Genomic DNA, 72089 nt, shown 5'->3' on the forward strand with positions numbered 1-72089 from the left:
TGGAGGGCTTAATTAATCCCGCCACCTCAAGAATCTTAACTGCATTAACCACATAGGAGGAATCTGATACAATATTAATCGGGCCTGGGAAGGTGATAAGGACCTCGAGCACCACTAAGCACTCTACAACTTGAGGTGATTTTTCATTATACTGTTTAGAAAAAGCCTCATTATTAACCACATAGGCACCTACGCCCGTCTTTGATCCATCTGTATACACTACAGTCCCATTCGCAAGTGGTTCTTGAGACACTATGCGTGGGAACACAATAGGTTGATTCAAGGCAAACTGTAAAATCGGATGTCGTGGATAATGATTGTCAATCAGCCCAGCAAAGGAAGTGACCAACACCGCCCAGTCGTTAGAAGTGGCAGCTAACACTTGGACCTGATTCATTGTATAAGGCACTATTAAAATTTTGGGTTCCCTTCCAAAATGGGTAAGGGCTACCTTCAACCCACGGAGTGCAAGCTGAGCAATTGCATCTGGGAACCAAGAGATAACTTTGGCTGGTGACACATTGGGATGAACCCATAGCAAGGGTCCATCTTGCCACAAAACTGCAGTGGGCAATTGAAATGTTTTAAAAATGCATAAATCAAAGGGCTTGGCATCATCTATGCGCTGTAATTGAGCATTTTGTAAGGCACTCTCAACAATTTGTAAGGCTTGAATAGCTGCTGGAGTCAAACTCCTCGGAGAGGAAATATGTGGATCCCCCTCCAGGACATCAAATAAAGGTTTTAACTCAGCAGAAGGGATCTTTAAAAATGGCCGCAGCCAATTTATATCTCCCAATAATTTTTGAAAATCATTTAAGGTATGCAAATTATCCCTACGGATTTCCAGCTTCTGAGGAACTATTTTATCAGGGTAGATGACCGTTCCTAGAAACGAGCCAATCTCCGCAAACTGAACCTTTTCTGTGGCAACTTGAAGCCCCCAGCATCCTAAAGTCTTAAAAAGAAGGGGATATGCGGCCTGTAAAACTTCTAAATCCTTATGACACATTAAAAGATCATCCATATAGTGGATTAGAATCAAAGTTGGGAATTGTTTCCTAATGGGTTCAAGTGCCAACTGAACATATAATTGACACATAGTGGGGCTGTTGGCCATGCCTTGTGGCAAAACTCTCCATTGAAATCTTCTATCAGGTTCCAAATGATTAGTGGCTGGCAGAGTAAATGCGAACCTCTGTCTATCTTTTGGACACAAGGGAATGGAAAAGAAACAATCCTTAATATCTATAATTATTGTTCTCCATGACTTTGGCAAGGCGGAGAGTAAGGGCAAACCTCGTTGTACTGAACCAAACAGGCGCATTTGCGAATTAATGGCTCGCAAGTCATGGAGGAGTCTCCACTTCCCTGATTTTTTCTTGATGACAAAAACAGGGGTATTCCAGGGGGAGACAGAAGGCTCTAGATGACCGAGCTGTAATTGTTCCTCCACCAATCTCGTGGCAGCTTCCAGTTTTTCAGAGGACAGAGGCCATTGAGGAACCCACACCGCCTCCTCTGTAAGCCACGGTATGGGCATCGAGCCCTCAATGGCCCCTAGGAAAAACCCAAGCCCTGTCTGCCGGGATTACCGGAGGGGGAAATCGGCTCGATCCTGCCTTGTTCTCTGCGTCCCAAGCCTCCTCCCTGCTTATAACCCATGTTTTGCATCATCTGTTGGGCCTGTGGGGAATATTCATTTGACAATACAAAGCCCATGTTTTGCAAAACATCTCTTCCCCAGAGATTAACTGGGAGAGGCAATACATAGGGGGTAAACCGTCCCTTTTGTCCTTCTGGCGTCTCCCAAGACAAGGCGGTAGAACTGATTATGGGGCTGGATCGATACCCGAGGCCTTGTAAAGTATGTGAAGATGCTGTGGTGGGCCAGGACCGTGGCCACCAGAAAGAGGACACGATACTCTTGTCAGCCCCCGTATCTAGGATGCCCTCAAATTCTTTCCCGTTTACTTTTAGCTTTAATTTAGGCCTATCTTTGAGGGAGAGAACCAGATAAGCAGAGTCTGTTCCAGAGGAGCCCATCTTCCCCCTATCAATCCCGGGGGGAGTATCATCAGGGAGAAGGACAAGCTGTGCAATTCTGTCTCCCTCACTTATGGAAAAAACCCCCTCTGGACATGAGCACAAGACTTGAACCTCAGAGTGGTCATTGTCGACCACACCTGGATGAACAGCTAAACCTTTTAAGGTAAGTGAGCCTCTGCCAAGTATGAGGCCCATTGTCCCAGTTGGCAAAGGATCAATAGGTTGAACGGGGACCGGCTGAATGCCCATATGGGACATTAATAAGAAGTCGGAGGAGGCGTGCAGGTCCATTCTTGTGTGTCTTCTGACTGGACTTTCTCCCCTTTCCCCTGGCCTCTGTCCACCTTGTTCCCATACTTTTGAGGGCCCTGAGAACGTGGGCCCACCCTCACGTTTTTTGAATCCATCTTGTGTTGGTCCTCAGGTGGCGGGAGGAGTCGCCCCTTGATGTCCCTGACGGAGCGGCACTGACTAGCTTTATGATACCCCTTGCTACAACGGGAGCAAAGGGACACCCTGTCCTTATCTGGGGCGGGACAATCTTTCTTTAAATGTCCCACCTGGCCGCACTTGAAGCAGGTTCTCCTGTTCATCCCCTGCCTCAATGGTCTCTGTGACTGTAGGATGGCGGCAGCCAGCCCTGCATTGGTAAGGGGACCTCCAAGTTCTCGGCATGCTCTGAGCCAATCCTGTAACCCTTTATTTTTTCTCGGGGCTATAGCTGCTCGACATTCTTGTGTAGCCTGTTCAAAAATAAGTTGTTCAACAAGAGGTGCAGCTTGGTCAGGGTCTCCAAAAATACGCCCTGCTGCCTCTGTCATGCGAGCTACAAAATCTGAAAATGGTTCTTGAGGTCCCTGGATAATTTTTGTGAGCTGCCCAGAGGCTTCCCCTTTCTTGGGGAGCGTCTTCCAAGCCTTGATGGCAGTGCTAGAAATTTGAGCATAAGCACCCCATGGGAAGGCTGTCTGATCAGCGGCAAATTGGCCCTGGCCTGTTAACATATCAAAAGTCCAAGTCCGCTGCTCAGGGGTCAACGCGACAGCGTTTGCCCTGGCTTGAGCCTGTGCCGCCTCATGCCATAGCGCCTTCCATTCCATGTATTGGCCCATTGTAGGAAGGGCAGCTTTAGCCAGCATTTGCCAATCCGCAGGTGTCATGGCGGCGCCGGCAAATCTTTCTAACATTACTACAGTGAAATTGGCATTTACCCCATACTTTCTAACTGCCTCGGCAAGATCTTTGATTTGGCTGTACTCAACAGGGGCATGGATTCGCCCTCCGCCTTCCACCTCAAAAACTGGGAAGGCGGCTTGCACCTTTCTCCTCACTTTATCAGGAAGAAAAGAAAGAGGATTGGAGCGCCCCTCATAGGGAGGAGGTGGAGGTGCTGAAGGCGCAGCTCGTGCGGGAGCCATTGGGGGCGGCCGCTTCTCCTGCTTCCTAAAGGGCCTCCTCCACCCATCGGGGTGATACCTTTCCTCCTCATATCTAGCGGCTTCCTCCTCTAGATCTGATTCCTCACTAGAGTCGAGGGAGTCAGAGTCTGATTCCCCTATGTTCAAGGCCTCTAAATCCTCCACAGGGTAAGGGCCCCCCCTTTTCTTTTGAACCTCACTCGGGTTATAAATCACTCCCTCGTCTGCGGACTTACCGGGAGGTCCTTTTTCCGTTTTCACTCCCTTGTCGGTAGACTCACCGGGAGGGTCCTTTTCCTTGTAGGAGACGTCTCTCCTCTTGCGGGTACCCATCCTCTCACTTCGCTCAGATTCTGACATGCTGTCCTGAACTTCCTCTAAAGTATTTTGTCCCTCCGTCACCACCAGCCTACAGCCCTCATCTTCTAAGCAGTTCTTAACAAACTTCCATATTGTCTTGGTGCGCTGTCTCAGGTCCCCTTCGAGATATTTGCGATCGAGGTCTCTGCCCAGTTTGTTCCAGGAGGTCAGGGTTAGGGAGCCAGAACAAGCATACCATGGAGCTACCCGGTCGACCTCTTTCACAAAATTCTTAAGGACGCAGTTCCCCACCTTAATTCCACGTTGACTCAGTACTGCATCCAAAGCAGAAATAGTGGACTGTGTGGATCCCATAATGCCCCTTTATCTACAGGGGGAACTTAATTTACTGGAGAGGCACCGCGGCTTATCGTAACACAAACCGCTTCTTTCACAGAAGTGACGGGTCCAATCCAAAGCTGGGGACAAGCATACCTTTCTGAGCTTACCTCCCTGCAGTTCTGAATCCTCCTCGTTGCCAAGGGGTCTCCGAGGGTGCTGAAGATGACACAAGTTCCCGGGTTTCGGCACCAGATGTCCCGCGCAGCTCTCTCGCCAGCAAGAAAGACGCGGTACACACAGGATCCTTCTGCAGTAAAGCTTTAATGCAACTTGAGAGGCAGTGCACAAGCTACTAGGGCGGAGACCCCGAACAACGAAAACCCATCCCCTTATATAGCATTCAGTCCCTCGCTTAGGACGTGTACTTCCCTGATTGGCGTGGCGCCATCAGCCCAGATGACGCCACGGGAGAGGAAGAGATCGGAGGTAGGGGAATTCCCAGCGCGCGCTCTAGTCTAGTGACTTGTCGGAAGTCAGCGCCATGTTGTAATGGCGGTTACAGCATAGTGTGGGCGGCTCCCCACAGCTCAGCCGAAATCCGATTCCATTTATCAACCAAACCGCTCCCGCGCTCGCCTCCTGCCTCCTGGTGGAGTTTCCCGACCCCTACTCCACAGGGAAAGATCAGCTGTCCTCTTTCCACATCACCCTGTTCGGCAGCGTGATGGATCTTTCCCAGATGTCTGAGTCGGATCTGCCAGCTCAGCCGATAGCCGATTCTCTTTCACGAACAAACCGCGTCCACGCTCGCCTCCTGCAGCCCGGTGGAGGTGCCAGAGAGTGACGTTTTCTTCTACGGTCCAAAGTCAAAAACCGTCTTCATGGCACGAGACAGCAGCTTAACTGGCCAGCCCGCTCACCTGCCCCCTCGACTCTGAGCCACTTGTAAACCTAATACCAGCGATTACTCGGTACTATTCTGTACAAGCCAACCTCTCTGCCACGACCGCACCACTCAAAAGCCTCCCGATCGAACGGTAACCAAGGAGCAGTGCTAAACACAAGTGAGCCCGCGCACACACCGCTCGCGCCCAAGGGTTCTAAGAGGTCTCCTGCGGGGCCCCGGGTTGACCAATGGTTGCGGAGTGACGTCAGCAGTCACTAGGTAGATTGAAAGTTGGTTCTTTTTTTTTTTTTTTTTTTTTTTGACTTTCTAAAGGGTGAATTTTATGGTATGTGAATTATCTCAATCAAGCTGATTTTTTTAGAAAAGTGTTCTACATGTAAGTATATATGAGTACATATATGAATATGTGTACATACATACAATAAATTGTAAGTTAATTTAGAAATAGACAGCTTCATATCCATCTAAATCAATGTTTAAATTCTTCTTAAGGATTTTAAGATGCTAACATATTTGAGAGAACACTACAATATCACATAACCTAGTTTGATAATTACAGATACATACTAAAGATTTAAACTTAAATCTCCATTGAACTTTGAAATCCTAGAATCTGCAGCAACCTGCTCACTACTGAGTTGGCTTAGCTCTAGTTCCAATTTCATATTTGCACGGAACCAAGAAACTCTACAAAGGTGAACAGCACATCACTGGGTATGGAAGAGCAGGGCCGCGTCTTTTACACCCTCGTGACCTTTGCAGCACGCGGCACTGTCCCTCGCACACATGGCAGGCCACATGACAAATGAGGGAGATACTTTTTAAATACCATACTTGTAAAACAGGACCAGAACAGTTAAACTTTTGTTCTCTGTGCTATCCCGTTAGATCAGGTCAACAAACTTCTTGTGTAAAGGACCAGATAGCAAATATTTTAGGCTTTTGGACAAGATTGTTTCTGACAGAACTACTCAACTCCCTCCGAGTAACATGAAAGCAGCTGTAGACAATATATAAACAAATGGACAACATTTAAACAAATGATCCCCTGCTTTAGACCAGTGCTGTCCAACGGATCTTTCCACAGTAATAGAAATATTTTATTATCTGACTATTAAGCCCTTAAACTATGGCTACTGTGACTAAGAAACTGAATTTTTAAATTATTTTAAATGTAAACAGATACATGTGACTAGTGGCTACTGTCCTGACCAGCACTGCATTAGACAACTAACTAGCCAATTTTATTACCTCTGTTCAAAAAACCGAAAAACAGTACCTCTATTCAAAAAACTTAAAGCTAAAGATGAATTCTGTGACTACATTTCAAGGATGAACTGAGAAGAGAAAACATGATGTCAAATTTCTAATAATTCATAGATCCTACCACTAAGTATCAAAATTCGAAAGCAAATTATCTCAGTTCAAGCAGGAGGATACGTGTAGAGTTCCATGTATCTGGACTTCGCCATACTCTGTCTGGTGTACACTTGCTGGATTCCAGCTCTGAGGTCGTCCCGGATCTGGTCAAGGCCAATCTGCTTCAGTCCATGGGGATTCTGACTCCTGTTTGATGACATTGTGAGTAATGTTCTGAAGTCGTCCAGTGCAGCAATCCTTATTCAAAATACAGCTAATTCTCCATTAGATGAAAATATACAGTATCATCCCAAATTTATTCACAGCAGCTCAGAAAAGGATGTCCTTTAACTGCAGAAAATGAAATCTCATTGCAGGCAAACCCGCATTTCCCCGGAGACTACAAGGCTCGCGCGACGTCTCCGCCTGGTCGCTGGGCCCAGGCCCTGGCGAAACCCCCGTCCCGCCAAGGTCGGGCAGCGTCCCTCAGCGCAGGGACCGCCCCGCCTGGAGCTGAGTGCCGAAAGTTGGTTCTAATGGGCTATTTCTTGACGTGGCTACAGATCAGTTCTTTTCTAAGATTGGGCCTAGCTCCGCCCCCTACCTCTCGTTCCGCTCTGTCATCCCCGTCCCCTACTCCACACGAAAGGATCTGGTGTACTCTTTCAACATGGCCCCTTTAGGCAGCGTGATTGATCTTTCCCAGATGTCTGAGTGGAAATGGGAGGTAGGCCAAAGCCGATTCTCTGTCTGAAACAAACCTCGTCCGAGCTCGCCTCCTGCAACCTGGTGGCGGTGCCTGAGAGTGACTCTTTCGTCTACCGTCAAAAGTCAAAAAGCTTCTTCATGGGAGAAGACAGCAGCTTCAGAGGCCCGTCCCCTCACCTGGCCCCTCGGCTCATACCCACTCGTGAAGCCGCTATGAGCGAATATTACTCAGTACTATTTTCTCGAAGACAACATCTCTGCCACAACAGCAGCACTCAAAAGCCTCCCGATCGAACGCTAACCAAGGAGCAGTGCTAAACACAAGTGAGCATGCGCACACACCGCTCGCGCCCAAGGGTTCTAGGAGGTGTCCTGCGGGGCCCCGGGTGGACCAATGGTTGCTGATTGCCGTCAGTGGTCCCTAGGGGGAATGAAAGTTGTTTCTCACAGGCTATTTCTTGCCATGGCTACAGATAAGTTCTTTCCTAAACTTGGGCCTGGCTCCGCCCCCTACTTCTCCATCCACTCTGTCATCCACTTACCCAACTCCACACGGAAAGATCTGCTATCCACTTTTAACATGACCCCTTTTGCAGCTTGATGGATCTTTCCCAGATGTCTGTGTCGGATCTGGTAGCTCAGCCGAAATCCGATTCCATTTCTCAACCAAACCGCTCCCACGCTCGCCTCCTGCCGCCTGGTGGAGGTTCCCGACCCCTACTCCACACGGAAAGATCAGCTGTCCTCTTTCCACATCACCCTGTTCGGCAGCGTGATGGATCTTTCCCAGATGTCTGAGTCGGATCTGCCAGCTCAGCCGATAGCCGATTCTCTTTCACGAACAAACCGCGTCCACGCTCGCCTCCTGCAGCCCGGTGGAGGTGCCAGAGAGTGACGTTTTCTTCTACGGTCCAAAGTCAAAAACCGTCTTCATGGCAGGAGACAGCAGCTTAACTGGCCAGCCCGCTCACCTGCCCCCTCGACTCTGAGCCACTTGTAAACCTAATACCAGCGATTACTCGGTACTATTCTGTACAAGACAACCTCTCTGCCACGACCGCACCACTCAAAAGCCTCCCGATCGAACGGTAACCAAGGAGCAGTGCTAAACACAAGTGAGAACGCGCACACACCGCTCGTGCCCGAGGGTTCTAAGAGGTCTCCTGCGGGGCCCCGGGTTGACCAATGGATGCTGAGTGACGTCAGCAGTCACTAAAGATATTGAAAGATGGTTCTAATGGGCTATTACTTGACGTGGCCACAGATCAGTTCTTTCCTAAGCTTGGGCCTGGCTCCGCCCCCTCCTTCTCCATCCACTCTGTCATGCACTTACCCTACTCCACACGGAAAGATCTGCTATCCACTTTTAACATGACCCCTTTTGCAGCTTGATGGATCTTTCCCAGATGTCTGTGTCGGATCTGGTAGCTCAGCCGAAATCCGATTCCATTTCTCAACCAAACCGCTCCCGCGCTCGCCTCCTGCCGCCTGGTGGAGTTTCCCGACCCCTACTCCACAGGGAAATATCAGCTGTCCTCTTTCCACATCACCCTGTTCGGCAGCGTGATGGATCTTTCCCAGATGTCTGAGTCGGATCTGCCAGCTCAGCCGATAGCCGATTCTCTTTCACGAACAAACCGCGTCCACGCTCGCCTCCTGCAGCCCGGTGGAGGTGCCAGAGAGTGACGTTTTCTTCTACGGTCCAAAGTCAAAAACCGTCTTCATGGCAGGAGACAGCAGCTTAACTGGCCAGCCCGCTCATCTGCCCCCTCGACTCTGAGCCACTTGTAAACCTAATACCAGCGATTACTCGGTACTATTCTGTACAAGCCAACCTCTCTGCCACGACCGCACCACTCAAAAGCCTCCCGATCGAACGGTAACCAAGGAGCAGTGCTAAACACAAGTGAGCCCGCGCACACACCGCTCGCGCCCAAGGGTTCTAAGAGGTCTCCTGCGGGGCCCCGGGTTGACCAATGGTTGCGGAGTGACGTCAGCAGTCACTAGGTAGATTGAAAGTTGGTTCTTTTTTTTTTTTTGACTTTCTAAAGGGTGAATTTTATGGTATGTGAATTATCTCAATCAAGCTGATTTTTTTAGAAAAGTGTTCTACATGTAAGTATATATGAGTACATATATGAATATGTGTACATACATACAATAAATTGTAAGTTAATTTAGAAATAGACAGCTTCATATCCATCTAAATCAATGTTTAAATTCTTCTTAAGGATTTTAAGATGCTAACATATTTGAGAGAACACTACAATATCACATAACCTAGTTTGATAATTACAGATACATACTAAAGATTTAAACTTAAATCTCCATTGAACTTTGAAATCCTAGAATCGGCAGCAACCTGCTCACTACTCAGTTGGCTTAGCTCTAGTTCCAATTTCATATTTGCACGGAACCAAGAAACTCTACAAAGGTGAACAGCACATCACTGGGTATGGAAGAGCAGGGCCGCGTCTTTTACACCCTCGTGACCTTTGCAGCACGCGGCACTGTCCCTCGCACACATGGCAGGCCACATGACAAATGAGGGAGATACTTTTTAAATACCATACTTGTAAAACAGGACCAGAACAGTTAAACTTTTGTTCTCTGTTCTATCCCGTTAGATCAGGTCAACAAACTTCTTATGTAAAGGACCAGATAGCAAATATTTTAGGCTTTTGGACAAGATTGTTTCTGACAGAACTACTCAACTCCCTCCGAGTAACATGAAAGCAGCTGTAGACAATATATAAACAAATGGACAACATTTAAACAAATGATCCCCTGCTTTAGACCAGTGCTGTCCAACGGATCTTTCCACAGTAATAGAAATATTTTATTATCTGACTATTAAGCCCTTAAACTATGGCTACTGTGACTAAGAAACTGAATTTTTAAATTATTTTAAATGTAAACAGATACATGTGACTAGTGGCTACTGTCCTGACCAGCACTGCATTAGACAACTAACTAGCCAATTTTATTACCTCTGTTCAAAAAACCGAAAAACAGTACCTCTATTCAAAAAACTTAAAGCTAAAGATGAATTCTGTGACTACATTTCAAGGATGAACTGAGAAGAGAAAACATGATGTCAAATTTCTAATAATTCATAGATCCTACCACTAAGTATCAAAATTCGAAAGCAAATTATTTCAGTTCAAGCAGGAGGATACGTGTAGAGTTCCATGTATCTGGACTTCGCCATACTCTGTCTGGTGTACACTTGCTGGATTCCAGCTCTGAGGTCGTCCCAGATCTGGTCAAGGCCAATCTGCTTCAGTCCATGGGGATTCTGACTCCTGTTTGATGACATTGTGAGTAATGTTCTGAAGTCGTCCAGTGCAGCAATCCTTATTCAAAATACAGCTAATTCTCCATTAGATGAAAATATACAGTATCATCCCAAATTTATTCACAGCAGCTCAGAAAAGGATGTCCTTTAACTGCAGAAAATGAAATCTCATTGCAGGCAAACCCGCATTTCCCCGGAGACTACAAGGCTCGCGCGACGTCTCCGCCTGGTCGCTGGGCCCAGGCCGTGGCGAAACCCCCGTCCCGCCAAGGTCGGGCAGCGTCCCTCAGCGCAGGGACCGCCCCGCCTGGAGCTGAGTGCCGAAAGTTGGTTCTAATGGGCTATTTCTTGACGTGGCTACAGATCAGTTCTTTTCTAAGATTGGGCCTAGCTCCGCCCCCTACCTCTCGTTCCGCTCTGTCATCCCCGTCCCCTACTCCACACGAAAGGATCTGGTGTACTCTTTCAACATGGCCCCTTTAGGCAGCGTGATTGATCTTTCCCAGATGTCTGAGTGGAAATGGGAGGTAGGCCAAAGCCGATTCTCTGTCTGAAACAAACCTCGTCCGAGCTCGCCTCCTGCAACCTGGTGGCGGTGCCTGAGAGTGACTCTTTCATCTACCGTCAAAAGTCAAAAAGCTTCTTCATGGGAGAAGACAGCAGCTTCAGAGGCCCGTCCCCTCACCTGGCCCCTCGGCTCATACCCACTCGTGAAGCCGCTATGAGCGAATATTACTCAGTACTATTTTCTCGAAGACAACATCTCTGCCACAACAGCAGCACTCAAAAGCCTCCCGATCGAACGCTAACCAAGGAGCAGTGCTAAACACAAGTGAGCATGCGCACACACCGCTCGCGCCCAAGGGTTCTAGGAGGTGTCCTGCGGGGCCCCGGGTGGACCAATGGTTGCTGATTGCCGTCAGTGGTCCCTAGGGGGAATGAAAGTTGTTTCTCACGGGCTATTTCTTGCCATGGCTACAGATAAGTTCTTTCCTAAGCTTGGGCCTGGCTCCGCCCCCTACTTCTCCATCCACTCTGTCATCCACTTACCCTACTCCACACGGAAAGATCTGCTATCCACTTTTAACATGACCCCTTTTGCAGCTTGATGGATCTTTCCCAGATGTCTGTGTCGGATCTGGTAGCTCAGCCGAAATCCGATTCCATTTCTCAACCAAACCGCTCCCGCGCTCGCCTCCTGCCGCCTGGTGGAGGTTCCCGACCCCTACTCCACACGGAAAGATCAGCTGTCCTCTTTCCACATCACCCTGTTCGGCAGCGTGATGGATCTTTCCCAGATGTCTGAGTCGGATCTGCCAGCTCAGCCGATAGCCGATTCTCTTTCACGAACAAACCGCGTCCACGCTCGCCTCCTGCAGCCCGGTGGAGGTGCCAGAGAGTGACGTTTTCTTCTACGGTCCAAAGTCAAAAACCGTCTTCATGGCAGGAGACAGCAGCTTAACTGGCCAGCCCGCTCACCTGCCCCCTCGACTCTGAGCCACTTGTAAACCTAATACCAGCGATTACTCGGTACTATTCTGTACAAGCCAACCTCTCTGCCACGACCGCACCACTCAAAAGCCTCCCGATCGAACGGTAACCAAGGAGCAGTGCTAAACACAAGTGAGCCCGCGCACACACCGCTCGCGCCCAAGGGTTCTAAGAGGTCTCCTGCGGGGCCCCGGGTTGACCAATGGTTGCGGAGTGACGTCAGCAGTCACTAGGTAGATTGAAAGTTGGTTCTTTTTTTTTTTTGACTTTCTAAAGGGTGAATTTTATGGTATGTGAATTATCTCAATCAAGCTGATTTTTTTAGAAAAGTGTTCTACATGTAAGTATATATGAGTACATATATGAATATGTGTACATACATACAATAAATTGTAAGTTAATTTAGAAATAGACAGCTTCATATCCATCTAAATCAATGTTTAAATTCTTCTTAAGGATTTTAAGATGCTAACATATTTGATAGAACACTACAATATCACATAACCTAGTTTGATAATTACAGATACATACTAAAGATTTAAACTTAAATCTCCATTGAACTTTGAAATCCTAGAATCTGCAGCAACCTGCTCACTACTGAGTTGGCTTAGCTCTAGTTCCAATTTCATATTTGCACGGAACCAAGAAACTCTACAAAGGTGAACAGCACATCACTGGGTATGGAAGAGCAGGGCCGCGTCTTTTACACCCTCGTGACCTTTGCAGCACGCGGCACTGTCCCTCGCACACATGGCAGGCCACATGACAAATGAGGGAGATACTTTTTAAATACCATACTTGTAAAACAGGACCAGAACAGTTAAACTTTTGTTCTCTGTGCTATCCCGTTAGATCAGGTCAACAAACTTCTTATGTAAAGGACCAGATAGCAAATATTTTAGGCTTTTGGACAAGATTGTTTCTGACAGAACTACTCAACTCCCTCCGAGTAACATGAAAGCAGCTGTAGACAATATATAAACAAATGGACAACATTTAAACAAATGATCCCCTGCTTTAGACCAGTGCTGTCCAACGGATCTTTCCACAGTAATAGAAATATTTTATTATCTGACTATTAAGCCCTTAAACTATAGCTACTGTGACTAAGAAACTGAATTTTTAAATTATTTTAAATATAAACAGATACATGTGACTAGTGGCTACTGTCCTGACCAGCACTGCATTAGACAACTTACTAGCCAATTTTATTACCTCTGTTCAAAAAACCGAAAAACAGTACCTCTATTCAAAAAACTTAAAGCTAAAGATGAATTCTGTGACTACATTTCAAGGATGAACTGAGAAGAGAAAACATGATGTCAAATTTCTAATAATTCATAGATCCTACCACTAAGTATCAAAATTCAAAAGCAAATTATCTCAGTTCAAGCAGGAGGATACGTGTAGAGTTCCATGTATCTGGACTTCGCCATACTCTGTCTGGTGTACACTTGCTGGATTCCAGCTCTGAGGTCGTCCCGGATCTGGTCAAGGCCAATCTGCTTCAGTCCATGGGGATTCTGACTCCTGTTTGATGACATTGTGAGTAATGTTCTGAAGTCGTCCAGTGCAGCAATCCTTATTCAAAATACAGCTAATTCTCCATTAGATGAAAATATACAGTATCATCCCAAATTTATTCACAGCAGCTCAGAAAAGGATGTCCTTTAACTGCAGAAAATGAAATCTCATTGCAGGCAAACCCGCATTTCCCCGGAGACTACAAGGCTCGCGCGACGTCTCCGCCTGGTCGCTGGGCCCAGGCCCTGGCGAAACCCCCGTCCCGCCAAGGTCGGGCAGCGTCCCTCAGCGCAGGGACCACCCCGCCTGGAGCTGAGTGCCGAAAGTTGGTTCTAATGGGCTATTTCTTGACGTGGCTACAGATCAGTTCTTTTCTAAGATTGGGCCTAGCTCCGCCCCCTACCTCTCGTTCCGCTCTGTCATCCCCGTCCCCTACTCCACACGAAAGGATCTGGTGTACTCTTTCAACATGGCCCCTTTAGGCAGCGTGATTGATCTTTCCCAGATGTCTGAGTGGAAATGGGAGGTAGGCCAAAGCCGATTCTCTGTCTGAAACAAACCTCGTCCGAGCTCGCCTCCTGCAACCTGGTGGCGGTGCCTGAGAGTGACTCTTTCATCTACCGTCAAAAGTCAAAAAGCTTCTTCATGGGAGAAGACAGCAGCTTCAGAGGCCCGTCCCCTCACCTGGCCCCTCGGCTCATACCCACTCGTGAAGCCGCTATGAGCGAATATTACTCAGTACTATTGTCTCGAAGACAACATCTCTGCCACAACAGCAGCACTCAAAAGCCTCCCGATCGAAAGCTAACCAAGGAGCAGTGCTAAACACAAGTGAGCATGCGCACACACCGCTCGCGCCCAAGGGTTCTAGGAGATGTCCTGCGGGGCCCCGGGTGGACCAATGGTTGCTGATTGCCGTCAGTGGTCCCTAGGGGGAATGAAAGTTGTTTCTCACGGGCTATTTCTTGCCATGGCTACAGATAAGTTCTTTCCTAAGCTTGGGCCTGGCTCCGCCCCCTACTTCTCCATCCACTCTGTCATCCACATGCCCTACTCCACACGGAAAGATCTGCTATCCACTTTTAACATGACCCCTTTTGCAGCTTGATGGATCTTTCCCAGATGTCTGTGTCGGATCTGGTAGCTCAGCCGAAATCCGATTCCATTTCTCAACCAAACCGCTCCCGCGCTCGCCTCCTGCCGCCTGGTGGAGGTTCCCGACCCCTACTCCACACGGAAAGATCAGCTGTCCTCTTTCCACATCACCCTGTTTGGCAGCGTGATGGATCTTTCCCAGATGTCTGAGTCGGATCTGCCAGCTCAGCCGATAGCCGATTCTCTTTCACGAACAAACCGCGTCCACGCTCGCCTCCTGCAGCCCGGTGGAGGTGCCAGAGAGTGACGTTTTCTTCTACGGTCCAAAGTCAAAAACCGTCTTCATGGCACGAGACAGCAGCTTAACTGGCCAGCCCGCTCACCTGCCCCCTCGACTCTGAGCCACTTGTAAACCTAATACCAGCGATTACTCGGTACTATTCTGTAGAAGCCAACCTCTCTGCCACGACCGCACCACTCAAAAGCCTCCCGATCGAACGGTAACCAAGGAGCAGTGCTAAACACAAGTGAGAACGCGCACACACCGCTCGTGCCCGAGGGTTCTAAGAGGTCTCCTGCGGGGCCCGGGTTGACCAATGGATGCTGAGTGACGTCAGCAGTCACTAAGGATATTGAAAGATGGTTCTAATGGGCTATTACTTGACGTGGCCACAGATCAGTTCTTTCCTAAGCTTGGGCCTGGCTCCGCCCCCTACTTCTCCATCCACTCTGTCATGCACTTACCCTACTCCACACGGAAAGATCTGCTATCCACTTTTAACATGACCCCTTTTGCAGCTTGATGGATCTTTCCCAGATGTCTGTGTCGGATCTGGTAGCTCAGCCGAAATCCGATTCCATTTCTCAACCAAACCGCTCCCGCGCTCGCCTCCTGCAGCCTGGTGGAGGTTCCCGACCCCTACTCCACAGGGAAAGATCAGCTGTCCTCTTTCCACATCACGCTGTTCGGCAGCGTGATGGATCTTTCCCAGATGTCTGAGTCGGATCTGCCAGCTCAGCCGATAGCCGATTCTCTTTCACGAACAAACCGCGTCCACGCTCGCCTCCTGCAGCCCGGTGGAGGTGCCAGAGAGTGACGTTTTCTTCTACGGTCCAAAGTCAAAAACCGTCTTCATGGCAGGAGATAGCAGCTTAACTGGTCAGCCCGCTCACCTGCCCCCTCGACTCTGAGCCACTTGTAAACCTAATACCAGCGATTACTCGGTACTATTCTGTACAAGACAACCTCTCTGCCACGACCGCACCACTCAAAAGCCTCCCGATCGAACGGTAACCAAGGAGCAGTGCTAAACACAAGTGAGCCCGCGCACACACCGCTCGCGCCCAAGGGTTCTAAGAGGTCTCCTGCGGGGCCCCGGGTTGACCAATGGTTGCGGAGTGACGTCAGCAGTCACTAGGTAGATTGAAAGTTGGTTCTTTTTTTTTTTTTTTTTTTCTGACTTTCTAAAGTGTGAATTTTATGGTATGTGAATTATCTCAATCAAGCTGATTTTTTTAGAAAAGTGTTCTACATGTAAGTATATATGAGTACATATATGAATATGTGTACATACATACAATAAATTGTAAGTTAATTTAGAAATAGACAGCTTCATATCCATCTAAATCAATGTTTAAATTCTTCTTAAGGATTTTAAGATGCTAACATATTTGAGAGAACACTACAATATCACATAACCTAGTTTGATAATTACAGATACATACTAAAGATTTAAATTTAAATCTCCATTGAACTTTGAAATCCTAGAATCTGCAGCAACCTGCTCACTACTGAGTTGGCTTAGCTCTAGTTCCAATTTCATATTTGCACGGAACCAAGAAACTCTACAAAGGTGAACAGCACATCACTGGGTATGGAAGAGCAGGGCCGCGTCTTTTACACCCTCGTGACCTTTGCAGCACGTGGCACTGTCCCTCGCACACATGGCAGGCCACATGACAAATGAGGGAGATACTTTTTAAATACCATACTTGTAAAACAGGACCAGAACAGTTAAACTTTTGTTCTCTGTGCTATCCCGTTAGATCAGGTCAACAAACTTCTTGTGTAAAGGACCAGATAGCAAATATTTTAGGCTTTTGGACAAGATTGTTTCTGACAGAACTACTCAACTCCCTCCGAGTAACATGAAAGCAGCTGTAGACAATATATAAACAAATGGACAACATTTAAACAAATGATCCCCTGCTTTAGACCAGTGCTGTCCAACGGATCTTTCCACAGTAATAGAAATATTTTATTATCTGACTATTAAGCCCTTAAACTATGGCTACTGTGACTAAGAAACTGAATTTTTAAATTATTTTAAATGTAAACAGATACATGTGACTAGTGGCTACTGTCCTGACCAGCACTGCATTAGACAACTAACTAGCCAATTTTATTACCTCTGTTCAAAAAACCGAAAAACAGTACCTCTATTCAAAAAACTTAAAGCTAAAGATGAATTCTGTGACTACATTTCAAGGATGAACTGAGAAGAGAAAACATGATGTCAAATTTCTAATAATTCATAGATCCTACCACTAAGTATCAAAATTCGAAAGCAAATTATCTCAGTTCAAGCAGGAGGATACGTGTAGAGTTCCATGTATCTGGACTTCGCCATACTCTGTCTGGTGTACACTTGCTGGATTCCAGCTCTGAGGTCGTCCCGGATCTGGTCAAGGCCAATCTGCTTCAGTCCATGGGGATTCTGACTCCTGTTTGATGACATTGTGAGTAATGTTCTGAAGTCGTCCAGTGCAGCAATCCTTATTCAAAATACAGCTAATTCTCCATTAGATGAAAATATACAGTATCATCCCAAATTTATTCACAGCAGCTCAGAAAAGGATGTCCTTTAACTGCAGAAAATGAAATCTCATTGCAGGCAAACCCGCATTTCCCCGGAGACTACAAGGCTCGCGCGACGGCTCCGCCTGGTCGCCGGGCCCAGGCCCTGGCGAAACCCCCGTCCCACCAAGGTCGGGCAGCGTCCCTCAGCGCAGGGACCGCCCCGCCTGGAGCTGAGTGCCGAAAGTTGGTTCTAATGGGCTATTTCTTGACGTGGCTACAGATCAGTTCTTTTCTAAGATTGGGCCTAGCTCCGCCCCCTACCTCTCGTTCCGCTCTGTCATCCCCGTCCCCTACTCCACACGAAAGGATCTGGTGTACTCTTTCAACATGGCCCCTTTAGGCAGCGTGATTGATCTTTCCCAGATGTCTGAGTGGAAATGGGAGGTAGGCCAAAGCTGATTCTCTGTCTGAAACAAACCTCGTCCGAGCTCGCCTCCTGCAACCTGGTGGCGGTGCCTGAGAGTGACTCTTTCATCTACCGTCAAAAGTCAAAAAGCTTCTTCATGGGAGAAGACAGCAGCTTCAGAGGCCCGTCCCCTCACCTGGCCCCTCGGCTCATACCCACTCGTGAAGCCGCTATGAGCGAATATTACTCAGTACTATTTTCTCGAAGACAACATCTCTGCCACAACAGCAGCACTCAAAAGCCTCCCGATCGAACGCTAACCAAGGAGCAGTGCTAAACACAAGTGAGCATGCGCACACACCGCTCGCGCCCAAGGGTTCTAGGAGGTGTCCTGCGGGGCCCCGGGTGGACCAATGGTTGCTGATTGCCGTCAGTGGTCCCTAGGGGGAATGAAAGTTGTTTCTCACAGGCTATTTCTTGCCATGGCTACAGATAAGTTCTTTCCTAAGCTTGGGCCTGGCTCCGCCCCCTACTTCTCCATCCACTCTGTCATCCACTTACCCTACTCCACACGGAAAGATCTGCTATCCACTTTTAACATGACCCCTTTTGCAGCTTAATGGATCTTTCCCAGATGTCTGTGTCGGATCTGGTAGCTCAGCCGAAATCCGATGCCATTTCTCAACCAAACCGCTCCCGCGCTCGCCTCCTGCCGCCTGGTGGAGGTTCCCGACCCCTACTCCACACGGAAAGATCAGCTGTCCTCTTTCCACATCACCCTGTTTGGCAGCGTGATGGATCTTTCCCAGATGTCTGAGTCGGATCTGCCAGCTCAGCCGATAGCCGATTCTCTTTCACGAACAAACCGCGTCCACGCTCGCCTCCTGCAGCCCGGTGGAGGTGCCAGAGAGTGACGTTTTCTTCTACGGTCCAAAGTCAAAAACCGTCTTCATGGCAGGAGACAGCAGCTTAACTGGCCAGCCCGCTCACCTGCCCCCTCGACTCTGAGCCACTTGTAAACCTAATACCAGCGATTACTCGGTACTATTCTGTACAAGCCAACCTCTCTGCCACGACCACACCACTCAAAAGCCTCCCGATCAAACGGTAACCAAGGAGCAGTGCTAAACACAAGTGAGAACGCGCACACACCGCTCGTGCCCGAGGGTTCTAAGAGGTCTCCTGCGGGGCCCCGGGTTGACCAATGGATGCTGAGTGACGTCAGCAGTCACTAAGGATATTGAAAGATGGTTCTAATGGGCTATTACTTGACGTGGCCACAGATCAGTTCTTTCCTAAGCTTGGGCCTGGCTCCGCCCCCTAATTCTCCATCCACTCTGTCATGCACTTACCCAACTCCACACGGAAAGATCTGCTATCCACTTTTAACATGACCCCTTTTGCAGCTTGATGGATCTTTCCCAGATGTCTGTGTCGGATCTGGTAGCTCAGCCGAAATCCGATTCCATTTCTCAACCAAACCGCTCCCGCGCTCGCCTCCTGCCGCCTGGTGGAGGTTCCCGACCCCTACTCCACAGGGAAAGATCAGCTGTCCTCTTTCCACATCACCCTGTTCGGCAGCGTGATGGATCTTTCCCAGATGTCTGAGTCGGATCTGCCAGCTCAGCCGATAGCCGATTCTCTTTCACGAACAAACCGCGTCCACGCTCGCCTCCTGCAGCCCGGTGGAGGTGCCAGAGAGTGACGTTTTCTTCTACGGTCCAAAGTCAAAAACCGTCTTCATGGCAGGAGACAGCAGCTTAACTGGCCAGCCCGCTCACCTGCCCCCTCGACTCTGAGCCACTTGTAAACCTAATACCAGCGATTACTCGGTACTATTCTGTACAAGACAACCTCTCTGCCACGACCGCACCACTCAAAAGCCTCCCGATCGAACGGTAACCAAGGAGCAGTGCTAAACACAAGTGAGCCCGCGCACACACCGCTCGCGCCCAAGGGTTCTAAGAGGTCTCCTGCGGGGCCCCGGGTTGACCAATGGTTGCGGAGTGACGTCAGCAGTCACTAGGTAGATTGAAAGTTGGTTCTTTTTTTTTTTTTTTTTTTTTGACTTTCTAAAGGGTGAATTTTATGGTATGTGAATTATCTCAATCAAGCTGATTTTTTTAGAAAAGTGTTCTACATGTAAGTATATATGAGTACATATATGAATATGTGTACATACATACAATAAATTGTAAGTTAATTTAGAAATAGACAGCTTCATATCCATCTAAATCAATGTTTAAATTCTTCTTAAGGATTTTAAGATGCTAACATATTTGAGAGAACACTACAATATCACATAACCTAGTTTGATAATTACAGATACATACTAAAGATTTAAACTTAAATCTCCATTGAACTTTGAAATCCTAGAATCTGCAGCAACCTGCTCACTACTGAGTTGGCTTAGCTCTAGTTCCAATTTCATATTTGCACGGAACCAAGAAACTCTACAAAGGTGAACAGCACATCACTGGGTATGGAAGAGCAGGGCCGCGTCTTTTACACCCTCGTGACCTTTGCAGCACGCGGTACTGTCCCTCGCACACATGGCAGGCCACATGACAAATGAGGGAGATACTTTTTAAATACCATACTTGTAAAACAGGACCAGAACAGTTAAACTTTTGTTCTCTGTGCTATCCCGTTAGATCAGGTCAACAAACTTCTTGTGTAAAGGACCAGATAGCAAATATTTTAGGCTTTTGGACAAGATTGTTTCTGACAGAACTACTCAACTCCCTCCGAGTAACATGAAAGCAGCTGTAGACAATATATAAACAAATGGACAACATTTAAACAAATGATCCCCTGCTTTAGACCAGTGCTGTCCAACGGATCTTTCCACAGTAATAGAAATATTTTATTATCTGACTATTAAGCCCTTAAACTATGGCTACTGTGACTAAGAAACTGAATTTTTAAATTATTTTAAATGTAAACAGATACATGTGACTAGTGGCTACTGTCCTGACCAGCACTGCATTAGACAACTAACTAGCCAATTTTATTACCTCTGTTCAAAAAACCGAAAAACAGTACCTCTATTCAAAAAACTTAAAGCTAAAGATGAATTCTGTGACTACATTTCAAGGATGAACTGAGAAGAGAAAACATGATGTCAAATTTCTAATAATTCATAGATCCTACCACTAAGTATCAAAATTCGAAAGCAAATTATCTCAGTTCAAGCAGGAGGATACGTGTAGAGTTCCATGTATCTGGACTTCGCCATACTCTGTCTGGTGTACACTTGCTGGATTCCAGCTCTGAGGTCGTCCCGGATCTGGTCAAGGCCAATCTGCTTCAGTCCATGGGGATTCTGACTCCTGTTTGATGACATTGTGAGTAATGTTCTGAAGTCGTCCAGTGCAGCAATCCTTATTCAAAATACAGCTAATTCTCCATTAGATGAAAATATACAGTATCATCCCAAATTTATTCACAGCAGCTCAGAAAAGGATGTCCTTTAACTGCAGAAAATGAAATCTCATTGCAGGCAAACCCGCATTTCCCCGGAGACTACAAGGCTCGCGCGACGTCTCCGCCTGGTCGCTGGGCCCAGGCCCTGGCGAAACCCCCGTCCCGCCAAGGTCGGGCAGCGTCCCTCAGCGCAGGGACCGCCCCGCCTGGAGCTGAGTGCCGAAAGTTGGTTCTAATGGGCTATTTCTTGACGTGGCTACAGATCAGTTCTTTTCTAAGATTGGGCCTAGCTCCGCCCCCTACCTCTCGTTCCGCTCTGTCATCCCCGTCCCCTACTCCACACGAAAGGATCTGGTGTACTCTTTCAACATGGCCCCTTTAGGCAGCGTGATTGATCTTTCCCAGATGTCTGAGTGGAAATGGGAGGTAGGCCAAAGCCGATTCTCTGTCTGAAACAAACCTCGTCCGAGCTCGCCTCCTGCAACCTGGTGGCGGTGCCTGAGAGTGACTCTTTCATCTACCGTCAAAAGTCAAAAAGCTTCTTCATGGGAGAAGACAGCAGCTTCAGAGGCCCGTCCCCTCACCTGGCCCCTCGGCTCATACCCACTCGTGAAGCCGCTATGAGCGAATATTACTCAGTACTATTTTCTCGAAGACAACATCTCTGCCACAACAGCAGCACTCAAAAGCCTCCCGATCGAACGCTAACCAAGGAGCAGTGCTAAACACAAGTGAGCATGCGCACACACCGCTCGCGCCCAAGGGTTCTAGGAGGTGTCCTGCGGGGCCCCGGGTGGACCAATGGTTGCTGATTGCCGTCAGTGGTCCCTAGGGGGAATGAAAGTTGTTTCTCACAGGCTATTTCTTGCCATGGCTACAGATAAGTTCTTTCCTAAGCTTGGGCCTGGCTCCGCCCCCTACTTCTCCATCCACTCTGTCATGCACTTACCCTACTCCACACGGAAAGATCTGCTATCCACTTTTAACATGACCCCTTTTGCAGCTTGATGGATCTTTCCCAGATGTCTGTGTCGGATCTGGTAGCTCAGCCGAAATCCGATTCCATTTATCAACCAAACCGCTCCCGCGCTCGCCTCCTGCCGCCTGGTGGAGGTTCCCGACCCCTACTCCACAGGGAAAGATCAGCTGTCCTCTTTCCACATCACCCTGTTCGGCAGCGTGATGGATCTTTCCCAGATGTCTGAGTCGGATCTGCCAGCTCAGCCGATAGCCGATTCTCTTTCACGAACAAACCGCGTCCACGCTCGCCTCCTGCAGCCCGGTGGAGGTGCCAGAGAGTGACGTTTTCTTCTACGGTCCAAAGTCAAAAACCGTCTTCATGGCAGGAGACAGCAGCTTAACTGGCCAGCCCGCTCACCTGCCCCCTCGACTCTGAGCCACTTGTAAACCTAATACCAGCGATTACTCGGTACTATTCTGTACAAGACAACCTCTCTGCCACGACCGCACCACTCAAAAGCCTCCCGATCGAACGGTAACCAAGGAGCAGTGCTAAACACAAGTGAGCCCGCGCACACACCGCTCGCGCCCAAGGGTTCTAAGAGGTCTCCTGCGGGGCCCCGGGTTGACCAATGGTTGCGGAGTGACGTCAGCAGTCACTAGGTAGATTGAAAGTTGGTTCTTTTTTTTTTTTTTTTTTTTGACTTTCTAAAGGGTGAATTTTATGGTATGTGAATTATCTCAATCAAGCTGATTTTTTTAGAAAAGTGTTCTACATGTAAGTATATATGAGTACATATATGAATATGTGTACATACATACAATAAATTGTAAGTTAATTTAGAAATAGACAGCTTCATATCCATCTAAATCAATGTTTAAATTCTTCTTAAGGATTTTAAGATGCTAACATATTTGAGAGAACACTACAATATCACATAACCTAGTTTGATAATTACAGATACATACTAAAGATTTAAACTTAAATCTCCATTGAACTTTGAAATCCTAGAATCTGCAGCAACCTGCTCACTACTGAGTTGGCTTAGCTCTAGTTCCAATTTCATATTTGCACGGAACCAAGAAACTCTACAAAGGTGAACAGCACATCACTGGGTATGGAAGAGCAGGGCCGCGTCTTTTACACCCTCGTGACCTTTGCAGCACGCGGCACTGTCCCTCGCACACATGGCAGGCCACATGACAAATGAGGGAGATACTTTTTAAATACCATACTTGTAAAACAGGACCAGAACAGTTAAACTTTTGTTCTCTGTGCTATCCCGTTAGATCAGGTCAACAAACTTCTTGTGTAAAGGACCAGATAGCAAATATTTTAGGCTTTTGGACAAGATTGTTTCTGACAGAACTACTCAACTCCCTCCGAGTAACATGAAAGCAGCTGTAGACAATATATAAACAAATGGACAACATTTAAACAAATGATCCCCTGCTTTAGACCAGTGCTGTCCAACGGATCTTTCCACAGTAATAGAAATATTTTATTATCTGACTATTAAGCCCTTAAACTATGGCTACTGTGACTAAGAAACTGAATTTTTAAATTATTTTAAATGTAAACAGATACATGTGACTAGTGGCTACTGTCCTGACCAGCACTGCATTAGACAACTAACTAGCCAATTTTATTACCTCTGTTCAAAAAACCGAAAAACAGTACCTCTATTCAAAAAACTTAAAGCTAAAGATGAATTCTGTGACTACATTTCAAGGATGAACTGAGAAGAGAAAACATGATGTCAAATTTCTAATAATTCATAGATCCTACCACTAAGTATCAAAATTCGAAAGCAAATTATCTCAGTTCAAGCAGGAGGATACGTGTAGAGTTCCATGTATCTGGACTTCGCCATACTCTGTCTGGTGTACACTTGCTGGATTCCAGCTCTGAGGTCGTCCCGGATCTGGTCAAGGCCAATCTGCTTCAGTCCATGGGGATTCTGACTCCTGTTTGATGACATTGTGAGTAATGTTCTGAAGTCGTCCAGTGCAGCAATCCTTATTCAAAATACAGCTAATTCTCCATTAGATGAAAATATACAGTATCATCCCAAATTTATTCACAGCAGCTCAGAAAAGGATGTCCTTTAACTGCAGAAAATGAAATCTCATTGCAGGCAAACCCGCATTTCCCCGGAGACTACAAGGCTCGCGCGACGTCTCCGCCTGGTCGCTGGGCCCAGGCCCTGGCGAAACCCCCGTCCCGCCAAGGTCGGGCAGCGTCCCTCAGCGCAGGGACCGCCCCGCCTGGAGCTGAGTGCCGAAAGTTGGTTCTAATGGGCTATTTCTTGACGTGGCTACAGATCAGTTCTTTTCTAAGATTGGGCCTAGCTCCGCCCCCTACCTCTCGTTCCGCTCTGTCATCCCCGTCCCCTACTCCACACGAAAGGATCTGGTGTACTCTTTCAACATGGCCCCTTTAGGCAGCGTGATTGATCTTTCCCAGATGTCTGAGTGGAAATGGGAGGTAGGCCAAAGCCGATTCTCTGTCTGAAACAAACCTCGTCCGAGCTCGCCTCCTGCAACCTGGTGGCGGTGCCTGAGAGTGACTCTTTCATCTACCGTCAAAAGTCAAAAAGCTTCTTCATGGGAGAAGACAGCAGCTTCAGAGGCCCGTCCCCTCACCTGGCCCCTCGGCTCATACCCACTCGTGAAGCCGCTATGAGCGAATATTACTCAGTACTATTTTCTCGAAGACAACATCTCTGCCACAACAGCAGCACTCAAAAGCCTCCCGATCGAACGCTAACCAAGGAGCAGTGCTAAACACAAGTGAGCATGCGCACACACCGCTCGCGCCCAAGGGTTCTAGGAGGTGTCCTGCGGGGCCCCGGGTGGACCAATGGTTGCTGATTGCCGTCAGTGGTCCCTAGGGGGAATGAAAGTTGTTTCTCACAGGCTATTTCTTGCCATGGCTACAGATAAGTTCTTTCCTAAGCTTGGGCCTGGCTCCGCCCCCTACTTCTCCATCCACTCTGTCATCCACTTACCCTACTCCACACGGAACGATCTGCTATCCACTTTTAACATGACCCCTTTTGCAGCTTGATGGATCTTTCCCAGATGTCTGTGTCGGATCTGGTAGCTCAGCCGAAATCCGATTCCATTTCTCAACCAAACCGCTCCCGCGCTCGCCTCCTGCCGCCTGGTGGAGGTTCCCGACCCCTACTCCACACGGAAAGATCAGCTGTCCTCTTTCCACATCACCCTGTTTGGCAGCGTGATGGATCTTTCCCAGATGTCTGAGTCGGATCTGCCAGCTCAGCCGATAGCCTATTCTCTTTCACGAACAAACCGCGTCCACGCTCGCCTCCTGCAGCCCGGTGGAGGTGCCAGAGAGTGACGTTTTCTTCTACGGTCCAAAGTCAAAAACCGTCTTCATGGCAGGAGACAGCAGCTTAACTGGCCAGCCCGCTCACCTGCCCCCTCGACTCTGAGCCACTTGTAAACCTAATACCAGCGATTACTCGGTACTCTTCTGTACAAGCCAACCTCTCTGCCACGACCGCACCACTCAAAAGCCTCCCGATCGAACGGTAACCAAGGAGCAGTGCTAAACACAAGTGAGCCCGCGCACACACCGCTCGCGCCCAAGGGTTCTAAGAGGTCTCCTGCGGGGCCCCGGGTTGACCAATGGTTGCGGAGTGACGTCAGCAGTCACTAGGTAGATTGAAAGTTGGTTCTTTTTTTTTTTTTTTTTTTTTTTTGACTTTCTAAAGGGTGAATTTTATGGTATGTGAATTATCTCAATCAAGCTGATTTTTTTAGAAAAGTGATCTACATGTAAGTATATATGAGTACATATATGAATATGTGTACATACATACAATAAATTGTAAGTTAATTTAGAAATAGACAGCTTCATATCCATCTAAATCAATGTTTAAATTCTTCTTAAGGATTTTAAGATGCTAACATATTTGAGAGAACACTACAATATAACATAACCTAGTTTGATAATTACAGATACATACTAAAGATTTAAACTTAAATCTCCATTGAACTTTGAAATCCTAGAATCTGCAGCAACCTGCTCACTACTGAGTTGGCTTAGCTCTAGTTCCAATTTCATATTTGCACGGATCCAAGAAACTCTACAAAGGTGAACAGCACATCACTGGGTATGGAAGAGCAGGGCCGCGTCTTTTACACCCTCGTGACCTTTGCAGCACCCGGTACTGTCCCTCGCACACATGGCAGGCCACATGACAAATGAGGGAGATACTTTTTAAATACCATACTTGTAAAACAGGACCAGAACAGTTAAACTTTTGTTCTCTGTGCTATCCCGTTAGATCAGGTCAACAAACTTCTTATGTAAAGGACCAGATAGCAAATATTTTAGGCTTTTGGACAAGATTGTTTCTGACAGAACTACTCAACTCCCTCCGAGTAACATGAAAGCAGCTGTAGACAATATATAAACAAATGGACAACATTTAAACAAATGATCCCCTGCTTTAGACCAGTGCTGTCCAACGGATCTTTCCACAGTAATAGAAATATTTTATTATCTGACTATTAAGCCCTTAAACTATGGCTACTGTGACTAAGAAACTGAATTTTTAAATTATTTTAAATGTAAACAGATACATGTGACTAGTGGCTACTGTCCTGACCAGCACTGCATTAGACAACTAACTAGCCAATTTTATTACCTCTGTTCAAAAAACCGAAAAACAGTACCTCTATTCAAAAAACTTAAAGCTAAAGATGAATTCTGTGACTACATTTCAAGGATGAACTGAGAAGAGAAAACATGATGTCAAATTTCTAATAATTCATAGATCCTACCACTAAGTATCAAAATTCGAAAGCAAATTATCTCAGTTCAAGCAGGAGGATACGTGTAGAGTTCCATGTATCTGGACTTCGCCATACTCTGTCTGGTGTACACTTGCTGGATTCCAGCTCTGAGGTCGTCCCAGATCTGGTCAAGGCCAATCTGCTTCAGTCCATGGGGATTCTGACTCCTGTTTGATGACATTGTGAGTAATGTTCTGAAGTCGTCCAGTGCAGCAATCCTTATTCAAAATACAGCTAATTCTCCATTAGATGAAAATATACAGTATCATCCCAAATTTATTCACAGCAGCTCAGAAAAGGATGTCCTTTAACTGCAGAAAATGAAATCTCATTGCAGGCAAACCCGCATTTCCCCGGAGACTACAAGGCTCGCGCGAGGTCTCCGCCTGGTCGCTGGGCCCAGGCCCTGGCGAAACCCCCGTCCCGCCAAGGTCGGGCGGCGTCCCTCAGCGCAGGGACCGCCCCGCCTGGAGCTGAGTGCCGAAAGTTGGTTCTAATGGGCTATTTCTTGACGTGGCTACAGATCAGTTCTTTTCTAAGATTGGGCCTAGCTCCGCCCCCTACCTCTCGTTCCGCTCTGTCATCCCCGTCCCCTACTCCACACGAAAGGATCTGGTGTACTCTTTCAACATGGCCCCTTTAGGCAGCGTGATTGATCTTTCCCAGATGTCTGAGTGGAAATGGGAGGTAGGCCAAAGCCGATTGTCTGTCTGAAACAAACCTCGTCCGAGCTCGCCTCCTGCAAACTGGTGGCGGTGCCTGAGAGTGACTCTTTCATCTACCGTCAAAAGTCAAAAAGCTTCTTCACGGGAGAAGACAGCAGCTTCAGAGGCCCGTCCCCTCACCTGGCCCCTCGGCTCATACCCACTCGTGAAGCCGCTATGAGCGAATATTACTCAGTGCTATTTTTTCGAAGACAACATCTCTGCCACAACAGCAGCACTCAAAAGCCTCCCGATCGAACGCTAACCAAGGAGCAGTGCTAAACACAAGTGAGCATGCGCACACACCGCTCGCGCCCAAGGGTTCTAGGCGGTGTCCTGCGGGGCCCCGGGTGGACCAATGGTTGCTGATTGCCGTCATTGGTCCCTAGGGGGAATGAAAGTTGTTTCTCACGGGCTATTTCTTGCCATGGCTACAGATAAGTTCTTTCCTAAGCTTGGGCCTGGCTCCGCCCCCTACTTCTCCATCCACTCTGTCATCCACTTACCCTACTCCACACGGAAAGATCTGCTATCCACTTTTAACATGACCCCTTTTGCAGCTTGATGGATCTTTCCCAGATGTCTGTGTCGGATCTGGTAGCTCAGCCGAAATCCGATTCCATTTCTCAACCAAACCGCTCCCGCGCTCGCCTCCTGCCGCCTGGTGGAGGTTCCCGACCCCTACTCCACAGGGAAAGATCAGCTGTCCTCTTTCCACATCACGCTGTTCGGCAGCGTGATGGATCTTTCCCAGATGTCTGAGTCGGATCTGCCAGCTCAGCCGATAGCCGATTCTCTTTCACGAACAAACCGCGTCCACGCTCGCCTCCTGCAGCCCGGTGGAGGTGCCAGAGAGTGACGTTTTCTTCTACGGTCCAAAGTCAAAAACCGTCTTCATGGCAGGAGACAGCAGCTTAACTGGCCAGCCCGCTCACCTGCCCCCTCGACTCTGAGCCACTTGTAAACCTAATACCAGCGATTACTCGGTACTATTCTGTACAAGACAACCTCTCTGCCACGACCGCACCACTCAAAATCCTCCCGATCGAACGGTAACCAAGGAGCAGTGCTAAACACAAGTGAGCCCGCGCACACACCGCTCGCGCCCAAGGGTTCTAAGAGGTCTCCTGCGGGGCCCCGGGTTGACCAATGGTTGCGGAGTGACGTCAGCAGTCACTAGGTAGATTGAAAGTTGGTTCTTTTTTTTTTTTTTTTTTGACTTTCTAAAGGGTGAATTTTATGGTATGTGAATTATCTCAATCAAGCTGATTTTTTTAGAAAAGTGTTCTACATGTAAGTATATATGAGTACATATATGAATATGTGTACATACATACAATAAATTGTAAGTTAATTTAGAAATAGACAGCTTCATATCCATCTAAATCAATGTTTAAATTCTTCTTAAGGATTTTAAGATGCTAACATATTTGAGAGAACACTACAATATCACATAACCTAGTTTGATAATTACAGATACATACTAAAGATTTAAACTTAAATCTCCATTGAACTTTGAAATCCTAGAATCTGCAGCAACCTGCTCACTACTGAGTTGGCTTAGCTCTAGTTCCAATTTCATATTTGCACGGAACCAAGAAACTCTACAAAGGTGAACAGCACATCACTGGGTATGGAAGAGCAGGGCCGCGTCTTTTACACCCTCGTGACCTTTGCAGCACGCGGCACTGTCCCTCGCACACATGGCAGGCCACATGACAAATGAGGGAGATACTTTTTAAATACCATACTTGTAAAACAGGACCAGAACAGTTAAACTTTTGTTCTCTGTGCTATCCCGTTAGATCAGGTCAACAAACTTCTTGTGTAAAGGACCAGATAGCAAATATTTTAGGCTTTTGGACAAGATTGTTTCTGACAGAACTACTCAACTCCCTCCGAGTAACATGAAAGCAGCTGTAGACAATATATAAACAAATGGACAACATTTAAACAAATGATCCCCTGCTTTAGACCAGTGCTGTCCAACGGATCTTTCCACAGTAATAGAAATATTTTATTATCTGACTATTAAGCCCTTAAACTATGGCTACTGTGACTAAGAAACTGAATTTTTAAATTATTTTAAATGTAAACAGATACATGTGACTAGTGGCTACTGTCCTGACCAGCACTGCATTAGACAACTAACTAGCCAATTTTATTACCTCTGTTCAAAAAACCGAAAAACAGTACCTCTATTCAAAAAACTTAAAGCTAAAGATGAATTCTGTGACTACATTTCAAGGATGAACTGAGAAGAGAAAACATGATGTCAAATTTCTAATAATTCATAGATCCTACCACTAAGTATCAAAATTCGAAAGCAAATTATCTCAGTTCAAGCAGGAGGATACGTGTAGAGTTCCATGTATCTGGACTTCGCCATACTCTGTCTGGTGTACACTTGCTGGATTCCAGCTCTGAGGTCGTCCCGGATCTGGTCAAGGCCAATCTGCTTCAGTCCATGGGGATTCTGACTCCTGTTTGATGACATTGTGAGTAATGTTCTGAAGTCGTCCAGTGCAGCAATCCTTATTCAAAATACAGCTAATTCTCCATTAGATGAAAATATACAGTATCATCCCAAATTTATTCACAGCAGCTCAGAAAAGGATGTCCTTTAACTGCAGAAAATGAAATCTCATTGCAGGCAAACCCGCATTTCCCTGGAGACTACAAGGCTCGCGCGACGTCTCCGCCTGGTCGCTGGGCCCAGGCCCTGGCGAAACCCCCGTCCCGCCAAGGTCGGGCAGCGTCCCTCAGCGCAGGGACCGCCCCGCCTGGAGCTGAGTGCCGAAAGTTGGTTCTAATGGGCTATTTCTTGACGTGGCTACAGATCAGTTCTTTTCTAAGATTGGGCCTAGCTCCGCCCCCTACCTCTCGTTCCGCTCTGTCATCCCCGTCCCCTACTCCACACGAAAGGATCTGGTGTACTCTTTCAACATGGCCCCTTTAGACAGCGTGATTGATCTTTCCCAGATGTCTGAGTGGAAATGGGAGGTAGGCCAAAGCCGATTCTCTGTCTGAAACAAACCTCGTCCGAGCTCGCCTCCTGCAAACTGGTGGCGGTGCCTGAGAGTGACTCTTTCATCTACCGTCAAAAGTCAAAAAGCTTCTTCATGGGAGAAGACAGCAGCTTCAGAGGCCCGTCCCCTCACCTGGCCCCTCGGCTCATACCCACTCGTGAAGCCGCTATGAGCGAATATTACTCAGTACTATTTTCTCGAAGACAACATCTCTGCCACAACAGCAGCACTCAAAAGCCTCCCGATCGAACGCTAACCAAGGAGCAGTGCTAAACACAAGTGAGCATGCGCACACACCGCTCGCGTCCAAGGGTTCTAGGAGGTGTCCTGCGGGGCCCCGGGTGGACCAATGGTTGCTGATTGCCGTCAGTGGTCCCTAGGGGGAATGAAAGTTGTTTCTCACGGGCTATTTCTTGCCATGGCTACAGATAAGTTCTTTCCTAAGCTTGGGCCTGGCTCCGCCCCCTACTTCTCCATCCACTCTGTCATCCACTTACCCTACTCCACACGGAAAGATCTGCTATCCACTTTTAACATGACCCCTTTTGCAGCTTAATGGATCTTTCCCAGATGTCTGTGTCGGATCTGGTAGCTCAGCCGAAATCCGATGCCATTTCTCAACCAAACCGCTCCCGCGCTCGCGTCCTGCCGCCTGGTGGAGGTTCCCGACCCCTACTCCACACGGAAAGATCAGCTGTCCTCTTTCCACATCACCCTGTTTGGCAGCGTGATGGATCTTTCCCAGATGTCTGAGTCGGATCTGCCAGCTCAGCCGATAGCCGATTCTCTTTCACGAACAAACCGCGTCCACGCTCGCCTCCTGCAGCCCGGTGGAGGTGCCAGAGAGTGACGTTTTCTTCTACGGTCCAAAGTCAAAAACCGTCTTCATGGCAGGAGACAGCAGCTTAACTGGCCAGCCCGCTCACCTGCCCCCTCGACTCTGAGCCACTTGTAAACCTAATACCAGCGATTACTCGGTACTATTCTGTACAAGCCAACCTCTCTGCCACGACCGCACCACTCAAAAGCCTCCCGATCGAACGGTAACCAATTAGCAGTGCTAAACACAAGTGAGAACGCGCACACACCGCTCGTGCCCGAGGGTTCTAAGAGGTCTCCTGCGGGGCCCCGGGTTGACCAATGGATGCTGAGTGACGTCAGCAGTCACTAAGGATATTGAAAGATGGTTCTAATGGGCTATTACTTGACGTGGCCACAGATCAGTTCTTTCCTAAGCTTGGGCCTGGCTCCGCCCCCTACTTCTCCATCCACTCTGTCATGCACTTACCCTACTCCACACGGAAAGATCTGCTATCCACTTTTAACATGACCCCTTTTGCAGCTTGATGGATCTTTCCCAGATGTCTGTGTCGGATCTGGTAGCTCAGCCGAAATCCGATTCCATTTATCAACCAAACCGCTCCCGCGCTCGCCTCCTGCCGCCTGGTGGAGGTTCCCGACCCCTACTCCACACGGAAAGATCAGCTGTCCTCTTTCCACATCACCCTGTTCGGCAGCGTGATGGATCTTTCCCAGATGTCTGAGTCGGATCTGCCAGCTCAGCCGATAGCCGATTCTCTTTCACGAACAAACCGCGTCCACGCTCGCCTCCTGCAGCCCGGTGGAGGTGCCAGAGAGTGACGTTTTCTTCTACGGTCCAAAGTCAAAAACCGTCTTCATGGCAGGAGACAGCAGCTTAACTGGCCAGCCCGCTCACCTGCCCCCTCGACTCTGAGCCACTTGTAAACCTAATACCAGCGATTACTCGGTACTATTCTGTACAAGCCAACCTCTCTGCCACGACCGCACCACTCAAAAGCCTCCCGATCGAACGGTAACCAAGGAGCAGTGCTAAACACAAGTGAGCCCGCGCACACACCGCTCGCGCCCAAGGGTTCTAAGAGGTCTCCTGCGGGGCCCCGGGTTGACCAATGGTTGCGGAGTGACGTCAGCAGTCACTAGGTAGATTGAAAGTTGGTTCTTTTTTTTTTTTTTTTTTTTTGACTTTCTAAAGGGTGAATTTTATGGTATGTGAATTATCTCAATCAAGCTGATTTTTTTAGAAAAGTGTTCTACATGTAAGTATATATGAGTACATATATGAATATGTGTACATACATACAATAAATTGTAAGTTAATTTAGAAATAGACAGCTTCATATCCATCTAAATCAGTGTTTAAATTCTTCTTAAGGATTTTAAGATGCTAACATATTTGAGAGAACACTACAATATCACATAACCTAGTTTGATAATTACAGATACATACTAAAGATTTAAACTTAAATCTCCATTGAACTTTGAAATCCTAGAATCTGCAGCAACCTGCTCACTACTGAGTTGGCTTAGCTCTAGTTCCAATTTCATATTTGCACGGAACCAAGAAACTCTACAAAGGTGAACAGCACATCACTGGGTATGGAAGAGCAGGGCCGCGTCTTTTACACCCTCGTGACCTTTGCAGCACGCGGCACTGTCCCTCGCACACATGGCAGGCCACATGACAAATGAGGGAGATACTTTTTAAATACCATACTTGTAAAACAGGACCAGAACAGTTAAACTTTTGTTCTCTGTGCTATCCCGTTAGATCAGGTCAACAAACTTCTTGTGTAAAGGACCAGATAGCAAATATTTTAGGCTTTTGGACAAGATTGTTTCTGACAGAACTACTCAACTCCCTCCGAGTAACATGAAAGCAGCTGTAGACAATATATAAACAAATGGACAACATTTAAACAAATGATCCCCTGCTTTAGACCAGTGCTGTCCAACGGATCTTTCCACAGTAATAGAAATATTTTATTATCTGACTATTAAGCCCTTAAACTATGGCTACTGTGACTAAGAAACTGAATTTTTAAATTATTTTAAATGTAAACAGATACATGTGACTAGTGGCTACTGTCCTGACCAGCACTGCATTAGACAACTAACTAGCCAATTTTATTACCTCTGTTCAAAAAACCGAAAAACAGTACCTCTATTCAAAAAACTTAAAGCTAAAGATGAATTCTGTGACTACATTTCAAGGATGAACTGAGAAGAGAAAACATGATGTCAAAGTTCTAATAATTCATAGATCCTACCACTAAGTATCAAAATTCGAAAGCAAATTATCTCAGTTCAAGCAGGAGGATACGTGTAGAGTTCCATGTATCTGGACTTCGCCATACTCTGTCTGGTGTACACTTGCTGGATTCCAGCTCTGAGGTCGTCCCGGATCTGGTCAAGGCCAATCTGCTTCAGTCCATGGGGATTCTGACTCCTGTTTGATGACATTGTGAGTAATGTTCTGAAGTCGTCCAGTGCAGCAATCCTTATTCAAAATACAGCTAATTCTCCATTAGATGAAAATATACAGTATCATCCCAAATTTATTCACAGCAGCTCAGAAAAGGATGTCCTTTAACTGCAGAAAATGAAATCTCATTGCAGGCAAACCCGCATTTCCCCGGAGACTACAAGGCTCGCGCGACGTCTCCGCCTGGTCGCTGGGCCCAGGCCCTGGCGAAACCCCCGTCCCGCCAAGGTCGGGCAGCGTCCCTCAGCGCAGGGACCGCCCCGCCTGGAGCTGAGTGCCGAAAGTTGGTTCTAATGGGCTATTTCTTGACGTGGCTACAGATCAGTTCTTTTCTAAGATTGGGCCTAGCTCCGCCCCCTACCTCTCGTTCCGCTCTGTCATCCCCGTCCCCTACTCCACACGAAAGGATCTGGTGTACTCTTTCAACATGGCCCCTTTAGGCAGCGTGATTGATCTTTCCCAGATGTCTGAGTGGAAATGGGAGGTAGGCCAAAGCCGATTCTCTGTCTGAAACAAACCTCGTCCGAGCTCGCCTCCTGCAAACTGGTGGCGGTGCCTGAGAGTGACTCTTTCATCTACCGTCAAAAGTCAAAAAGCTTCTTCATGGGAGAAGACAGCAGCTTCAGAGGCCCGTCCCCTCACCTGGCCCCTCGGCTCATACCCACTCGTGAAGCCGCTATGAGCGAATATTACTCAGTACTATTTTCTCGAAGACAACATCTCTGCCACAACAGCAGCACTCAAAAGCCTCCCGATCGAACGCTAACCAAGGAGCAGTGCTAAACACAAGTGAGCATGCGCACACACCGCTCGCGCCCAAGGGTTCTAGGAGGTGTCCTGCGGGGCCCCGGGTGGACCAATGGTTGCTGATTGCCGTCAGTGGTCCCTAGGGGGAATGAAAGTTGTTTCTCACAGGCTATTTCTTGCCATGGCTACAGATAAGTTCTTTCCTAAGCTTGGGCCTGGCTCCGCCCCCTACTTCTCCATCCACTCTGTCATCCACTTACCCTACTCCACACGGAAAGATCTGCTATCCACTTTTAACATGACCCCTTTTGCAGCTTGATGGATCTTTCCCAGATGTCTGTGTCGGATCTGGTAGCTCAGCCGAAATCCGATTCCATTTCTCAACCAAACCGCTCACACGCTCGCCTCCTGCCGCCTGGTGGAGGTTCCCGACCCCTACTCCACAGGGAAAGATCAGCTGTCCTCTTTCCACATCACCCTGTTCGGCAGCGTGATGGATCTTTCCCAGATGTCTGTGTCGGATCTGCCAGCTCAGCCGATAGCCGATTCTCTTTCACGAACAAACCGCGTCCACGCTCGCCTCCTGCAGCCCGGTGGAGGTGCCAGAGAGTGACGTTTTCTTCTAAGGTCCAAAGTCAAAAACCGTCTTCATGGCAGGAGACAGCAGCTTAACTGGCCAGCCCGCTCACCTGCCCCCTCGACTCTGAGCCACTTGTAAACCTAATACCAGCGATTACTCGGTACTATTCTGTACAAGCCAACCTCTCTGCCACGACCGCACCACTCAAAAGCCTCCCGATCGAACGGTAACCAAGGAGCAGTGCTAAACACAAGTGAGAACGCGCACACACCGCTCGTGCCCGAGGGTTCTAAGAGGTCTCCTGCGGGGCCCCGGGTTGACCAATGGATGCTGAGTGACGTCAGCAGTCACTAAGGATATTGAAAGATGGTTCTAATGGGCTATTACTTGACGTGGCCACAGATCAGTTCTTTCCTAAGCTTGGGCCTGGCTCCGCCCCCTACTTCTCCATCCACTCTGTCATGCACTTACCCTACTCCACACGGAAAGATCTGCTATCCACTTTTAACATGACCCCTTTTGCAGCTTGATGGATCTTTCCCAGATGTCTGTGTCGGATCTGGTAGCTCAGTGTCCCGCGCAGCTCTCTCGCCAGCAAGAAAGACGCGGTACACACAGGATCCTTCTGCAGTAAAGCTTTAATGCAACTTGAGAGGCAGTGCACAAGCTACTAGGGCGGAGACCCCGAACAACGAAAACCCATCCCCTTATATAGCATTCAGTCCCTCGCTTAGGACGTGTCCTTCCCTGATTGGCGTGGCGCCATCAGCCCAGATGACGCCACGGGAGAGGAAGAGATCGGAGGTAGGGGAATTCCCAGCGCGCGCTCTAGTCTAGTGACTTGTCGGAAGTCAGCGCCATGTTGTAATGGCGGTTACAGCATAGTGTGGGCGGCTCCCCACACCTCCCCCTTCTTTATTATAAAGAGGCTGGTACAAGCTTAATGGCCACAAAATTGTTTCACCAGCAGTCCTGTCTTAGGTCGACCCGTCTCAGACTATGACCTTACCCGTCACAGGTTAACCCTATCGCCACCGGGCACCATGTCTTAGGTCGGTACATGTCTGGGGGAAGTTGCCCGTCTCGGGATCTACTGGAGTGGACTTTGAAAGATGAGGCCAATACGAGCAAGGGCGAACTCCGCTGATCAACTTTCAGGGAGGCCAGCCAAAGGAAGAAAAACAAAAAAGGGGGAGTTGGTAAAATTTATTTCCTGAGCATGGATAGCCAAATATCGGGATTGGCTCCCTGCTCTTAGAGCTACAAGCGCTTGGGCTATAACCACCTTGTCTCTCCGTATCTGGGTTGTCAATCTGCAGACCAACCATAGTAAGAGCACAATTCCACCACAAAGAAGCATGCCAACCCCAATTACTCCCGCCCACTCCTTGAAGTGGGACACGGCGGCTCCAATCCAGGAGGACAGTCCATCAGCGAAGGAGGCATCCACTCTTGTTGAATTCACGGACACAATGGCAGAACGTAGCTGGTCCATCAGCGCATCAAAGTCTCCTGTCCAATTTCCTGAAAGATACTGAGACAACTGATTAGACAGCGTAGCATTCCAGCATTGTGCATAGAAACAGGTATCATTGTTGCAAGCAATTTGACTCTCCTCCACCGTTATATTGACTAGAATAAACACAAAGGGGGGATAAAGGCAGACTGGTGTTGGCGGCACAGACACATTTTTCCCAGACTCTATGATGGACACAGAGGATTCAAAGATGTCAGAAGTATTGAATTTAAAGGTAGCATTCCCCCAACTTCCCCCCTTAACAAAGGCAAACGGGGAAAGATCCGTGCAACTACCATTCACCCCACACAACAACCATACATCAAATGGGTTGGTATGGGTCGCCATCAAGGGATTTTGATATGTCCAATTGTAGCCTGGAGAGGTCTCATTATACATAGTACCCATATAAGGTGAAAAGGTAAATTTATCTTTTCTTGCCCACCCCGTCTTTTTAGACTGGCAGCCCGTCCAGGGCGGGGTGTCCCCTGCTACTCTGGATCCCAAGCAATATGGGGCCCATTTTGCCTGTGAGGGAACGCTACTGCTGTTCCCCTTTGGCTCGAAGGCGGGCCAAGTTCCTGATATCCAGGTGGCATTGGCTGAGGCTGACTGTGTTGGGAAATCAAACCATGCTGCAGTTTGGTTATACAGTTTTATACAAGGAGCCTCGTCTGTAGATCGGTTAGAAACGATCAAAAAACATAGGCTGCCATCAAGAGTAAAATTCCTATTCCCCCCAATACTAGCTATCTCCTCATCCATAGGTAAATAAGGCAAATCTAAGGTTCTATTGGTACTAAAAAATCGAGGGAATAATTTTGCATCATGGTGAATTGGCATCGGTAGAGGGAACACCGACAGGATTCCCCAGCGTGGTTCCCCCGTCGCAAACAAGGTCAGGGTCAATATCAACAGGATCAGGGGGGGCTCCCATCTCTCTGGTCTTGTCATCCTGTGTCGGTCCCAGAATTGTCCTGGTAAGTCTTTCTGGAACCCAGAAGGGGTTTTCTTCTTCCTGTGGAAAAACACAAACAGCTCCCCTGGATCTTATCAAGATAGGATCCGGTCCTCTCCATTGTCCCGTTAAAACATCCTTCCACTTTACCAGTTCTTTAGGTCGGTCAGGATCTGAACAATGACGATCAGCGGCCGCATGGCCGTATGCATCAAGATTTAGGAAGTTAAGGGTAAAGAGCGCCATAGAAACAGCGACTCTCGGGACTGGGGGCAATGACTCCTCAAGTCCCCCTTTTTGTTTTATGAGGTAGGATTTGAGCGTGCGGTGAGCACACTCCACAATGCCTTGTCCTTGAGGATTATAAGGCAAACCAGTCAAGTGGGTCACATTCATTTGATGACAAAACTGTTTAAACTTTTGAGAAGTGTAGGCCGGTCCATTATCTGTTTTTAGCACCCTGGGCTTGCCCCAAGCGCTCCATGCCTCCAGACAATGTTGGATAACATGTGAGGCTTTCTCTCCTGTTAATGGAGTAGCAAAAAGAACACCTGAACATGTGTCTACCGAGACATGCAGATTCTGAAGCCTCCCAAAGGAGGGGACATGTGTCACATCCATCTGCCAAACTTGCAGTGGCTGGATCCCACGTGGATTAATGCCAACATGCGGGGTGGGCAGAAACTGACAACAATTTTGACATTGAGTAACAATCTCCCTAGCCTCTTTTCTGGTTAAGGCAAATCGACGGCGTAAAGTTTCGGCCGTCACATGAAATTTTGAATGAAAATTTGTGGCTGCATCTAGCCTGGATGATAGGGCAACCGCAACCATTCTAGTAGCCCGATCTGCTAGCTCATTTCCCTGAGTCATCGGACCAGGCAGGCCCGAATGAGCTCTAATATGTGTTATAAACACAGGGAATTTTCTGTTGAGAAGAATGTGTTGAATTTGTTGAAAAATTCGGGCAGGCTTGCTGGAGGGCTTAATTAATCCCGCCACCTCAAGAATCTTAACTGCATTAACCACATAGGAGGAATCTGATACAATATTAATCGGGCCTGGGAAGGTGATAAGGACCTCGAGCACCACTAAGCACTCTACAACTTGAGGTGATTTTTCATTATACTGTTTAGAAAAAGCCTCATTATTAACCACATAGGCACCTACGCCCGTCTTTGATCCATCTGTATACACTACAGTCCCATTCGCAAGTGGTTCTTGAGACACTATGCGTGGGAACACAATAGGTTGATTCAAGGCAAACTGTAAAATCGGATGTCGTGGATAATGATTGTCAATCAGCCCAGCAAAGGAAGTGACCAACACCGCCCAGTCGTTAGAAGTGGCAGCTAACACTTGGACCTGATTCATTGTATAAGGCACTATTAAAATTTTGGGTTCCCTTCCAAAATGGGTAAGGGCTACCTTCAACCCACGGAGTGCAAGCTGAGCAATTGCATCTGGGAACCAAGAGATAACTTTGGCTGGTGACACATTGGGATGAACCCATAGCAAGGGTCCATCTTGCCACAAAACTGCAGTGGGCAATTGAAATGTTTTAAAAATGCATAAATCAAAGGGCTTGGCATCATCTATGCGCTGTAATTGAGCATTTTGTAAGGCACTCTCAACAATTTGTAAGGCTTGAATAGCTGCTGGAGTCAAACTCCTCGGAGAGGAAATATGTGGATCCCCCTCCAGGACATCAAATAAAGGTTTTAACTCAGCAGAAGGGATCTTTAAAAATGGCCGCAGCCAATTTATATCTCCCAATAATTTTTGAAAATCATTTAAGGTATGCAAATTATCCCTACGGATTTCCAGCTTCTGAGGAACTATTTTATCAGGGTAGATGACCGTTCCTAGAAACGAGCCAATCTCCGCAAACTGAACCTTTTCTGTGGCAACTTGAAGCCCCCAGCATCCTAAAGTCTTAAAAAGAAGGGGATATGCGGCCTGTAAAACTTCTAAATCCTTATGACACATTAAAAGATCATCCATATAGTGGATTAGAATCAAAGTTGGGAATTGTTTCCTAATGGGTTCAAGTGCCAACTGAACATATAATTGACACATAGTGGGGCTGTTGGCCATGCCTTGTGGCAAAACTCTCCATTGAAATCTTCTATCAGGTTCCAAATGATTAGTGGCTGGCAGAGTAAATGCGAACCTCTGTCTATCTTTTGGACACAAGGGAATGGAAAAGAAACAATCCTTAATATCTATAATTATTGTTCTCCATGACTTTGGCAAGGCGGAGAGTAAGGGCAAACCTCGTTGTACTGAACCAAACAGGCGCATTTGCGAATTAATGGCTCGCAAGTCATGGAGGAGTCTCCACTTCCCTGATTTTTTCTTGATGACAAAAACAGGGGTATTCCAGGGGGAGACAGAAGGCTCTAGATGACCGAGCTGTAATTGTTCCTCCACCAATCTCGTGGCAGCTTCCAGTTTTTCAGAGGACAGAGGCCATTGAGGAACCCACACCGCCTCCTCTGTAAGCCACGGTATGGGCATCGAGCCCTCAATGGCCCCTAGGAAAAACCCAAGCCCTGTCTGCCGGGATTACCGGAGGGGGAAATCGGCTCGATCCTGCCTTGTTCTCTGCGTCCCAAGCCTCCTCCCTGCTTATAACCCATGTTTTGCATCATCTGTTGGGCCTGTGGGGAATATTCATTTGACAATACAAAGCCCATGTTTTGCAAAACATCTCTTCCCCAGAGATTAACTGGGAGAGGCAATACATAGGGGGTAAACCGTCCCTTTTGTCCTTCTGGCGTCTCCCAAGACAAGGCGGTAGAACTGATTATGGGGCTGGATCGATACCCGAGGCCTTGTAAAGTATGTGAAGATGCTGTGGTGGGCCAGGACCGTGGCCACCAGAAAGAGGACACGATACTCTTGTCAGCCCCCGTATCTAGGATGCCCTCAAATTCTTTCCCGTTTACTTTTAGCTTTAATTTAGGCCTATCTTTGAGGGAGAGAACCAGATAAGCAGAGTCTGTTCCAGAGGAGCCCATCTTCCCCCTATCAATCCCGGGGGGAGTATCATCAGGGAGAAGGACAAGCTGTGCGATTCTGTCTCCCTCACTTATGGAAAAAACCCCCTCTGGACATGAGCACAAGACTTGAACCTCAGAGTGGTCATTGTCGACCACACCTGGATGAACAGCTAAACCTTTTAAGGTAAGTGAGCCTCTGCCAAGTATGAGGCCCATTGTCCCAGTTGGCAAAGGATCAATAGGTTGAACGGGGACCGGCTGAATGCCCATATGGGACATTAATAAGAAGTCGGAGGAGGCGTGCAGGTCCATTCTTGTGTGTCTTCTGACTGGACTTTCTCCCCTTTCCCCTGGCCTCTGTCCACCTTGTTCCCATACTTTTGAGGGCCCTGAGAACGTGGGCCCACCCTCACGTTTTTTGAATCCATCTTGTGTTGGTCCTCAGGTGGCGGGAGGAGTCGCCCCTTGATGTCCCTGACGGAGCGGCACTGACTAGCTTTATGATACCCCTTGCTACAACGGGAGCAAAGGGACACCCTGTCCTTATCTGGGGCGGGACAATCTTTCTTTAAATGTCCCACCTGGCCGCACTTGAAGCAGGTTCTCCTGTTCATCCCCTGCCTCAATGGTCTCTGTGACTGTAGGATGGCGGCAGCCAGCCCTGCATTGGTAAGGGGACCTCCAAGTTCTCGGCATGCTCTGAGCCAATCCTGTAACCCTTTATTTTTTCTCGGGGCTATAGCTGCTCGACATTCTTGTGTAGCCTGTTCAAAAATAAGTTGTTCAACAAGAGGTGCAGCTTGGTCAGGGTCTCCAAAAATACGCCCTGCTGCCTCTGTCATGCGAGCTACAAAATCTGAAAATGGTTCTTGAGGTCCCTGGATAATTTTTGTGAGCTGCCCAGAGGCTTCCCCTTTCTTGGGGAGCGTCTTCCAAGCCTTGATGGCAGTGCTAGAAATTTGAGCATAAGCACCCCATGGGAAGGCTGTCTGATCAGCGGCAAATTGGCCCTGGCCTGTTAACATATCAAAAGTCCAAGTCCGCTGCTCAGGGGTCAACGCGACAGCGTTTGCCCTGGCTTGAGCCTGTGCCGCCTCATGCCATAGCGCCTTCCATTCCATGTATTGGCCCATTGTAGGAAGGGCAGCTTTAGCCAGCATTTGCCAATCCGCAGGTGTCATGGCGGCGCCGGCAAATCTTTCTAACATTACTACAGTGAAATTGGCATTTACCCCATACTTTCTAACTGCCTCGGCAAGATCTTTGATTTGGCTGTACTCAACAGGGGCATGGATTCGCCCTCCGCCTTCCACCTCAAAAACTGGGAAGGCGGCTTGCACCTTTCTCCTCACTTTATCAGGAAGAAAAGAAAGAGGATTGGAGCGCCCCTCATAGGGAGGAGGTGGAGGTGCTGAAGGCGCAGCTCGTGCGGGAGCCATTGGGGGCGGCCGCTTCTCCTGCTTCCTAAAGGGCCTCCTCCACCCATCGGGGTGATACCTTTCCTCCTCATATCTAGCGGCTTCCTCCTCTAGATCTGATTCCTCACTAGAGTCGAGGGAGTCAGAGTCTGATTCCCCTATGTTCAAGGCCTCTAAATCCTCCACAGGGTAAGGGCCCCCCCTTTTCTTTTGAACCTCACTCGGGTTATAAATCACTCCCTCGTCTGCGGACTTACCGGGAGGTCCTTTTTCCGTTTTCACTCCCTTGTCGGTAGACTCACCGGGAGGGTCCTTTTCCTTGTAGGAGACGTCTCTCCTCTTGCGGGTACCCATCCTCTCACTTCGCTCAGATTCTGACATGCTGTCCTGAACTTCCTCTAAAGTATTTTGTCCCTCCGTCACCACCAGCCTACAGCCCTCATCTTCTAAGCAGTTCTTAACAAACTTCCATATTGTCTTGGTGCGCTGTCTCAGGTCCCCTTCGAGATATTTGCGATCGAGGTCTCTGCCCAGTTTGTTCCAGGAGGTCAGGGTTAGGGAGCCAGAACAAGCATACCATGGAGCTACCCGGTCGACCTCTTTCACAAAATTCTTAAGGACGCAGTTCCCCACCTTAATTCCACGTTGACTCAGTACTGCATCCAAAGCAGAAATAGTGGACTGTGTGGATCCCATAATGCCCCTTTATCTACAGGGGGAACTTAATTTACTGGAGAGGCACCGCGGCTTATCGTAACACAAACCGCTTCTTTCACAGAAGTGACGGGTCCAATCCAAAGCTGGGGACAAGCATACCTTTCTGAGCTTACCTCCCTGCAGTTCTGAATCCTCCTCATTGCCAAGGGGTCTCCGAGGGTGCTGAAGATGACACAAGTTCCCGGGTTTCGGCACCAGATGTCCCGCGCAGCTCTCTCGCCAGCAAGAAAGACGCGGTACACACAGGATCCTTCTGCAGTAAAGCTTTAATGCAACTTGAGAGGCAGTGCACAAGCTACTAGGGCGGAGACCCCGAACAACGAAAACCCATCCCCTTATATAGCATTCAGTCCCTCGCTTAGGACGTGTACTTCCCTGATTGGCGTGGCGCCATCAGCCCAGATGACGCCACGGGAGAGGAAGAGATCGGAGGTAGGGGAATTCCCAGCGCGCGCTCTAGTCTAGTGACTTGTCGGAAGTCAGCGCCATGTTGTAATGGCGGTTACAGCATAGTGTGGGCGGCTCCCCACAGCTCAGCCGAAATCCGATTCCATTTATCAACCAAACCGCTCCCGCGCTCGCCTCCTGCCTCCTGGTGGAGTTTCCCGACCCCTACTCCACAGGGAAAGATCAGCTGTCCTCTTTCCACATCACCCTGTTCGGCAGCGTGATGGATCTTTCCCAGATGTCTGAGTCGGATCTGCCAGCTCAGCCGATAGCCGATTCTCTTTCACGAACAAACCGCGTCCACGCTCGCCTCCTGCAGCCCGGTGGAGGTGCCAGAGAGTGACGTTTTCTTCTACGGTCCAAAGTCAAAAACCGTCTTCATGGCACGAGACAGCAGCTTAACTGGCCAGCCCGCTCACCTGCCCCCTCGACTCTGAGCCACTTGTAAACCTAATACCAGCGATTACTCGGTACTATTCTGTACAAGCCAACCTCTCTGCCACGACCGCACCACTCAAAAGCCTCCCGATCGAACGGTAACCAAGGAGCAGTGCTAAACACAAGTGAGCCCGCGCACACACCGCTCGCGCCCAAGGGTTCTAAGAGGTCTCCTGCGGGGCCCCGGGTTGACCAATGGTTGCGGAGTGACGTCAGCAGTCACTAGGTAGATTGAAAGTTGGTTCTTTTTTTTTTTTTTTTTTTTTTTGACTTTCTAAAGGGTGAATTTTATGGTATGTGAATTATCTCAATCAAGCTGATTTTTTTAGAAAAGTGTTCTACATGTAAGTATATATGAGTACATATATGAATATGTGTACATACATACAATAAATTGTAAGTTAATTTAGAAATAGACAGCTTCATATCCATCTAAATCAATGTTTAAATTCTTCTTAAGGATTTTAAGATGCTAACATATTTGAGAGAACACTACAATATCACATAACCTAGTTTGATAATTACAGATACATACTAAAGATTTAAACTTAAATCTCCATTGAACTTTGAAATCCTAGAATCTGCAGCAACCTGCTCACTACTGAGTTGGCTTAGCTCTAGTTCCAATTTCATATTTGCACGGAACCAAGAAACTCTACAAAGGTGAACAGCACATCACTGGGTATGGAAGAGCAGGGCCGCGTCTTTTACACCCTCGTGACCTTTGCAGCACGCGGCACTGTCCCTCGCACACATGGCAGGCCACATGACAAATGAGGGAGATACTTTTTAAATACCATACTTGTAAAACAGGACCAGAACAGTTAAACTTTTGTTCTCTGTGCTATCCCGTTAGATCAGGTCAACAAACTTCTTGTGTAAAGGACCAGATAGCAAATATTTTAGGCTTTTGGACAAGATTGTTTCTGACAGAACTACTCAACTCCCTCCGAGTAACATGAAAGCAGCTGTAGACAATATATAAACAAATGGACAACATTTAAACAAATGATCCCCTGCTTTAGACCAGTGCTGTCCAACGGATCTTTCCACAGTAATAGAAATATTTTATTATCTGACTATTAAGCCCTTAAACTATGGCTACTGTGACTAAGAAACTGAATTTTTAAATTATTTTAAATGTAAACAGATACATGTGACTAGTGGCTACTGTCCTGACCAGCACTGCATTAGACAACTAACTAGCCAATTTTATTACCTCTGTTCAAAAAACCGAAAAACAGTACCTCTATTCAAAAACCTTAAAGCTAAAGATGAATTCTGTGACTACATTTCAAGGATGAACTGAGAAGAGAAAACATGATGTCAAATTTCTAATAATTCATAGATCCTACCACTAAGTATCAAAATTCGAAAGCAAATTATCTCAGTTCAAGCAGGAGGATACGTGTAGAGTTCCATGTATCTGGACTTCGCCATACTCTGTCTGGTGTACACTTGCTGGATTCCAGCTCTGAGGTCGTCCCGGATCTGGTCAAGGCCAATCTGCTTCAGTCCATGGGGATTCTGACTCCTGTTTGATGACATTGTGAGTAATGTTCTGAAGTCGTCCAGTGCAGCAATCCTTATTCAAAATACAGCTAATTCTCCATTAGATGAAAATATACAGTATCATCCCAAATTTATTCACAGCAGCTCAGAAAAGGATGTCCTTTAACTGCAGAAAATGAAATCTCATTGCAGGCAAACCCGCATTTCCCCGGAGACTACAAGGCTCGCGCGACGTCTCCGCCTGGTCGCTGGGCCCAGGCCCTGGCGAAACCCCCGTCCCGCCAAGGTCGGGCAGCGTCCCTCAGCGCAGGGACCGCCCCGCCTGGAGCTGAGTGCCGAAAGTTGGTTCTAATGGGCTATTTCTTGACGTGGCTACAGATCAGTTCTTTTCTAAGATTGGGCCTAGCTCCGCCCCCTACCTCTCGTTCCGCTCTGTCATCCCCGTCCCCTACTCCACACGAAAGGATCTGGTGTACTCTTTCAACATGGCCCCTTTAGGCAGCGTGATTGATCTTTCCCAGATGTCTGAGTGGAAATGGGAGGTAGGCCAAAGCCGATTCTCTGTCTGAAACAAACCTCGTCCGAGCTCGCCTCCTGCAACCTGGTGGCGGTGCCTGAGAGTGACTCTTTCATCTACCGTCAAAAGTCAAAAAGCTTCTTCATGGGAGAAGACAGCAGCTTCAGAGGCCCGTCCCCTCACCTGGCCCCTCGGCTCATACCCATTCGTGAAGCCGCTATGAGCGAATATTACTCAGTACTATTTTCTCGAAGACAACATCTCAGCCACAACAGCACCACTCAAAAGCCTCCAGATCGAACGCTAACCAAGGAGCAGTGCTAAACACAGGTGACCACGCGCACACACCGCTCGTGCCCAAGGGTTCCAGGAGGTGTCCTGCGGGGCCCCGGGTGGACCAATGGTTGCTGATTGCCGTCAGTGGTCCCTAGGGGGAATGAAAGTTGTTTCTCACGGGCTATTTCTTGCCATGGCTACAGATAAGTTCTTTCCTAAGCTTGGGCCTGGCTCCGCCCCCTACTTGTCCATCCACTCTGTCATGCACTTACCCTACTCCACACGGAAAGATCTGCTATCCACTTTTAACATGACCCCTTTTGCAGCTTGATGGATCTTTCCCAGATGTCTGTGTCGGATCTGGTAGCTCAGCATAAAATCCGATTCCATTTCTCAACCAAACCGCTCCCGCGCTCGCCTCCTGCCGCCTGGTGGAGGTTCCCGACCCCTACTCCACACGGAAAGATCAGCTGTCCTCTTTCCACATCACCCTGTTTGGCAGCGTGATGGATCTTTCCCAGATGTCTGAGTCGGATCTGCCAGCTCAGCCGATAGCCGATTCTCTTTCACGAACAAACCGCGTCCACGCTCGCCTCCTGCAGCCCGGTGGAGGTGCCAGAGAGTGACGTTTTCTTCTACGGTCCAAAGTCAAAAACCGTCTTCATGGCAGGAGACAGCAGCTTAACTGGCCAGCCCGCTCACCTGCCCCCTCGACTCTGAGCCACTTGTAAACCTAATACCAGCGATTACTCGGTACTATTCTGTAGAAGCCAACCTCTCTGCCACGACCGCACCACTCAAAAGCCTCCCGATCGAACGGTAACCAAGGAGCAGTGCTAAACACAAGTGAGAACGCGCACACACCGCTCGTGCCCGAGGGTTCTAAGAGGTCTCCTGCGGGGCCCCGGGTTGACCAATGGATGCTGAGTGACGTCAGCAGTCACTAAGGATATTGAAAGATGGTTCTAATGGGCTATTACTTGACGTGGCCACAGATCAGTTCTTTCCTAAGCTTGGGCCTGGCTCCGTCCCCTACTTCTCCATCCACTCTGTCATGCACTTACCCTACTCCACACGGAAAGATCTGCTATCCACTTTTAACATGACCCCTTTTGCAGCTTGATGGATCTTTCCCAGATGTCTGTGTCGGATCTGGTAGCTCAGCCGAAATCCGATTCCATTTCTCAACCAAACCGCTCCCGCGCTCGCCTCCTGCAGCCTGGTGGAGGTTCCCGACCCCTACTCCACAGGGAAAGATCAGCTGTCCTCTTTCCACATCACGCTGTTTGGCAGCGTGATGGATCTTTCCCAGATGTCGGAGTCGGATCTGCCAGCTCAGCCGATAGCCGATTCTCTTTCACGAACAAACCGCGTCCACGCTCGCCTCCTGCAGCCCGGTGGAGGTGCCAGAGAGTGACGTTTTCTTCTACGGTCCAAAGTCAAAAACCGTCTTCATGGCAGGAGACAGCAGCTTAACTGGCCAGCCCGCTCACCTGCCCCCTCGACTCTGAGCCACTTGTAAACCTAATACCAGCGATTACTCGGTACTCTTCTGTACAAGCCAACCTCTCTGCCACGACCGCACCACTCAAAAGCCTCCCGATCGAACGGTAACCAAGGAGCAGTGCTAAACACAAGTGAGCCCGCGCACACACCGCTCGCGCCCAAGGGTTCTAAGAGGTCTCCTGCGGGGCCCCGGGTTGACCAATGGTTGCGGAGTGACGTCAGCAGTCACTAGGTAGATTGAAAGTTGGTTCTTTTTTTTTTTTTTTTTTTTTGACTTTCTAAAGGGTGAATTTTATGGTATGTGAATTATCTCAATCAAGCTGATTTTTTTAGAAAAGTGTTCTACATGTAAGTATATATGAGTACATATATGAATATGTGTACATACATACAATAAATTGTAAGTTAATTTAGAAATAGACAGCTTCATATCCATCTAAATCAATGTTTAAATTCTTCTTAAGGATTTTAAGATGCTAACATATTTGAGAGAACACTACAATATCACATAACCTAGTTTGATAATTACAGATACATACTAAAGATTTAAACTTAAATCTCCATTGAACTTTGAAATCCTAGAATCTGCAGCAACCTGCTCACTACTGAGTTGGCTTAGCTCTAGTTCCAATTTCATATTTGCACGGAACCAAGAAACTCTACAAAGGTGAACAGCACATCACTGGGTATGGAAGAGCAGGGCCGCGTCTTTTACACCCTCGTGACCTTTGCAGCACGCGGCACTGTCCCTCGCACACATGGCAGGCCACATGACAAATGAGGGAGATACTTTTTAAATACCATACTTGTAAAACAGGACCAGAACAGTTAAACTTTTGTTCTCTGTGCTATCCCGTTAGATCAGGTCAACAAACTTCTTGTGTAAAGGACCAGATAGCAAATATTTTAGGCTTTTGGACAAGATTGTTTCTGACAGAACTACTCAACTCCCTCCGAGTAACATGAAAGCAGCTGTAGACAATATATAAACAAATGGACAACATTTAAACAAATGATCCCCTGCTTTAGACCAGTGCTGTCCAACGGATCTTTCCACAGTAATAGAAATATTTTATTATCTGACTATTAAGCCCTTAAACTATGGCTACTGTGACTAAGAAACTGAATTTTTAAATTATTTTAAATGTAAACAGATACATGTGACTAGTGGCTACTGTCCTGACCAGCACTGCATTAGACAACTAACTAGCCAATTTTATTACCTCTGTTCAAAATACCGAAAAACAGTACCTCTATTCAAAAAACTTAAAGCTAAAGATGAATTCTGTGACTACATTTCAAGGATGAACTGAGAAGAGAAAACATGATGTCAAATTTCTAATAATTCATAGATCCTACCACTAAGTATCAAAATTCGAAAGCAAATTATCTCAGTTCAAGCAGGAGGATACGTGTAGAGTTCCATGTATCTGGACTTCGCCATACTCTGTCTGGTGTACACTTGCTGGATTCCAGCTCTGAGGTCGTCCCGGATCTGGTCAAGGCCAATCTGCTTCAGTCCATGGGGATTCTGACTCCTGTTTGATGACATTGTGAGTAATGTTCTGAAGTCGTCCAGTGCAGCAATCCTTATTCAAAATACAGCTAATTCTCCATTAGATGAAAATATACAGTATCATCCCAAATTTATTCACAGCAGCTCAGAAAAGGATGTCCTTTAACTGCAGAAAATGAAATCTCATTGCAGGCAAACCCGCATTTCCCCGGAGACTACAAGGCTCGCGCGACGTCTCCGCCTGGTCGCTGGGCCCAGGCCCTGGCGAAACCCCCGTCCCGCCAAGGTCGGGCAGCGTCCCTCAGCGCAGGGACCGCCCCGCCTGGAGCTGAGTGCCGAAAGTTGGTTCTAATGGGCTATTTCTTGACGTGGCTACAGATCAGTTCTTTTCTAAGATTGGGCCTAGCTCCGCCCCCTACCTCTCGTTCCGCTCTGTCATCCCCGTCCCCTACTCCACACGAAAGGATCTGGTGTACTCTTTCAACATGGCCCCTTTAGGCAGCGTGATTGATCTTTCCCAGATGTCTGAGTGGAAATGGGAGGTAGGCCAAAGCCGATTCTCTGTCTGAAACAAACCTCGTCCGAGCTCGCCTCCTGCAACCTGGTGGCGGTGCCTGAGAGTGACTCTTTCATCTACCGTCAAAAGTCAAAAAGCTTCTTCATGGGAGAAGACAGCAGCTTCAGAGGCCCGTCCCCTCACCTGGCCCCTCGGCTCATACCCACTCGTGAAGCCGCTATGAGCGAATATTACTCAGTACTATTTTCTCGAAGACAACATCTCTGCCACAACAGCAGCACTCAAAAGCCTCCCGATCGAACGCTAACCAAGGAGCAGTGCTAAACACAAGTGAGCATGCGCACACACCGCTCGCGCCCAAGGGTTCTAGGAGGTGTCCTGCGGGGCCCCGGGTGGACCAATGGTTGCTGATTGCCGTCAGTGGTCCCTAGGGGGAATGAAAGTTGTTTCTCACAGGCTATTTCTTGCCATGGCTACAGATAAGTTCTTTCCTAAGCTTGGGCCTGGCTCCGCCCCCTACTTCTCCATCCACTCTGTCATCCACTTACCCAACTCCACACGGAAAGATCTGCTATCCACTTTTAACATGACCCCTTTTGCAGCTTGATGGATCTTTCCCAGATGTCTGTGTCGGATCTGGTAGCTCAGGCGAAATCCGATTCCATTTCTCAACCAAACCGCTCCCACGCTCACCTCCTGCCGCCTGGTGGAGGTTCCCGACCCCTACTCCACACGGAAAGATCAGCTGTCCTCTTTCCACATCACCCTGTTCGGCAGCGTGATGGATCTTTCCCAGATGTCTGAGTCGGATCTGCCAGCTCAGCCGATAGCCGATTCTCTTTCACGAACAAACCGCGTCCACGCTCGCCTCCTGCAGCCCGGTGGAGGTGCCAGAGAGTGACGTTTTCTTCTACGGTCCAAAGTCAAAAACTGTCTTCATGGCAGGAGACAGCAGCTTAACTGGCCAGCCCGCTCACCTGCCCCCTCGACTCTGAGCCACTTGTAAACCTAATACCAGCGATTACTCGGTACTATTCTGTAGAAGCCAACCTCTCTGCCACGACCGCACCACTCAAAAGCCTCCCGATCGAACGGTAACCAAGGAGCAGTGCTAAACACAAGTGAGAACGCGCACACACCGCTCGTGCCCGAGGGTTCTAAGAGGTCTCCTGCGGGGCCCCGGGTTGACCAATGGATGCTGAGTGACGTCAGCAGTCACTAAAGATATTGAAAGATGGTTCTAATGGGCTATTACTTGACGTGGCCACAGATCAGTTCTTTCCTAAGCTTGGGCCTGGCTCCGCCCCCTACTTCTCCATCCACTCTGTCATGCACTTACCCTACTCCACACGGAAAGATCTGCTATCCACTTTTAACATGACCCCTTTTGCAGCTTGATGGATCTTTCCCAGATGTCTGTGTCGGATCTGGTAGCTCAGCCGAAATCCGATTCCATTTCTCAACCAAACCGCTCCCGCGCTCGCGTCCTGCCGCCTGGTGGAGTTTCCCGACCCCTACTCCACAGGGAAATATCAGCTGTCCTCTTTCCACATCACCCTGTTCGGCAGCGTGATGGATCTTTCCCAGATGTCTGAGTCGGATCTGCCAGCTCAGCCGATAGCCGATTCTCTTTCACGAACAAACCGCGTCCACGCTCGCCTCTTGCAGCCCGGTGGAGGTGCCAGAGAGTGACGTTTTCTTCTACGGTCCAAAGTCAAAAACCGTCTTCATGGCAGGAGACAGCAGCTTAACTGGCCAGCCCGCTCACCTGCCCCCTCGACTCTGAGCCACTTGTAAACCTAATACCAGCGATTACTCGGTACTATTCTGTACAAGCCAACCTCTCTGCCACGACCGCACCACTCAAAAGCCTCCCGATCGAACGGTAACCAAGGAGCAGTGCTAAACACAAGTGAGCCCGCGCACACACCGCTCGCGCCCAAGGGTTCTAAGAGGTCTCCTGCGGGGCCCCGGGTTGACCAATGGTTGCGGAGTGACGTCAGCAGTCACTAGGTAGATTGAAAGTTGGTTCTTTTTTTTTTTTTTTTTTTTTGACTTTCTAAAGGGTGAATTTTATGGTATGTGAATTATCTCAATCAAGCTGATTTTTTTAGAAAAGTGTTCTACATGTAAGTATATATGAGTACATATATGAATATGTGTACATACATACAATAAATTGTAAGTTAATTTAGAAATAGACAGCTTCATATCCATCTAAATCAATGTTTAAATTCTTCTTAAGGATTTTAAGATGCTAACATATTTGAGAGAACACTACAATATCACATAACCTAGTTTGATAATTACAGATACATACTAAAGATTTAAACTTAAATCTCCATTGAACTTTGAAATCCTAGAATCTGCAGCAACCTGCTCACTACTGAGTTGGCTTAGCTCTAGTTCCAATTTCATATTTGCACGGAACCAAGAAACTCTACAAAGGTGAACAGCACATCACTGGGTATGGAAGAGCAGGGCCGCGTCTTTTACACCCTCGTGACCTTTGCAGCACGCGGCACTGTCCCTCGCACACATGGCAGGCCACATGACAAATGAGGGAGATACTTTTTAAATACCATACTTGTAAAACAGGACCAGAACAGTTAAACTTTTGTTCTCTGTGCTATCCCGTTAGATCAGGTCAACAAACTTCTTGTGTAAAGGACCAGATAGCAAATATTTTAGGCTTTTGGACAAGATTGTTTCTGACAGAACTACTCAACTCCCTCCGAGTAACATGAAAGCAGCTGTAGACAATATATAAACAAATGGACAACATTTAAACAAATGATCCCCTGCTTTAGACCAGTGCTGTCCAACGGATCTTTCCACAGTAATAGAAATATTTTATTATCTGACTATTAAGCCCTTAAACTATGGCTACTGTGACTAAGAAACTGAATTTTTAAATTATTTTAAATGTAAACAGATACATGTGACTAGTGGCTACTGTCCTGACCAGCACTGCATGAGACAACTAACTAGCCAATTTTATTACCTCTGTTCAAAAAACCGAAAAACAGTACCTCTATTCAAAAAACTTAAAGCTAAAGATGAATTCTGTGACTACATTTCAAGGATGAACTGAGAAGAGAAAACATGATGTCAAATTTCTAATAATTCATAGATCCTACCACTAAGTATCAAAATTCGAAAGCAAATTATCTCAGTTCAAGCAGGAGGATACGTGTAGAGTTCCATGTATCTGGACTTCGCCATACTCTGTCTGGTGTACACTTGCTGGATTCCAGCTCTGAGGTCGTCCCGGATCTGGTCAAGGCCAATCTGCTTCAGTCCATGGGGATTCTGACTCCTGTTTGATGACATTGTGAGTAATGTTCTGAAGTCGTCCAGTGCAGCAATCCTTATTCAAAATACAGCTAATTCTCCATTAGATGAAAATATACAGTATCATCCCAAATTTATTCACAGCAGCTCAGAAAAGGATGTCCTTTAACTGCAGAAAATGAAATCTCATTGCAGGCAAACCCGCATTTCCCCGGAGACTACAAGGCTCGCGCGACGTCTCCGCCTGGTCGCTGGGCCCAGGCCCTGGCGAAACCCCCGTCCCGCCAAGGTCGGGCAGCGTCCCTCAGCGCAGGGACCGCCCCGCCTGGAGCTGAGTGCCGAAAGTTGGTTCTAATGGGCTATTTCTTGACGTGGCTACAGATCAGTTCTTTTCTAAGATTGGGCCTAGCTCCGCCCCCTACCTCTCGTTCCGCTCTGTCATCCCCGTCCCCTACTCCACACGAAAGGATCTGGTGTACTCTTTCAACATGGCCCCTTTAGGCAGCGTGATTGATCTTTCCCAGATGTCTGAGTGGAAATGGGAGGTAGGCCAAAGCCGATTCTCTGTCTGAAACAAACCTCGTCCGAGCTCGCCTCCTGCAACCTGGTGGCGGTGCCTGAGAGTGACTCTTTCATCTACCGTCAAAAGTCAAAAAGCTTCTTCATGGGAGAAGACAGCAGCTTCAGAGGCCCGTCCCCTCACCTGGCCCCTCGGCTCATACCCACTCGTGAAGCCGCTATGAGCGAATATTACTCAGTACTATTTTCTCGAAGACAACATCTCTGCCACAACAGCAGCACTCAAAAGCCTCCCGATCGAACGCTAACCAAGGAGCAGTGCTAAACACAAGTGAGCATGCGCACACACCGCTCGCGCCCAAGGGTTCTAGGAGGTGTCCTGCGGGGCCCCGGGTGGACCAATGGTTGCTGATTGCCGTCAGTGGTCCCTAGGGGGAATGAAAGTTGTTTCTCACAGGCTATTTCTTGCCATGGCTACAGATAAGTTCTTTCCTAAGCTTGGGCCTGGCTCCGCCCCCTACTTCTCCATCCACTCTGTCATCCACTTACCCAACTCCACACGGAAAGATCTGCTATCCACTTTTAACATGACCCCTTTTGCAGCTTGATGGATCTTTCCCAGATGTCTGTGTCGGATCTGGTAGCTCAGGCGAAATCCGATTCCATTTCTCAACCAAACCGCTCCCACGCTCACCTCCTGCCGCCTGGTGGAGGTTCCCGACCCCTACTCCACACGGAAAGATCAGCTGTCCTCTTTCCACATCACCCTGTTCGGCAGCGTGATGGATCTTTCCCAGATGTCTGAGTCGGATCTGCCAGCTCAGCCGATAGCCGATTCTCTTTCACGAACAAACCGCGTCCACGCTCGCCTCCTGCAGCCCGGTGGAGGTGCCAGAGAGTGACGTTTTCTTCTACGGTCCAAAGTCAAAAACCGTCTTCATGGCAGGAGACAGCAGCTTAACTGGCCAGCCCGCTCACCTGCCCCCTCGACTCTGAGCCACTTGTAAACCTAATACCAGCGATTACTCGGTACTATTCTGTACAAGCCAACCTCTCTGCCACGACCGCACCACTCAAAAGCCTCCCGATCGAACGGTAACCAAGGAGCAGTGCTAAACACAAGTGAGAACGCGCACACACCGCTCGTGCCCGAGGGTTCTAAGAGGTCTCCTGCGGGGCCCCGGGTTGACCAATGGATGCTGAGTGACGTCAGCAGTCACTAAAGATATTGAAAGATGGTTCTAATGGGCTATTACTTGACGTGGCCACAGATCAGTTCTTTCCTAAGCTTGGGCCTGGCTCCGCCCCCTACTTCTCCATCCACTCTGTCATGCACTTACCCTACTCCACACGGAAAGATCTGCTATCCACTTTTAACATGACCCCTTTTGCAGCTTGATGGATCTTTCCCAGATGTCTGTGTCGGATCTGGTAGCTCAGCCGAAATCCGATTCCATTTCTCAACCAAACCGCTCCCGCGCTCGCGTCCTGCCGCCTGGTGGAGTTTCCCGACCCCTACTCCACAGGGAAATATCAGCTGTCCTCTTTCCACATCACCCTGTTCGGCAGCGTGATGGATCTTTCCCAGATGTCTGAGTCGGATCTGCCAGCTCAGCCGATAGCCGATTCTCTTTCACGAACAAACCGCGTCCACGCTCGCCTCCTGCAGCCCGGTGGAGGTGCCAGAGAGTGACGTTTTCTTCTACGGTCCAAAGTCAAAAACCGTCTTCATGGCAGGAGACAGCAGCTTAACTGGCCAGCCCGCTCACCTGCCCCCTCGACTCTGAGCCACTTGTAAACCTAATACCAGCGATTACTCGGTACTATTCTGTACAAGCCAACCTCTCTGCCACGACCGCACCACTCAAAAGCCTCCCGATCGAACGGTAACCAAGGAGCAGTGCTAAACACAAGTGAGCCCGCGCACACACCGCTCGCGCCCAAGGGTTCTAAGAGGTCTCCTGCGGGGCCCCGGGTTGACCAATGGTTGCGGAGTGACGTCAGCAGTCACTAGGTAGATTGAAAGTTGGTTCTTTTTTTTTTTTTTTTTTTTTGACTTTCTAAAGGGTGAATTTTATGGTATGTGAATTATCTCAATCAAGCTGATTTTTTTAGAAAAGTGTTCTACATGTAAGTATATATGAGTACATATATGAATATGTGTACATACATACAATAAATTGTAAGTTAATTTAGAAATAGACAGCTTCATATCCATCTAAATCAATGTTTAAATTCTTCTTAAGGATTTTAAGATGCTAACATATTTGAGAGAACACTACAATATCACATAACCTAGTTTGATAATTACAGATACATACTAAAGATTTAAACTTAAATCTCCATTGAACTTTGAAATCCTAGAATCTGCAGCAACCTGCTCACTACTGAGTTGGCTTAGCTCTAGTTCCAATTTCATATTTGCACGGAACCAAGAAACTCTACAAAGGTGAACAGCACATCACTGGGTATGGAAGAGCAGGGCCGCGTCTTTTACACCCTCGTGACCTTTGCAGCACGCGGCACTGTCCCTCGCACACATGGCAGGCCACATGACAAATGAGGGAGATACTTTTTAAATACCATACTTGTAAAACAGGACCAGAACAGTTAAACTTTTGTTCTCTGTGCTATCCCGTTAGATCAGGTCAACAAACTTCTTGTGTAAAGGACCAGATAGCAAATATTTTAGGCTTTTGGACAAGATTGTTTCTGACAGAACTACTCAACTCCCTCCGAGTAACATGAAAGCAGCTGTAGACAATATATAAACAAATGGACAACATTTAAACAAATGATCCCCTGCTTTAGACCAGTGCTGTCCAACGGATCTTTCCACAGTAATAGAAATATTTTATTATCTGACTATTAAGCCCTTAAACTATGGCTACTGTGACTAAGAAACTGAATTTTTAAATTATTTTAAATGTAAACAGATACATGTGACTAGTGGCTACTGTCCTGACCAGCACTGCATGAGACAACTAACTAGCCAATTTTATTACCTCTGTTCAAAAAACCGAAAAACAGTACCTCTATTCAAAAAACTTAAAGCTAAAGATGAATTCTGTGACTACATTTCAAGGATGAACTGAGAAGAGAAAACATGATGTCAAATTTCTAATAATTCATAGATCCTACCACTAAGTATCAAAATTCGAAAGCAAATTATCTCAGTTCAAGCAGGAGGATACGTGTAGAGTTCCATGTATCTGGACTTCGCCATACTCTGTCTGGTGTACACTTGCTGGATTCCAGCTCTGAGGTCGTCCCGGATCTGGTCAAGGCCAATCTGCTTCAGTCCATGGGGATTCTGACTCCTGTTTGATGACATTGTGAGTAATGTTCTGAAGTCGTCCAGTGCAGCAATCCTTATTCAAAATACAGCTAATTCTCCATTAGATGAAAATATACAGTATCATCCCAAATTTATTCACAGCAGCTCAGAAAAGGATGTCCTTTAACTGCAGAAAATGAAATCTCATTGCAGGCAAACCCGCATTTCCCCGGAGACTACAAGGCTCGCGCGACGTCTCCGCCTGGTCGCTGGGCCCAGGCCCTGGCGAAACCCCCGTCCCGCCAAGGTCGGGCAGCGTCCCTCAGCGCAGGGACCGCCCCGCCTGGAGCTGAGTGCCGAAAGTTGGTTCTAATGGGCTATTTCTTGACGTGGCTACAGATCAGTTCTTTTCTAAGATTGGGCCTAGCTCCGCCCCCTACCTCTCGTTCCGCTCTGTCATCCCCGTCCCCTACTCCACACGAAAGGATCTGGTGTACTCTTTCAACATGGCCCCTTTAGGCAGCGTGATTGATCTTTCCCAGATGTCTGAGTGGAAATGGGAGGTAGGCCAAAGCCGATTCTCTGTCTGAAACAAACCTCGTCCGAGCTCGCCTCCTGCAACCTGGTGGCGGTGCCTGAGAGTGACTCTTTCATCTACCGTCAAAAGTCAAAAAGCTTCTTCATGGGAGAAGACAGCAGCTTCAGAGGCCCGTCCCCTCACCTGGCCCCTCGGCTCATACCCACTCGTGAAGCCGCTATGAGCGAATATTACTCAGTACTATTTTCTCGAAGACAACATCTCTGCCACAACAGCAGCACTCAAAAGCCTCCCGATCGAACGCTAACCAAGGAGCAGTGCTAAACACAAGTGAGCATGCGCACACACCGCTCGCGCCCAAGGGTTCTAGGAGGTGTCCTGCGGGGCCCCGGGTGGACCAATGGTTGCTGATTGCCGTCAGTGGTCCCTAGGGGGAATGAAAGTTGTTTCTCACAGGCTATTTCTTGCCATGGCTACAGATAAGTTCTTTCCTAAGCTTGGGCCTGGCTCCGCCCCCTACTTCTCCATCCACTCTGTCATCCACTTACCCAACTCCACACGGAAAGATCTGCTATCCACTTTTAACATGACCCCTTTTGCAGCTTGATGGATCTTTCCCAGATGTCTGTGTCGGATCTGGTAGCTCAGCCGAAATCCGATTCCATTTCTCAACCAAACCGCTCCCGCGCTCGCCTCCTGCCGCCTGGTGGAGGTTCCCGACCCCTACTCCACACGGAAAGATCAGCTGTCCTCTTTCCACATCACCCTGTTCGGCAGCGTGATGGATCTTTCCCAGATGTCTGAGTCGGATCTGCCAGCTCAGCCGATAGCCGATTCTCTTTCACGAACAAACCGCGTCCACGCTCGCCTCCTGCAGCCCGGTGGAGGTGCCAGAGAGTGACGTTTTCTTCTACGGTCCAAAGTCAAAAACCGTCTTCATGGCAGGAGACAGCAGCTTAACTGGCCAGCCCGCTCACCTGCCCCCTCGACTCTGAGCCACTTGTAAACCTAATACCAGCGATTACTCGGTACTATTCTGTAGAAGCCAACCTCTCTGCCACGACCGCACCACTCAAAAGCCTCCCGATCGAACGGTAACCAAGGAGCAGTGCTAAACACAAGTGAGAACGCGCACACACCGCTCGTGCCCGAGGGTTCTAAGAGGTCTCCTGCGGGGCCCCGGGTTGACCAATGGATGCTGAGTGACGTCAGCAGTCACTAAAGATATTGAAAGATGGTTCTAATGGGCTATTACTTGACGTGGCCACAGATCAGTTCTTTCCTAAGCTTGGGCCTGGCTCCGCCCCCTACTTCTCCATCCACTCTGTCATGCACTTACCCTACTCCACACGGAAAGATCTGCTATCCACTTTTAACATGACCCCTTTTGCAGCTTGATGGATCTTTCCCAGATGTCTGTGTCGGATCTGGTAGCTCAGCCGAAATCCGATTCCATTTCTCAACCAAACCGCTCCCGCGCTCGCCTCCTGCCGCCTGGTGGAGTTTCCCGACCCCTACTCCACAGGGAAATATCAGCTGTCCTCTTTCCACATCACCCTGTTCGGCAGCGTGATGGATCTTTCCCAGATGTCTGAGTCGGATCTGCCAGCTCAGCCGATAGCCGATTCTCTTTCACGAACAAACCGCGTCCACGCTCGCCTCCTGCAGCCCGGTGGAGGTGCCAGAGAGTGACGTTTTCTTCTACGGTCCAAAGTCAAAAACCGTCTTCATGGCAGGAGACAGCAGCTTAACTGGCCAGCCCGCTCACCTGCCCCCTCGACTCTGAGCCACTTGTAAACCTAATACCAGCGATTACTCGGTACTATTCTGTACAAGCCAACCTCTCTGCCACGACCGCACCACTCAAAAGCCTCCCGATCGAACGGTAACCAAGGAGCAGTGCTAAACACAAGTGAGCCCGCGCACACACCGCTCGCGCCCGAGGGTTCTAAGAGGTCTCCTGCGGGGCCCCGGGTTGACCAATGGTTGCGGAGTGACGTCAGCAGTCACTAGGTAGATTGAAAGTTGGTTCTTTTTTTTTTTTTTTTTTTTTTGACTTTCTAAAGGGTGAATTTTATGGTATGTGAATTATCTCAATCAAGCTGATTTTTTTAGAAAAGTGTTCTACATGTAAGTATATATGAGTACATATATGAATATGTGTACATACATACAATAAATTGTAAGTTAATTTAGAAATAGACAGCTTCATATCCATCTAAATCAATGTTTAAATTCTTCTTAAGGATTTTAAGATGCTAACATATTTGAGAGAACACTACAATATCACATAACCTAGTTTGATAATTACAGATACATACTAAAGATTTAAACTTAAATCTCCATTGAACTTTGAAATCCTAGAATCTGCAGCAACCTGCTCACTACTGAGTTGGCTTAGCTCTAGTTCCAATTTCATATTTGCACGGAACCAAGAAACTCTACAAAGGTGAACAGCACATCACTGGGTATGGAAGAGCAGGGCCGCGTCTTTTACACCCTCGTGACCTTTGCAGCACGCGGCACTGTCCCTCGCACACATGGCAGGCCACATGACAAATGAGGGAGATACTTTTTAAATACCATACTTGTAAAACAGGACCAGAACAGTTAAACTTTTGTTCTCTGTTCTATCCCGTTAGATCAGGTCAACAAACTTCTTATGTAAAGGACCAGATAGCAAATATTTTAGGCTTTTGGACAAGATTGTTTCTGACAGAACTACTCAACTCCCTCCGAGTAACATGAAAGCAGCTGTAGACAATATATAAACAAATGGACAACATTTAAACAAATGATCCCCTGCTTTAGACCAGTGCTGTCCAACGGATCTTTCCACAGTAATAGAAATATTTTATTATCTGACTATTAAGCCCTTAAACTATGGCTACTGTGACTAAGAAACTGAATTTTTAAATTATTTTAAATGTAAACAGATACATGTGACTAGTGGCTACTGTCCTGACCAGCACTGCATTAGACAACTAACTAGCCAATTTTATTACCTCTGTTCAAAAAACCGAAAAACAGTACCTCTATTCAAAAAACTTAAAGCTAAAGATGAATTCTGTGACTACATTTCAAGGATGAACTGAGAAGAGAAAACATGATGTCAAATTTCTAATAATTCATAGATCCTACCACTAAGTATCAAAATTCGAAAGCAAATTATTTCAGTTCAAGCAGGAGGATACGTGTAGAGTTCCATGTATCTGGACTTCGCCATACTCTGTCTGGTGTACACTTGCTGGATTCCAGCTCTGAGGTCGTCCCAGATCTGGTCAAGGCCAATCTGCTTCAGTCCATGGGGATTCTGACTCCTGTTTGATGACATTGTGAGTAATGTTCTGAAGTCGTCCAGTGCAGCAATCCTTATTCAAAATACAGCTAATTCTCCATTAGATGAAAATATACAGTATCATCCCAAATTTATTCACAGCAGCTCAGAAAAGGATGTCCTTTAACTGCAGAAAATGAAATCTCATTGCAGGCAAACCCGCATTTCCCCGGAGACTACAAGGCTCGCGCGACGTCTCCGCCTGGTCGCTGGGCCCAGGCCCTGGCGAAACCCCCGTCCCGCCAAGGTCGGGCAGCGTCCCTCAGCGCAGGGACCGCCCCGCCTGGAGCTGAGTGCCGAAAGTTGGTTCTAATGGGCTATTTCTTGACGTGGCTACAGATCAGTTCTTTTCTAAGATTGGGCCTAGCTCCGCCCCCTACCTCTCGTTCCGCTCTGTCATCCCCGTCCCCTACTCCACACGAAAGGATCTGGTGTACTCTTTCAACATGGCCCCTTTAGGCAGCGTGATTGATCTTTCCCAGATGTCTGAGTGGAAATGGGAGGTAGGCCAAAGCCGATTCTCTGTCTGAAACAAACCTCGTCCGAGCTCGCCTCCTGCAACCTGGTGGCGGTGCCTGAGAGTGACTCTTTCATCTACCGTCAAAAGTCAAAAAGCTTCTTCATGGGAGAAGACAGCAGCTTCAGAGGCCCGTCCCCTCACCTGGCCCCTCGGCTCATACCCACTCGTGAAGCCGCTATGAGCGAATATTACTCAGTACTATTTTCTCGAAGACAACATCTCTGCCACAACAGCAGCACTCAAAAGCCTCCCGATCGAACGCTAACCAAGGAGCAGTGCTAAACACAAGTGAGCATGCGCACACACCGCTCGCGCCCAAGGGTTCTAGGAGGTGTCCTGCGGGGCCCCGGGTGGACCAATGGTTGCTGATTGCCGTCAGTGGTCCCTAGGGGGAATGAAAGTTGTTTCTCACGGGCTATTTCTTGCCATGGCTACAGATAAGTTCTTTCCTAAGCTTGGGCCTGGCTCCGCCCCCTACTTCTCCATCCACTCTGTCATCCACTTACCCTACTCCACACGGAAAGATCTGCTATCCACTTTTAACATGACCCCTTTTGCAGCTTGATGGATCTTTCCCAGATGTCTGTGTCGGATCTGGTAGCTCAGCCGAAATCCGATTCCATTTCTCAACCAAACCGCTCCCGCGCTCGCCTCCTGCCGCCTGGTGGAGGTTCCCGACCCCTACTCCACACGGAAAGATCAGCTGTCCTCTTTCCACATCACCCTGTTCGGCAGCGTGATGGATCTTTCCCAGATGTCTGAGTCGGATCTGCCAGCTCAGCCGATAGCCGATTCTCTTTCACGAACAAACCGCGTCCACGCTCGCCTCCTGCAGCCCGGTGGAGGTGCCAGAGAGTGACGTTTTCTTCTACGGTCCAAAGTCAAAAACCGTCTTCATGGCAGGAGACAGCAGCTTAACTGGCCAGCCCGCTCACCTGCCCCCTCGACTCTGAGCCACTTGTAAACCTAATACCAGCGATTACTCGGTACTATTCTGTACAAGCCAACCTCTCTGCCACGACCGCACCACTCAAAAGCCTCCCGATCGAACGGTAACCAAGGAGCAGTGCTAAACACAAGTGAGCCCGCGCACACACCGCTCGCGCCCAAGGGTTCTAAGAGGTCTCCTGCGGGGCCCCGGTTTGACCAATGGTTGCGGAGTGACGTCAGCAGTCACTAGGTAGATTGAAAGTTGGTTCTTTTTTTTTTTTTTGACTTTCTAAAGGGTGAATTTTATGGTATGTGAATTATCTCAATCAAGCTGATTTTTTTAGAAAAGTGTTCTACATGTAAGTATATATGAGTACATATATGAATATGTGTACATACATACAATAAATTGTAAGTTAATTTAGAAATAGACAGCTTCATATCCATCTAAATCAATGTTTAAATTCTTCTTAAGGATTTTAAGATGCTAACATATTTGAGAGAACACTACAATATCACATAACCTAGTTTGATAATTACAGATACATACTAAAGATTTAAACTTAAATCTCCATTGAACTTTGAAATCCTAGAATCTGCAGCAACCTGCTCACTACTGAGTTGGCTTAGCTCTAGTTCCAATTTCATATTTGCACGGAACCAAGAAACTCTACAAAGGTGAACAGCACATCACTGGGTATGGAAGAGCAGGGCCGCGTCTTTTACACCCTCGTGACCTTTGCAGCACGCGGCACTGTCCCTCGCACACATGGCAGGCCACATGACAAATGAGGGAGATACTTTTTAAATACCATACTTGTAAAACAGGACCAGAACAGTTAAACTTTTGTTCTCTGTGCTATCCCGTTAGATCAGGTCAACAAACTTCTTATGTAAAGGACCAGATAGCAAATATTTTAGGCTTTTGGACAAGATTGTTTCTGACAGAACTACTCAACTCCCTCCGAGTAACATGAAAGCAGCTGTAGACAATATATAAACAAATGGACAACATTTAAACAAATGATCCCCTGCTTTAGACCAGTGCTGTCCAACGGATCTTTCCACAGTAATAGAAATATTTTATTATCTGACTATTAAGCCCTTAAACTATAGCTACTGTGACTAAGAAACTGAATTTTTAAATTATTTTAAATATAAACAGATACATGTGACTAGTGGCTACTGTCCTGACCAGCACTGCATTAGACAACTTACTAGCCAATTTTATTACCTCTGTTCAAAAAACCGAAAAACAGTACCTCTATTCAAAAAACTTAAAGCTAAAGATGAATTCTGTGACTACATTTCAAGGATGAACTGAGAAGAGAAAACATGATGTCAAATTTCTAATAATTCATAGATCCTACCACTAAGTATCAAAATTCGAAAGCAAATTATCTCAGTTCAAGCAGGAGGATACGTGTAGAGTTCCATGTATCTGGACTTCGCCATACTCTGTCTGGTGTACACTTGCTGGATTCCAGCTCTGAGGTCGTCCCGGATCTGGTCAAGGCCAATCTGCTTCAGTCCATGGGGATTCTGACTCCTGTTTGATGACATTGTGAGTAATGTTCTGAAGTCGTCCAGTGCAGCAATCCTTATTCAAAATACAGCTAATTCTCCATTAGATGAAAATATACAGTATCATCCCAAATTTATTCACAGCAGCTCAGAAAAGGATGTCCTTTAACTGCAGAAAATGAAATCTCATTGCAGGCAAACCCGCATTTCCCCGGAGACTACAAGGCTCGCGCGACGTCTCCGCCTGGTCGCTGGGCCCAGGCCCTGGCGAAACCCCCGTCCCGCCAAGGTCGGGCAGCGTCCCTCAGCGCAGGGACCGCCCCGCCTGGAGCTGAGTGCCGAAAGTTGGTTCTAATGGGCTATTTCTTGACGTGGCTACAGATCAGTTCTTTTCTAAGATTGGGCCTAGCTCCGCCCCCTACCTCTCGTTCCGCTCTGTCATCCCCGTCCCCTACTCCACACGAAAGGATCTGGTGTACTCTTTCAACATGGCCCCTTTAGGCAGCGTGATTGATCTTTCCCAGATGTCTGAGTGGAAATGGGAGGTAGGCCAAAGCCGATTCTCTGTCTGAAACAAACCTCGTCCGAGCTCGCCTCCTGCAACCTGGTGGCGGTGCCTGAGAGTGACTCTTTCATCTACCGTCAAAAGTCAAAAAGCTTCTTCATGGGAGAAGACAGCAGCTTCAGAGGCCCGTCCCCTCACCTGGCCCCTCGGCTCATACCCACTCGTGAAGCCGCTATGAGCGAATATTACTCAGTACTATTTTCTCGAAGACAACATCTCTGCCACAACAGCAGCACTCAAAAGCCTCCCGATCGAAAGCTAACCAAGGAGCAGTGCTAAACACAAGTGAGCATGCGCACACACCGCTCGCGCCCAAGGGTTCTAGGAGATGTCCTGCGGGGCCCCGGGTGGACCAATGGTTGCTGATTGCCGTCAGTGGTCCCTAGGGGGAATGAAAGTTGTTTCTCACAGGCTATTTCTTGCCATGGCTACAGATAAGTTCTTTCCTAAGCTTGGGTCTGGCTCCGCCCCCTACTTCTCCATCCACTCTGTCATCCACTTACCCTACTCCACACGGAAAGATCTGCTATCCACTTTTAACATGACCCCTTTTGCAGCTTGATGGATCTTTCCCAGATGTCTGTGTCGGATCTGGTAGCTCAGCCGAAATCCGATTCCATTTCTCAACCAAACCGCTCCCGCGCTCGCCTCCTGCCGCCTGGTGGAGGTTCCCGACCCCTACTCCACACGGAAAGATCAGCTGTCCTCTTTCCACATCACCCTGTTTGGCAGCGTGATGGATCTTTCCCAGATGTCTGAGTCGGATCTGCCAGCTCAGCCGATAGCCGATTCTCTTTCACGAACAAACCGCGTCCACGCTCGCCTCCTGCAGCCCGGTGGAGGTGCCAGAGAGTGACGTTTTCTTCTACGGTCCAAAGTCAAAAACCGTCTTCATGGCAGGAGACAGCAGCTTAACTGGCCAGCCCGCTCACCTGCCCCCTCGACTCTGAGCCACTTGCAAACCTAATACCAGCGATTACTCGGTACTATTCTGTACAAGCCAACCTCTCTGCCACGACCGCACCACTCAAAAGCCTCCCGATCGAACGGTAACCAAGGAGCAGTGCTAAACACAAGTGAGAACGCGCACACACCGCTCGTGCCCGAGGGTTCTAAGAGGTCTCCTGCGGGGCCCCGGGTTGACCAATGGATGCTGAGTGACGTCAGCAGTCACTAAGGATATTGAAAGATGGTTCTAATGGGCTATTACTTGACGTAGCCACAGATCAGTTCTTTCCTAAGCTTGGGCCTGGCTCCGCCCCCTACTTCTCCATCCACTCTGTCATGCACTTACCCTACTCCACACGGAAAGATCTGCTATCCACTTTTAACATGACCCCTTTGGCAGCTTGATGGATCTTTCCCAGATGACTGTGTCGGATCTGGTAGCTCAGCCGAAATCCGATTCCATTTCTCAACCAAACCGCTCCCGCGCTCGCCTCCTGCCGCCTGGTGGAGGTTCCCGACCCCTACTCCACAGGGAAAGATCAGCTGTCCTCTTTCCACATCACCCTGTTCGGCAGCGTGATGGATCTTTCCCAGATGTCTGAGTCGGATCTGCCAGCTCAGCCGATAGCCGATTCTCTTTCACGAACAAACCGCGTCCACGCTCTCCTCCTGCAGCCCGGTGGAGGTGCCAGAGAGTGACGTTTTCTTCTACGGTCCAAAGTCAAAAACCGTCTTCATGGCAGGAGACAGCAGCTTAACTGGCCAGCCCGCTCACCTGCCCCCTCGACTCTGAGCCACTTGTAAACCTAATACCAGCGATTACTCGGTACTATTCTGTACAAGCCAACCTCTCTGCCACGACCGCACCACTCAAAAGCCTCCCGATCGAACGGTAACCAAGGAGCAGTGCTAAACACAAGTGAGCCCGCGCACACACCGCTCGCGCCCAAGGGTTCTAAGAGGTCTCCTGCGGGGCCCCGGGTTGACCAATGGTTGCGGAGTGACGTCAGCAGTCACTAGGTAGATTGAAAGTTGTTGTTTTTTTTTTTTTTTTTTGACTTTCTAAAGGGTGAATTTTATGGTATGTGAATTATCTCAATCAAGCTGATTTTTTTAGAAAAGTGTTCTACATGTAAGTATATATGAGTACATATATGAATATGTGTACATACATACAATAAATTGTAAGTTAATTTAGAAATAGACAGCTTCATATCCATCTAAATCAATGTTTAAATTCTTCTTAAGGATTTTAAGATGCTAACATATTTGAGAGAACACTACAATATCACATAACATAGTTTGATAATTACAGATACATACTAAAGATTTAAACTTAAATCTCCATTGAACTTTGAAATCCTAGAATCTGCAGCAACCTGCTCACTACTGAGTTGGCTTAGCTCTAGTTCCAATTTCATATTTGCACGGAACCAAGAAACTCTACAAAGGTGAACAGCACATCACTGGGTATGGAAGAGCAGGGCCGCGTCTTTTACACCCTCGTGACCTTTGCAGCACGCGGCACTGTCCCTCGCACACATGGCAGGCCACATGACAAATGAGGGAGATACTTTTTAAATACCATACTTGTAAAACAGGACCAGAACAGTTAAACTTTTGTTCTCTGTGCTATCCCGTTAGATCAGGTCAACAAACTTCTTATGTAAAGAACCAGATAGCAAATATTTTAGGCTTTTGGACAAGATTGTTTCTGACAGAACTACTCAACTCCCTCCGAGTAACATGAAAGCAGCTGTAGACAATATATAAACAAATGGACAACATTTAAACAAATGATCCCCTGCTTTAGACCAGTGCTGTCCAACGGATCTTTCCACAGTAATAGAAATATTTTATTATCTGACTATTAAGCCCTTAAACTATGGCTACTGTGACTAAGAAACTGAATTTTTAAATTATTTTAAATGTAAACAGATACATGTGACTAGTGGCTACTGTCCTGACCAGCACTGCATTAGACAACTAACTAGCCAATTTTATTACCTCTGTTCAAAAAACCGAAAAACAGTACCTCTATTCAAAAAACTTAAAGCTAAAGATGAATTCTGTGACTACATTTCAAGGATGAACTGAGAAGAGAAAACATGATGTCAAATTTCTAATAATTCATAGATCCTACCACTAAGTATCAAAATTCGAAAGCAAATTATCTCAGTTCAAGCAGGAGGATACGTGTAGAGTTCCATGTATCTGGACTTCGCCATACTCTGTCTGGTGTACACTTGCTGGATTCCAGCTCTGAGGTCGTCCCGGATCTGGTCAAGGCCAATCTGCTTCAGTCCATGGGGATTCTGACTCCTGTTTGATGACATTGTGAGTAATGTTCTGAAGTCGTCCAGTGCAGCAATCCTTATTCAAAATACAGCTAATTCTCCATTAGATGAAAATATACAGTATCATCCCAAATTTATTCACAGCAGCTCAGAAAAGGATGTCCTTTAACTGCAGAAAATGAAATCTCATTGCAGGCAAACCCGCATTTCCCCGGAGACTACAAGGCTCGCGCGACGTCTCCGCCTGGTCGCTGGGCCCAGGCCCTGGCGAAACCCCCGTCCCGCCAAGGTCGGGCAGCGTCACTCAGCGCAGGGACCGCCCCGCCTGGAGCTGAGTGCCGAAAGTTGGTTCTAATGGGCTATTTCTTGACGTGGCTACAGATCAGTTCTTTTCTAAGATTGGGCCTAGCTCCGCCCCCTACCTCTCGTTCCGCTCTGTCATCCCCGTCCCCTACTCCACACGAAAGGATCTGGTGTACTCTTTCAACATGGCCCCTTTAGGCAGCGTGATTGATCTTTCCCAGATGTCTGAGTGGAAATGGGAGGTAGGCCAAAGCCGATTCTCTGTCTGAAACAAACCTCGTCCGAGCTCGCCTCCTGCAACCTGGTGGCGGTGCCTGAGAGTGACTCTTTCATCTACCGTCAAAAGTCAAAAAGCTTCTTCATGGGAGAAGACAACAGCTTCAGAGGCCCGTCCCCTCACCTGGCCCCTCGGCTCATACCCATTCGTGAAGCCGCTATGAGCGAATATTACTCAGTACTATTTTCTCAAAGACAACATCTCAGCCACAACAGCACCACTCAAAAGCCTCCCGATCGAACGCTAACCAAGGAGCAGTGCTAAACACAGGTGACCACGGGCACACACCGCTCGCGCCCAAGGGTTCCAGGAGGTGTCCTGCGGGGCCCCGGGTGGACCAATGGTTGCTGATTGCCGTCAGTGGTCCCTAGGGGGAATGAAAGTTGTTTCTCACGGGCTATTTCTTGCCATGGCTACAGATAAGTTCTTTCCTAAGCTTGGGCCTGGCTCCGCCCCCTACTTCTCCATCCACTCTGTCATCCACATACCCTACTCCACACGGAAAGATCTGCTATCCACTTTTAACATGACCCCTTTTGCAGCTTGATGGATCTTTCCCAGATGTCTGTGTCGGATCTGGTAGCTCAGCCGAAATCCGATTCCATTTCTCAACCAAACCGCTCCCGCGCTCGCCTCCTGCCGCCTGGTGGAGGTTCCCGACCCCTACTCCACACGGAAAGATCAGCTGTCCTCTTTCCACATCACCCTGTTTGGCAGCGTGATGGATCTTTCCCAGATGTCTGAGTCGGATCTGCCAGCTCAGCCGATAGCCGATTCTCTTTCACGAACAAACCGCGTCCACGCTCGCCTCCTGCAGCCCGGTGGAGGTGCCAGAGAGTGACGTTTTCTTCTACGGTCCAAAGTCAAAAACCGTCTTCATGGCACGAGACAGCAGCTTAACTGGCCAGCCCGCTCACCTGCCCCCTCGACTCTGAGCCACTTGTAAACCTAATACCAGCGATTACTCGGTACTATTCTGTAGAAGCCAACCTCTCTGCCACGACCGCACCACTCAAAAGCCTCCCGATCGAACGGTAACCAAGGAGCAGTGCTAAACACAAGTGAGAACGCGCACACACCGCTCGTGCCCGAGGGTTCTAAGAGGTCTCCTGCGGGGCCCCGGGTTGACCAATGGATGCTGAGTGACGTCAGCAGTCACTAAGGATATTGAAAGATGGTTCTAATGGGCTATTACTTGACGTGGCCACAGATCAGTTCTTTCCTAAGCTTGGGCCTGGCTCCGCCCCCTACTTCTCCATCCACTCTGTCATGCACTTACCCTACTCCACACGGAAAGATCTGCTATCCACTTTTAACATGACCCCTTTTGCAGCTTGATGGATCTTTCCCAGATGTCTGTGTCGGATCTGGTAGCTCAGCCGAAATCCGATTCCATTTCTCAACCAAACCGCTCCCGCGCTCGCCTCCTGCAGCCTGGTGGAGGTTCCCGACCCCTACTCCACAGGGAAAGATCAGCTGTCCTCTTTCCACATCACGCTGTTCGGCAGCGTGATGGATCTTTCCCAGATGTCTGAGTCGGATCTGCCAGCTCAGCCGATAGCCGATTCTCTTTCACGAACAAACCGCGTCCACGCTCGCCTCCTGCAGCCCGGTGGAGGTGCCAGAGAGTGACGTTTTCTTCTACGGTCCAAAGTCAAAAACCGTCTTCATGGCAGGAGATAGCAGCTTAACTGGTCAGCCCGCTCACCTGCCCCCTCGACTCTGAGCCACTTGTAAACCTAATACCAGCGATTACTCGGTACTATTCTGTACAAGACAACCTCTCTGCCACGACCGCACCACTCAAAAGCCTCCCGATCGAACGGTAACCAAGGAGCAGTGCTAAACACAAGTGAGCCCGCGCACACACCGCTCGCGCCCAAGGGTTCTAAGAGGTCTCCTGCGGGGCCCCGGGTTGACCAATGGTTGCGGAGTGACGTCAGCAGTCACTAGGTAGATTGAAAGTTGGTTCTTTTTTTTTTTTTTTTTTTTGACTTTCTAAAGGGTGAATTTTATGGTATGTGAATTATCTCAATCAAGCTGATTTTTTTAGAAAAGTGTTCTACATGTAAGTATATATGAGTACATATATGAATATGTGTACATACATACAATAAATTGTAAGTTAATTTAGAAATAGACAGCTTCATATCCATCTAAATCAATGTTTAAATTCTTCTTAAGGATTTTAAGATGCTAACATATTTGAGAGAACACTACAATATCACATAACCTAGTTTGATAATTACAGATACATACTAAAGATTTAAACTTAAATCTCCATTGAACTTTGAAATCCTAGAATCTGCAGCAACCTGCTCACTACTGAGTTGGCTTAGCTCTAGTTCCAATTTCATATTTGCACGGAACCAAGAAACTCTACAAAGGTGAACAGCACATCACTGGGTATGGAAGAGCAGGGCCGCGTCTTTTACACCCTCGTGACCTTTGCAGCACGCGGCACTGTCCCTCGCACACATGGCAGGCCACATGACAAATGAGGGAGATACTTTTTAAATACCATACTTGTAAAACAGGACCAGAACAGTTAAACTTTTGTTCTCTGTGCTATCCCGTTAGATCAGGTCAACAAACTTCTTGTGTAAAGGACCAGATAGCAAATATTTTAGGCTTTTGGACAAGATTGTTTCTGACAGAACTACTCAACTCCCTCCGAGTAACATGAAAGCAGCTGTAGACAATATATAAACAAATGGACAACATTTAAACAAATGATCCCCTGCTTTAGACCAGTGCTGTCCAACGGATCTTTCCACAGTAATAGAAATATTTTATTATCTGACTATTAAGCCCTTAAACTATGGCTACTGTGACTAAGAAACTGAATTTTTAAATTATTTTAAATGTAAACAGATACATGTGACTAGTGGCTACTGTCCTGACCAGCACTGCATTAGACAACTAACTAGCCAATTTTATTACCTCTGTTCAAAAAACCGAAAAACAGTACCTCTATTCAAAAAACTTAAAGCTAAAGATGAATTCTGTGACTACATTTCAAGGATGAACTGAGAAGAGAAAACATGATGTCAAATTTCTAATAATTCATAGATCCTACCACTAAGTATCAAAATTCGAAAGCAAATTATCTCAGTTCAAGCAGGAGGATACGTGTAGAGTTCCATTTATCTGGACTTCGCCATACTCTGTCTGGTGTACACTTGCTGGATTCCAGCTCTGAGGTCGTCCCGGATCTGGTCAAGGCCAATCTGCTTCAGTCCATGGGGATTCTGACTCCTGTTTGATGACATTGTGAGTAATGTTCTGAAGTCGTCCAGTGCAGCAATCCTTATTCAAAATACAGCTAATTCTCCATTAGATGAAAATATACAGTATCATCCCAAATTTATTCACAGCAGCTCAGAAAAGGATGTCCTTTAACTGCAGAAAATGAAATCTCATTGCAGGCAAACCCGCATTTCCCCGGAGACTACAAGGCTCGCGCGACGTCTCCGCCTGGTCGCCGGGCCCAGGCCCTGGCGAAACCCCCGTCCCACCAAGGTCGGGCAGCGTCCCTCAGCGCAGGGACCGCCCCGCCTGGAGCTGAGTGCCGAAAGTTGGTTCTAATGGGCTATTTCTTGACGTGGCTACAGATCAGTTCTTTTCTAAGATTGGGCCTAGCTCCGCCCCCTACCTCTCGTTCCGCTCTGTCATCCCCGTCCCCTACTCCACACGAAAGGATCTGGTGTACTCTTTCAACATGGCCCCTTTAGGCAGCGTGATTGATCTTTCCCAGATGTCTGAGTGTAAATGGGAGGTAGGCCAAAGCCGATTCTCTGTCTGAAACAAACCTCGTCCGAGCTCGCCTCCTGCAACCTGGTGGCGGTGCCTGAGAGTGACTCTTTCATCTACCGTCAAAAGTCAAAAAGCTTCTTCATGGGAGAAGACAGCAGCTTCAGAGGCCCGTCCCCTCACCTGGCCCCTCGGCTCATACCCACTCGTGAAGCCGCTATGAGCGAATATTACTCAGTACTATTTTCTCGAAGACAACATCTCTGCCACAACAGCAGCACTCAAAAGCCTCCCGATCGAACGCTAACCAAGGAGCAGTGCTAAACACAAGTGAGCATGCGCACACACCGCTCGCGCCCAAGGGTTCTAGGAGGTGTCCTGCGGGGCCCC

The 72089-nt window shown here is 47.9% G+C and overlaps 2 protein-coding genes across 2 annotated transcripts; both read right to left on the bottom strand.

Annotated features, from left to right (window-relative positions):
- Nucleotides 1-2306: 2306 nt before the first annotated feature.
- On the bottom strand, nt 2307-37948 carry LOC134387433 (igE-binding protein-like). Its single transcript, XM_063109905.1, has 5 exons — nt 37899-37948; nt 36896-36906; nt 36650-36798; nt 4277-4325; nt 2307-4102 (listed from the first exon to the last, which is right to left on the bottom strand). The coding sequence occupies exons 1-5, from the start codon at nt 37946-37948 to the stop codon at nt 2307-2309; spliced, it is 2055 nt and encodes a 684-aa protein (XP_062965975.1).
- A 3083-nt stretch (nt 37949-41031) lies between these two features.
- Nucleotides 41032-42867, bottom strand: LOC134387434 (igE-binding protein-like). The gene has a single exon (XM_063109906.1). It carries the CDS (start codon nt 42865-42867, stop codon nt 41032-41034), a length of 1836 nt encoding a protein of 611 aa, XP_062965976.1.
- Between the last annotated feature and the right edge of the window lie 29222 nt (nt 42868-72089).

The sequence above is a fragment of the Cynocephalus volans genome, chromosome 10, assembly GCF_027409185.1.
Source record: "Cynocephalus volans isolate mCynVol1 chromosome 10, mCynVol1.pri, whole genome shotgun sequence".
Lineage (NCBI taxonomy): Eukaryota > Metazoa > Chordata > Mammalia > Dermoptera > Cynocephalidae > Cynocephalus > Cynocephalus volans.

What these genes read in the sequence shown, in the direction of transcription:
- LOC134387434 (XM_063109906.1), bottom strand. Translation starts at nt 42,867, where the DNA reads ATGGGATCCACACAGTCCACTATTTCTGCTTTGGATGCAGTACTGAGT.
- LOC134387433 (XM_063109905.1), bottom strand. Translation starts at nt 37,948, where the DNA reads ATGCGGCCGCTGATCGTCATTGTTCAGATCCTGACCGACCTAAAGAAC. An exon ending in ACTTCAAGGAGTGGGCGGGA is followed by an intron (nt 4,326 to 36,649) that starts GTAATTGGGGTT and finishes TGTCATCTTCAG; the next exon opens with CACCCTCGGAGACCCCTTGG. An exon ending in GGATTCAGAACTGCAGGGAG is followed by an intron (nt 4,103 to 4,276) that starts GTAAGCTCAGAA and finishes CTTTGGATGCAG; the next exon opens with TACTGAGTCAACGTGGAATT.